This window comes from Blennius ocellaris (genome assembly GCF_963422515.1).
Source record: "Blennius ocellaris genome assembly, chromosome: 17".
NCBI lineage: Eukaryota > Metazoa > Chordata > Actinopteri > Blenniiformes > Blenniidae > Blennius > Blennius ocellaris.
In genome coordinates this window covers 23,662,651-23,733,982 of record NC_137666.1, presented here as the reverse complement: position 1 = coordinate 23,733,982, position 71,332 = coordinate 23,662,651, and the positions used below count along the sequence as shown (strand labels likewise).

The window sequence follows — 71,332 nt, the reverse complement described above, 5'->3', positions numbered from 1 at the left end:
CAGGGGAGAAAAATACATTTTGTAAATGCAGGAAAGATGGTTAATAGAAATGTCTGAGATGTGAAAACTTGACTGAGTTGAGTGTGAGTTGAGGAATGAGATCTCCTGTGTTGGGACTTATAATTGTTTGGTGTCACCAATATGAACAATTAATTTACAGAAGGTTGCGTTGTATCGTGGTAACCTTTATCTAGTCTGTATCTAGTTTTGGTTAAGTTTAAAGAAGGCAGCGCTTTTTAGCTGCACGCATCGCTTTACTCATGTTTATTAAAGCCACGTTGACTCAGTTTAACTACAGAGCTTGGAAACATTCAGAGCCACGTGCGAGAATCGAACAGACGTGCTATGTTGCGCTAGCAATGGAAGGTTTCATCAAAAACCTGACTTCTTCTGGACTAGTTTGAGTAAAAATTGGGTTTTACACCTTCGTCATTACACAAGAACGTGGTACGAAAGCAGATTAAAGTGTTAAAAAAAGAACTGAATTTCTCTATTGGGGGCAAAAAACTGTGCGACCCATCCGGGGATTCGAACCTGCAAGCTTGGCCTTATTAGCACCACGCTCTAACCAACTGAGCTAACCGGCCATTTTTCATGTGTGGAATAAATTGGTGGCATTGGCATTGGTGGGTTGTTTATATTACAAGTTGTAGTTAATTATTTCATCTAGTTTGGTTTGTTGGACGTTAGTGTGCAACCAGGAGTGAGAAATGTGTTGTGTGGAGTCTCATCCTGTTATGAAGTTCCGGTTGCGTGTGTTCATGTCACAATAAAAGCCTCTGGTGTTCAGCTGGCAGAATAGAATTTCGACTCAGAGTAATTCTTCCGCGGTGCTCAACACAGTATTTATGCATGATTACTCTGCACACTGCTCTGACAGCGGCTGTGAGAGTAAATGTTTTTCTAGAAAAAAATGTGAAATTGGATCATTTCCCACGGCTCACCTGACTAGACCTCGTGGCACAGTGGTCGAAAAACAGTGCTGTATCGTCTGTTCTTCAGTAAAACAGGAAACAATCAGCGTATCATGATATAAAACACAAACTTTGACATGCAGCAGATAAAACAGCCTCCTGCTCTCCGGCTGAAGCGTCTCTGACGTATTTATTCTGTCTTTCCTGCACTGCAACATTTCTGGACTGAGGTCTTCAAGTCCCTCTCAAATCTGTCCCCCGGAACATTTTACACAATCGACTGCTCAACAGGAAGTGTTGATTCATTCCAACGGGCCGACAAGCTGAAACGCCCTGATTTAACCTGAGACTGTGGATGAAGGACTGGAGGACAAAGCCATTCTAAGAATTGGGGGACATGTTCTGTCTCGGTGTATTAGTACTTCACTCCACACACAGTCTGTGAAAAGTCGTCGTTTGGCTTTGCTTTGCTTGTGGGACGTCGTTCTGACGTCTGAAGCACGACGAAAAAGTATTATATACATGTTTAAATATTATATCTAAAAAAAGGAAACAGCTGAACAACAGGTACTTCCCTGAAGCTGTGATATTTAAAAAAGGAAGCTCTTTGCTTTGTTTGATGTGAAAATGCATTAAACAGGTGACAGGAAGTTGTTGTAAGAAGAAACTGTGGTGTGGGAGGACGTTAGTGTGAGAGGAAGTTAGTGTGAGCCCTCGTCCTCGGATCGTCCTCATTTGTTCTCAGCAAACACACTTCACTCCGTTTTCACCGCAGCGAGACCTGGAGACCTGGAGACCTTGAGACCTTGAGACCTTGAGACCTGGAGACTTGGAGACCTGGAGACCTGGAGACCTGGAGACCAGGAGCTGGAAAACTAAACTCCAAGGTGAGTCTTTTATCGTTTAACGACGCAGTAATTCTGACATCAGAACCACTGTGTTCCAGTAGGTGTGTTAATGGCAGGGTGTCTTCCTCCTCTAATCCAGATTATAGAGCATATTCCTCCTCTAATCCATATTATAGAGCATCTCCCTCCTCTAACAATCAGATTATAGAGCATCTTCCCCCTCTAATCCAGATTATAGAGCATCTTCCTCCTCAAACACAAGATTATAGAGAATCTTCCTCCTCTAATCCAGATTATAGAGTATCTTCCTCCTCTAACATCAGATTATAGAGCATCTCCCTCCTCTAATCCAGATTATAGAGCATCTTCCTCCTCTAATCCAGATTGTAGAGCATTTTCCTCCTCTAATCCAGATTATAGAGCATCTTCCTCCTCTAACATCAGATCATAGAGCATCTCCCTCCTCTAATCCAGATTATAGAGCATCTTCCTCCTCTAATCCAGATTGTAGAGCATTTTCCTCCTCTAATCCAGATTATAGAGCATCTTCCTCCTCTAACATCAGATTATAGAGCATCTCCCTCCTCTAATCCAGATTATAGAGCATCTTCCTCCTCTAGTCCAGATTGTAGAGCATTTTCCTCCTCTAATCCAGATTATAGAGCATCTTCCTCCTCAGGTTCATGACAGTGACTAATGACTGGTTTTAAATGTGACAGTGAGGGAAGCAGCTCAGAAGGTCGGAGGAACATCTCAACATGGCTTCTTCTTCTACGTCCACCAACGTGGGAAACATGGTGGTGGTCACCCATCTGCTCCCGGCGGCGGCCACCGGGGGGCAGCAGCCGTCGTGGGAAAGAGGCGGCAGGTTCAGGAGGGGACAGCCCAAGGCGCTGGGGGTGAGATTCTCATAACAGACACTGTCTCCTGGAGGGAACCAAGGTTTGGCCTCCCTTCCTTCCTTCCTTCCTTCCTTCCTTCCTTCCTTCCTTCCTTCCTTCCTTCCTTCCTTCCTTCCTTCCTTTGTCAGAATCCAAAACAACATAAAGTCCAGTGAAATAAGAGTTTCTCTCTCGTTCTGTCCATCATCAGTCGTGTTTCTTGTGTTCGTCTCTTCAGACGGTTCAGATCATGATCGGAGTGATGGTCCTGGCGTTCACCATCACGATGGGCGTCGTCCAACCTTCTCTGGGATTCTTTAGCGGGATTTTTGTTTGGGGAGCTGCGATCGTAAGTCAGGATTTTAAGTTCCTCTGTCTTCAAGTCGTCTCGTCCGTCTTCATCTACATTTACTGTTGCAGTACATCGCCTCTGGATCGGTGACGGTGGCTGCCGGCAAGCACTTCAGCCGTTGTCTGGTGAGTGAAACACATTCTTGGATTTGAGGAAAAATCATTGAACTTTTGTCATCATTTCAATTTTGAAGGAAAAAAATCTGACATTTTAAACATTTCTTCCATTTTTTTCCATCTAATTGCTCCCGTCCCTCCAGATCAACGCCTCTCTGGTGATGAACATCATCGCGGCGGTTGTTGCTGTAACTGGAATCATAATCTACTCACTGGATAGCGTCCTCTGGAACTACCACCACTTTGCCGTAAGAACTCTAATGGTTGTTTCCATGGTAACCACAGCTTTAGCAGGAGTTGCCTTGGTGGGATATCAGAATCAGAAGCTTTATTGTCATTGCACAGGTACAGGTACAACGAAATTGCATGGAAAGTTTTGGGGAAAGAAGGACACATGAGGTGAGGAGAGGAGGGGGGAAAAGGCAGATTAACGTCTATGCTCTAAGGAGATAGTCTGTAATTGGGAAAAAAAACCCACCTCAGGCACATTTAGCATCAACACAGACAGGTTACAACATATTTCTCAAGACAGGACTTGGGATTTGTGAAGGGTAGTTTTCCTGCCCCCCTCGGGCGCGCAGCCGCCCTCTTCCAGCAGCCTCTGCTGGGGATCTGGGTGAGGTGCACAGCGAATACGGTGAAAGGTGCTGGTAAAATTCCAGTGGGCAAAAATGTCTGGGGAGGGAGGGTGGGAGGAGGGGAGGAAGGCCGGGGGGGGGGGGGCAGAGCCTTCATTCCACACTCACATCCAGGAGAGTTGAAGACAAAACACAGCCTTGGCGACTGGGTGTCTGGGAGTCCAATTGTAGATTAGGATTGTTTTCGTTCAGGCGCTTCAGCTTTATCCGTCAACCTTCAGTGTCTCTGGTCTCCAATGCTGCTCCAATTGTGGCAAGATTTTAGCTTCCCAACCGAGTTCGAATATCCTCCAAGATCGATCCAATTTCGCGTAAACGTTCAAGAGTCATGACCTGCATGCTCTTGAGTTCGTTTATTGATAGATAGATAGATAGATAGATAGATAGATAGATAGATAGATAGATAGATAGATAGATAGATAGATAGATAGATAGATAGATAGATAGATAGATAGATAGATAGATAGATAGATAGATAGATAGATAGATAGATAGATAGATAGATAGATAGATAGATAGATAGATAGATAGAGAGATAGATAGATAGAGAGATAGATACTTTAATGATCTCCAAGAGAAATTCACAATTATCACCTGAGTCTGAGCATTCAGAGCTCGGCTCAGTCCCTCAGTGACGATAGGCACCCTTCCCAATGCAGCTGCTAGCGTCTTCTCAACTTTGCGATAGATCAGAAAGCCTCCAGCCCCAATCAGCAGCATACCTGCTATCATGAATCCCAACATGTAGAAGTCCTCCACCTCCTCCATGGAAACAATGGACAAACACAGGGACCTCCAGGAACCCCAGGAACCCAGCATGTCTTCGGCTGCAAATGTCCCATCAGGACATGCAGGCTCTCCTTTGCCCGATCTTCATGTCGTAAAAATTTGGTCGATCGCATTGAGAGACCAGCTGATCAATTCCATGGTTCCGTTTAAATTCGGATGAGGGTCTGAAGAGAGTCTCTTGATAGATCAGACACAGGACAGTACAGGACGGGAGCAGCAAGCGGGGAGGGCAAGAGGGAGAGGAGAGAAGAGAAAAGCGTCCGCCTTCGCTGAGAGCCGTAAGAAGACATTTCGTCCCTCCGTTGGGTTCGGTTCTCCGTTCAGAGTTGACTTGTGTTCCTGCTGCCACCGTCCCACCGTGAGCAGATTCTAACTTCGTCTCTCTCCAGTATCGTTATTATGAAGGTTATTCCATCGTGTTGGTCGTGTTCCAGCTCCTGCAGCTCATCGTTTCAATCACGGTGGCGGGATACACCTGCAGTGAAACCTGCGACTGCTGCAGGGAGGTGAGGAGCTCCGGCCGTAGCATCTAGTCGTTGTGCACATGTGCAGTCTTTTATTTTGACAGTCACCGTCATAACAATCCAGCTTGGTTGGTCTGTCCACGAGAACGTCGAGGTCCCAGTGTTTAGAGCTCGTGGTTCTCTGCTTCCTGTGTGTGTGGTTCTAGTACTAAAGCAACCAACAGCACCCTCTGGTGTCCGTAGCGAGAAACTACATCGCTTTAAGCATTTCCACTGTTTCAGTGTAAACGGACAGTTTTCAAATCGTGTGTACGTGGACATTTTCAAAAGTGAAAGCGCAAAAAGCGACGTGATTTCACTCGAATCGTTGTCATGGAAACAGGGCCCCGGTGACATTTTGTGTCTCTCGTCTTCTAGCAGCCACGAGTCGTCGTTCAGACTGTCGACACTCGCGGCTGCGTTCGCTGCTGAGGCTCCGCCCCCTTTCCAGCCAGCGGCTGTGGCCCCCGCTCAGCCACACCCACAGGTAAATATAACATCGTCTATTAGCAACGTGGTTATTTTGATTAAAACCCTGATGGTGTCCTGTTACGTCGTCTTGTCATGTTGTCCCGTGTCGGGTTGTCTTGTGTCATGTGTTGTCTTGTGTCATGTGTTGTCTCGTGTCGTGTTGTCTTGTGTCATGTGTTGTCTTGTGTCATGTGTTATCTTATGTCGTGCTGTCTTGTCCCATGTTGTGTTGTCTCGTGTCGTGTTGTCTTGTCTCGTGTCGTGTTGTCTCGTGTCGTGTTGTCTTGTCTCGTGTCATGTTGTCTTGTCTCGTGTCGTCTGGTCTCGTGTCATGTTGTGCTGTCTCCTGTTGTGTTGTCTTGTGTCGTGTTGTGTCATGCGTTGTCTTGTGTCGTGTCGTGTTGTGTTGTCTCGTGTTGTGTTGTCTCGTGTCGTGTTGTCTTGTCTCGTGTCATGTTGCCTTGTCTTGTCTCGTGTTGTCTTGTCTCGTGTCGTGTTGTCTCGTGTCATGTTGTCTTGTCTCGTGTCGTGTCGTGTTGTCTCGTGTCGTGTTGTCTTGTCTCGTGTTGTCTCATGTCGTGTTGTCTTGTCTCGTGTGTTGTCTTGTGTCATTTGTTGTCTTGTGTCGTGTCGTGTTGTCTTGTTTCATGTTGTGTTGTCTTGTGTCGTGTCGTGTTGTCTTGTCTCATGTTGTGTTGTCTTGTCTCGTGTCGTGTTGTCTTGTCTTGTGTCGTGTTGTCTTTTGTCGTGTTGTCTCGTGTCCTGTTGTCTTGTCTTGTGTCGTGTTGTCTTGTGTCGTGTTGTCTCGTGTCGTGTTGTCTTGTCTCGTGTTGTGGTGTCATGTGTTGTCTTGTGTCATGTTGTCTCGTGTCATGTGTTGTCTCGTGTTGTGTTGTGTTGCCTCGTGTCGTGTTGTCTTATGTTGTCTTGTCTTGTCTCATCTCGTCTCGTCTCATCTTGTCTTGTCTTGTCTTGTCTTGTAGGCGGTGCCCGAGTACAAAAACCCTGACCTGGGTTCCACTGAGCCTCCAGCTTATCAATTTGCTCCCTGACCGACCGTCCGACTCCAAATGTGCTGCTTTAGCTTGACATTCTTTTTATATAATCCTCAATATCTGTCAACAAGAGACGTGGAAGAGATGAAGTGTAAACAAGCGAAGAGAGAGAAGAAGAGAGAAGAAGAGAGAAGAAGAGAGAAGGAAGACAGGGTGTGGAGATCAGGAGATGCTGTGTGACTTCAAGCTGCAAAGTGAAATATCATGGCTGGAATATTGTGTGTTAGATTAAGCAAAATAAATAATGTGCTCGGTGGATATGTTTTGATCATAGTCTACATTAAAATGCAGTGTGTGAAGAAGTGGGCATTCATTCATTCATTCGTTCATTCATTCATTCATTCATTCATTCATTCATTCAGGTGTTGTTAGTGCTGATGCTAAGCTAGCATCCACTGGCAGTTAAACAGTGAATGATGAAGTTCTGCTGTGTGTGTGTGTGTGTGTGTGTGTGTGTGTGTGTGTGTGTGTGTGTGTGTGTGTGTGTGTGTGTGTGTGTGTGTGTGTGAGACGCTGCCTCCTGTGTGTGTGTGTGTGTGTGTGTGTGTGTGTGTGTGTGTGTGTGTGTGTGTGTGTGGCAGAGCGTGGCCTCAGTGTACACGGGCCTCATGCAGGGCGTCGGCACAGCAGAGAAGATGTTTGAGTACCTGGACAGGAAGCCTCAGCACCCGGCCGACGGCGCCGGCCTGGTGGAGTTCAGGGACGTGACGTTCGCCTACCCGACGCGTCCCGACACCGACGTTCTCAAGGTGGGTCTCCACCCTGACACCGACGTTCTCAAGGTGGGTCTCCACCCTGACACCGACGACGTTCTCAAGGTGGGTCTCCACCCTGACACCGACGTTCTCAAGGTGGGTCTCCACCCTGACACCGACGTTCTCAAGGTGGGTCTCCACCCTGACACCGACGTTCTCAAGGTGGGTCTCCACCCCCAGTCCTGCAGCGCCAGACCAAGACCTCGCGCCCTGCGGGACTCTGGCTCGTTGGGCTGGGTCCAATCCTGGCCTCTGGTCCAATCCTGCCCCCTGGTCCAATCCTGTACTCTGGTCCAATCCTGGTCCAATCCTGTACTCTGGTCCAATCCTGGTCCAATCCTGCCCCCTGGTCCAATCCTGTACTCTGGTCCAATCCTGGTCCAATCCTGCCCCCTGGACCAATCCTGTCGTCTGGTCCAATCCTGGCCTCTGGTCCAATCCGGGCCTCTGGTCCAATCCTGCCCCCTGGTCCAATCCTGTACTCTGGTCCAATCCTGGTCCAATCCTGGCCTCTGGTCCAATCCTGGTCCAATCCTGCCCCCTGGTCCAATCCTGTACTCTGGTCCAATCCTGGTCCAATCCTGCCCCCTAGTCCAATCCTGTCCTCTGGTCCAATCCTGGCCTCTGGTCCAATCCTGGCCTCTGGTCCAATCCTGCCCTCTGGTCCAATCCTGACCTCTGATCAAATCATTACAAAGATATATCGGAACAAACCATATTTTGTTTGCATGGTAAATGTTTTCTATATTCTCTATAGTTGAGGTGCTTTGCGGCTCCAGACAAGTTGAATTCGGTGAAGAAGTGGTGACGGTTCTCTGGTGGTCATGAAGGTTGCAAACGGCGACTCTCGTCCATCCTGACGCTTTTCTGTCCTTTGCTTCCAGGGCGTGTCCTTCACACTGCGGCCCGGCCGGGTCACCGCCCTGGTGGGGCCTTCAGGCAGCGGCAAGAGCTCCTGCGTCAGTCTGCTGGAAAACTTCTACCTGCCTCAGCAAGGACAAGTGCTGCTGGACGGGAAACCCATCAACACGTACCAGCACCAGTACCTGCACTCCAAGGTCAGTCCAAGGTCAACACGTACCAGCACCAGTACCTGCACTCCAAGGTCAGTCCAAGGTCAACACGTACCTGCACTCCAAGGTCAGTCCAAGATCAACACGTACCAGTACCTGTACTCCAAGGTCAGTCCAAGGTCAATACATACCAATACCAGTATCTGCACTCCAAGGTCAGTCCAAGGTCAACACGTACCTGCACTCCAAGGTCAGTCCAAGGTCAACACGTACCAGTAGCAGTACCTGCACTCCAAGGTCAGTCCAAGGTCAACACATACCAGCAGCAGTACCTGCACTCCAAGGTCAGTCCAAGGTCAACACGTACCAGTACCTGCACTCCATGGTCAGTCCAAGGTCAACACGTACCAGCACCTGCACTCCAAGGTCAGTCCAAGGTCAACACGTACCAGTACCAGTACCTGCACTCCAAGGTCAGTCCAAGGTCAACACATACCAGCACCAGTACCTGCACTCCAAGGTCAACACATATCAGCAGCAGTACCTGCACGTCAAGGTCAGTCCAAGGTCAGCACATACCAGCAGCAGTACCTGCACTCCAAGGTCAGTCCAAGGTCAACACGTACCAGCACCAATACCGTCACTCCAAGGTCAGTCCAAGGTCAACACATACCAGCACCAGTACCTGCACTCCAAGGTCAGTCCAACGTCAACACGTACTAGTACCTGCACTCCAAGGTCAACACGTACCAGTACCTGCACTCCAAGGTCAGTCCAAGGTCAACACGTACCACACCTGCACTTCAAGGTCAGTCCAAGGTCAACACGTACCAGCACCTGCACTTCAAGGTCAGTCCAAGGTCAACACGTGCCAGTACCTGCACTCCAAGGTCAGTCCAAGGTCAACACGTACCAGCACCAGTACCTGCACTCCAAGGTCAGTCCAAGGTCAACACGTACCAGTACCTGCACTCCAAGGTCAGTCCAAGGTCAACACGTACCAGTACCTGCACTCCAAGGTCAGTCCAAGGTCAACACGTACCAGTACCTGCACTCCAAGGTCAGTCCAAGGTTAACATGTACCAGCACCAGTACCTGCAGACCAGGAGTCACTTTGCTTTAAATCCTCACAATAACACACAAACCTGCATTTCCACACTGATTGTCCAAAACCTTCTTGGTCTCCAGCCTGAAAACAAACTGCTAAAACAGTCAAAGTGGCTGGAAGTGAAACCAGTCAGTCTAAACTCCTGAAAGCTGCTTCTTCCATTTCTTTTCAGAAAAAGAAAAGCAAACACGCTTCTTCTATCAAATCATTCTCATCAAATTTGTGCATCAGAGTTGTGCAACTTTAAGATTCCAGTTTTTACAGATGTCTTGATTCACCGTGGAGCTGAAGATGAATGTTACCATGGAAATTACACTTACTATTAATAGTTACTTTAAAACTTTTTATTTGGGCGCTGTTGAGCGAGCAATGGAGTAGGTTGTATTTTGTTGAACGGAGCGGAGCAATATTTTAAAAAGTGTATTATAGGGCACAGTTTCACTAACAAAGTTCCAGTCCGGGCTTGTTTGAGGTTGCTAACAAGATATTAAAAGCAGAAATGGCCAGAAAAACATCCAGAGGCAAGCAAACAACTCTTTTGCAAACGAGGCCTACTACTCCGAGTCAGCCTGCGGCCCCTACTGGCAAAGATTGCCCAGGTGAGGCGGACTCGGCAGCGGCCGCTTCCTTGATCGACACGGAGGCCATCAAACGCGAGCTTCTGTCCTCCCTGCGGAAGGACTTGATAGACACTCTTAAAAAAGAGGTCCGGAGTGTTTTGGAAAGCGAGAGGGCAATTGTGAGGGCTGACATTAATGCGGCCAGGACCGAGCTGCGGGAATACAAGGAGGCCATTACATCGGAGCTGTCGTCGCTGAGCGTTACGGTGAAAGGAGTGGAGGAAAGCCTGTCTACGTGCACGGATGATGTTACGCAGCTGCAGCGGGAGGTGCACCGCATCACCGCAGTGGCTGACAGCTTGGAAAGTAAATGTGAGGATTTGGAGGCGAGGTCGCGTAGAAATAACATCAGACTGGTGGGGGTTTCTTTTTTTTTTTTTTTTTTTTGGCTCATTAAAGTTGTTTATTTCATTTCGATGCATTGTTTTTTTTTTGTTGTTTTTTATTATTATTTTTAAATACTTTACAGTCATTCCAATTTGCTGTTATAGAGAAAATAGAAAAGCCCAACATCCACATGAGCAAGCAGGTGTGTTTGCGACTGTGGAAAGGAAAAACTCCCTCAACAAGGAGAAACCTTTGCAGAAACCAGACTCAGAGGTGGAGGAATTCTGCGGACCGGTTGGGGTGAGAGGATAGAGGAGAGGAGAGGAGAGGAGAGGAGAGGAGAGGAGAGGAGAGGAGAGGAGAGGAGAGGAGAGACAGAGAAAGGCTTGGTGAAACAAAATAAATACAAAAAATACAAAATACAAAATACATACCCTAATAACCCTTGTTAGTGCTACATACAATTGTTTTTTTTTTTTTTTTTTTTTGATAATACATTAACCACAGTGATCTAAATATTTTCCAACTGCCATGAGATTAAACCAGCCTGAGCAACAACAGAGCAAAACACCTAAATAATGACAACAATTATAACAAAAGCAAAAAGCAAAAGGACATAGAACAAAAATAAATAAATAAATAAATAAAACAAACAAACAAACACAACAACAACAAAAGCAAACAACAACTTGGTTTTGATAATTAACAGAACAATCTCGTCAATGAGGAGTGGGAGTGTGTGTGTGTGTGTGTGTGTGTGTGTGTGTGTGTGTGTGTGTGTGTGTGTGTGTGTGTGTGTGTGTGTGTGTGTGTGTGTGTGGTTTGTCCTCTGGATGTGAATGAAACTGTTGTGGGGGGGCCGCAGCACCACCCCGGAGCCCAAGGCCACCAGGGCCGGACGCCGCCACTCCGGCACCCAGCGACCCACCGGATCCAGGGAGGCCCCGACAACCCCCCCCGGAGAGCCACGCCCCGACAAACCCCCCCGGAGAGCCACGCCCCGACAAACCCCCCCGGAGAGCCACGCCCCGACAAACCCCCCCGGAGAGCCACGCCCCGACAACCCCCCCCGGAGAGCCACGCCCCGACAAACCCCCCCGGAGAGCCACGCCCCAACCCGGAAGGCACCAGACGGAGCGCGGAGAGAGGACCCCCCCCAGGCCAGAGGGGCCCACAGGAGAAGGATAAAGGGCGCAGAGCCCCGGGCCCCGACCGAGCCGCCAAGCCGGGACCGGCCAGCGCAGCGCCCCCAGGCCACGCGGGCAGGGAGCCCCCCCGGCCTGGTGGGGGTTTCTGAAGACCAGGTGTGTTCTACATCGTCAATTTCTGCATTGCTCAAACAAGCGTTTGACTTGGAGGAGGCGCCCCTGCTGGACGGGGCGCACCGCTCACTCCCAGTGCCTGGACGGGGGAGCCCTCCGCGCGTCATCGTGGCCCGCTTCCACTATTTCCAAGAGTGTGCAAACATCCTTCGCCTTGCACGGGAAAAACAACGGATCAAGATGAACGGGATGACGGTTTCAGTGTTTCCGGACTACACCGCCAAAACAGCCAAAGCCCGTGCAGCATTCAATGACGTCAGACGGCAGCTCCGTGGGATTGAGGGAGTGCGCTTCGGCATCCTCTATCCAGCCCGGCTCAGGATTACCCATAACAACGAGGAGAAAACGTTCTCCACCCCAGATGAGGCCCAGAGATATATAACTCAGAACATTAAAGGACCCTGAGCAGGTGACAAATGACTGAATGATGATGAATAACAAACGGAAAGACTTAGGGTTCTTAGATATAACATCACAGCTTTCAACATATTCTGAGTTTATTTAAATCTTAAACAATAATAATACTTAAAAAAAAAAAAAAAAAAAGATGCGTTGCTCTTACAACTAAAGATTTTTTTTTCTTATCTTATAAATGTTATTTTATATTACTTAATATATTTTTTACAAAGTTTTATTCTGCAGTATTTGACTCATCCTATTTTACGTTGTTGTTTCAAATCAGTATTGCTCATTCTGGCTTTCAGAATCACTTAATAAGTGCCTTTGTTTTCTGAAAATTACTGTTCCGTTTTGTTGGCTAAGTATTGTGTGTTCGTTCACCCTGTGCACATTAGTGCAGTTTTTTGCTTATGGTAGGAGTGTGGGTGTGATCTCCATTGGTTTTTGGAAGATCAGCACATTTGGGGACTTATGTTACTGCGTGTGTTTTGATTGCTTTTTTATATTGTTAGCGTTTTCTTTTGTGTTGATGTTTTTGGTTTTTTGCTCCTTTTTAGTTTTAAAGACTCAGGTTTTGCCTGGTTTACATGAGTAGGTCAAATTCAGGCTCTTCAGGCTCCACTCGTTTTATCAGTTGGAATGTGAAAGGATTACACCATCCTATAAAACGTAGCAGAGTTTTTGCACACCTGAAAAGTTTGGGGCCTGATATAATGTTTTTGCAGGAGACCCATCTCCATTCCAATGAACATTTAAAATTGAAACGAGGCTGGATTGACCAAATTTATCACTCCAACTTTGGCAATAGATCCAGAGGTGCGGCCATTTTAATCAGAAAGGGCGTCCCGTTTGTACCAACTAAAACAATAGCTGATACTAAAGGTAGATATGTTATGGTTGTGGGAAAGTTGTTTGGCATTACGGTAATCTTAGTCAATATCTACGGCCCAAATTGGGATGATCCACAGTTCTTCTCCAACTTTTTTACAAACATTCCTGATCCTGCCACTCATCGTTTAAGCTTTGGAGGCGACTTTAACTTGGTTTTGGAGCCGAACTTGGACAGATCGAACCCCAAGTTTCCTATCACATTATCCAAATCGGCAGGCGTAGTTCTATCATTTATGGACTCTTATAAATTATTAGACCCATGGAGACGTGTTAACAACACAACTAAGCAATACTCTTTTTTTTCACCCGTCCATCGGTCATACTCAAGAATTGATTTTTTTCTAATTGATGATAGCATCTTCTCCTCAGTAACTAAATGCCAGTACCATAGTATAGTTATCTCCGACCATTCCCCTGTCCAATTAGACTTGACTTTCCCAGATAATATTGCAACCCAACAGGCATGGCATTTGGATCCATTGTTATTATCCCGTAAACCTTTTCAAAAATATATTTCAGATCAAATAGTTATTTATTGAAATTAATAGCACACCTGGCATGTCATACACTACTATCTGGGAAGCGCTTAAAGCCTACCTTAGGGGACAAATAATTTCCTTTGCAGCTCATGAGAAAAAAGAACGCGACCTGCGCCTTGCAGATTTGTCTCAACAGATAAAATTGATTGATAATAAATATGCTATATCTCCCACCCCTGCTCTGTATAAAAAACGACTACTGCTCCACTCTGAATTCAACAACATTTCCATTAAAAAAACAGAAAGGCTATTACTTAAAACAAAGCAGACCTACTATGAACATAGTGATAAAGTTGGCCGATTGCTATCTCATCAAATTAGACAGTCCTCTTCTAAGCGTACTATAATAGAGATCCACACTGAACAAGGAGCGGTTTCCAATCACCCCACAACTATAAATGACCAATTTAGAAAATTTTATTCAAACCTTTATACATCTCAGGTTTCGGCTGGCCCATCTGAGTTCCAGGCATTTTTTGATCCTCTTACAATTCCAAAAATAAGTACAGAAGATCGGTCTGAGATCGACTCTAAAATATCAAGTGAAGAAATTATCCAAGCCATAAATTCCATGCAAAATGGTAAGACTCCTGGGCCAGATGGGCTGCCGGTAGAATTTTACAAGACCTTTTCTGCTAAATTGTCCCCTCTTCTATGTAAACTATTTGAAGAAATATTCAACAGTAAAAAATGACCATACACCATGACCCATCACAGTTTTGCCCAAAAAAGGAAGAGATCCTTCTGAGTGTGGCTCTTACCGGCCAATCAGCCTACTTTGCTGTGATTATAAAATTCTTACTAAAGTATTGGCTCACCGCTTTGAAACAGTGATCCCTAAAATAATTAATCCAGACCAGTCAGGTTTTATACCAGGAAGACAATCGTTCTATAACATGCGCCGTCTGTTTAATGTACTGTACTCCTCCCACTCCACTCAACACCCCGAGGTTGTAATCTCTCTAGATGCCGAAAAAGCATTTGATCGGGTGGAGTGGGAATACTTATTTAATACTCTTGACAAGTTTGGATTCGGCCCCAATGTAATTTCTTGGATAAAAACTATATACTCTTCACCATTGGCCTCGGTACGCACTAATTATGTTACTTCTGACTATTTTAGGTTGCACCGGGGCACTAGACAGGGTTGTTGTCTGTCGCCATTCCTTTTTGATTTGGCCATTGAGCCTTTAGCTATTGCCTTAAGAACGGAGGATGGGCTTAGTGGAGTGTCAAGACAAAATGCAATACATAAGGTGTCTCTCTATGCAGATGACCTTTTAATATATTTATCAAACCCTATTCAGTCGCTTCCAATACTCATTAATATACTAGAATCATACGGCAAAATATCAGGATACAAAATAAATTTTTCTAAAAGCACCCTTTTCCCTATTAATTGTTTGGCAGTGGCAATGGATTTCACCCCTTTTCCTTTCAAACGAGCTGAAAAATTTACTTATTTGGGAGTCGAAATTTCACGTACATATAAAGATCTTTATCAATGCAACTTTAAGACCTTATTAGAACGCACAAAACAAGATCTGATACGATGGTCAACACTGCCCATTTCGCTAGCTGGGAGAGTGAACACAGTAAAGATGACGGTCCTTCCCCGTTTTTTGTATGTTTTTCAAATGATTCCCTTTTTTTTGCCCAAGTCTGTATTTAGTGAGATTGATAGCCTGATCTCTTCATATGTGTGGGGCAAAACAGTTCCCAGAATGAGAAGAAGGTTTCTGGAGGTACCAAAACCAGCAGGGGGTCTGGGCTTGCCCAGTTTCATTCACTATTACTGGGCTGCAAACATAAGCAAGATACCATTTTGGATTTCCACATGGCGTGATAGCCAGGGTCCTGTCTGGGCCAAGATGGAATTGAACGGTGTCTCAACAATTTCTCCCATTTCGTTATTAAGCTCTTCAATTCCTGTGAGTTCACATCCTCGGATCCTTAACCCTGTGCTAAAACATTCCCTTAAAATTTGGTTTCAATTTAGGAAACATTTTCACATTACTTATCTCATTCTCTCCTTTATCAAATAATCACCTCTTTTTACCATCCCAAATTGACTCTGCATTTCAAACTTGGCATAAATCTGGTCTGGTTTTTTTAAGAGACCTTTTCTTCAAAGGGAATTTAATGTCATTCGAAACGCTACAGAGGAAATATAATATTCCTAAATCAAATTTTTTCAGATATCTCCAAGTCAGAAGTTTCATTAACAAACACCTTAAACGCCCACAATCATTTAATGAAAGTGTAATGGAGGAAATACTAGCACTACATCCTTACACAAAAGGCAATATTTCAAAAATTTACATCAAAATTCAGAATATTAACCCACCATCTTGGGCCAAAACTAAACTATCCTGGGAACGGGACCTAGGTACTGAAATCACAGAGAAGTCTTGGCAACTTAGCTTAGAACGGATTCACAGCTCTTCTATTTGTATTAGACACAGCCTAATTCAATTTAAAGTGTTGCACCGCCTACATTACTCAAATGAAAAACTTTCCAAGTTCTACCCTAATGTTAGCCCTGCATGTTTAAGATGTAAACTAGGTCTGGCTACTTTGGGACATATGTTCTGGAATTGTGAATCTTTAAAAAGTTTCTGGTCAAGAATTTTTGAGGTCATTTCTCAGTTGTGCAGGAAAAAAATTCCACCTTCCCCATTTGTGTCAATTTTTGGGATTCTTCCCCCTGGAATCACTGTTTCTAAATTACAAGGGAAAGCACTTGCTTTTGCAACCTTAATAGCGAGAAGAACCATTCTTCTTCAGTGGAAATCTGACAAACCTCCATCATTTAACAACTGGATAAAGGAAATGCTCTCTGTGCTGCAGCTGGAGAAGCTGAGATATAGCAGAGAAAACTGTCCGGAAAAATTCTGGGTGATCTGGTCTCCTTTTTTTGACTACGTTAAAAATCTGAGTCTAAACTGAAGCTAATGTTCTTGTCTAAATGATTAAAGGAGTTACATTTATTTTTATTTAACTTTTTGTCCTTTTGTTTTGCTTTTTTTTCAAGATTGTTTGTATTAGCATTTTACTTTTCTTTTGTCTGTGCTGTTGTGTATTTGTGACATGGGAGGGAGGGTGGGTGAGGGGGAATGATGATGTGTGTGTTCGTACTTGTAAAATGAGAAATCTATAAATAAAGTTTAGAAAAAAAAAAAAAAACTTTTTATTTATCTGGTGATTTGATTCATTCGTTTCAAGCATAACGTAGCACTAGCATAGCACTAGCACTAAATAGAATCATCTGTGTAGGTCTTTAAATGTTTATTATTATTCTGATTAATAATAATTGTAAATATTTTGGTGAAGAAATGTTGAATAGCTAATATTACTTATAATACCAGATATTAATACTTGTTTTTGGTTTTCCTCTCCTCCATCTTCTCCTCCTCCTCCTGCTCTGCTCGGTCCAGAAACCTCGTATTCAAAGTTTCCAGCTCCTCCTTGATTTTCCTCCATTAGAATATCAGATCATAGGAGCTGCATTCAGAATCTGCTGTGTCTGTGTGAGCTGGACTGGCTCCGCCCACACATGCCCATCTTGGGAAGTGCCTGGTTGTGGGAGGAGTCAAAGGGGAGGAGCCTCCCTTGAGCCGAAATCTCTAAATCTTAGGATCGTGGCCCGATTGTCACGTAACAAGCAACATTCTTTGCTTATTTGTCAACGTGTGAAACAAGACAGTCAAAAGCAGCCAAACGACACATTATGGCTGAACTTAACTAGCAGCTCAGCGAAGGTCTGGTGAACGCCACGGAGGACTTGATGGCTAGATCCTTTTGGGAGGCCGACGAAAAAGGCCGAAGCTCGCGTAAATTGGCTGGACAAGCGGATTGCTAGCCTACATTCAACTTTAACAAAACACACGGAGAAAAACAAAACGATTTGAGCAGATACTGCCAAGCTAAAGGAGCGTGTAACGACTCGGATCCACGTGTGTGGAAATAACAAGAACAACTCACCGACATGGAAGATCGTATGCGCAGAGACAACTTACTCATATTCAACTTAAAGTCCCAGTGAAATGAAAGTTCGACCTCCAAAACATTCTGGTGTCGCTTCTAGAGACATTTTTCCTGCTAACTGGCTGAAGGTAAAATGTTAAAACACGGCAATCTGCGAGAAAATAGCCGATAAACAGCGCTATTTCCTCTGCTGGGCGGAGCTTCTGACAATAACAGAGTGACATCACGAGTTGTGCACACGCCCAAGTTGTGTTTACATTATGGAGGATCAGAGTTTTGACCACGAAGAGGCTGAATTGAACCATATTTCATCATCATGGTCATTTCAAACCCAGTGATTGATAAAGAAGACACAGAAGGTGGTTCTGCCATCGGTGACCCCGTCTGGAACATGTTTGAGGAAGCAGAAGACGCTTCGTCCTCCATTCGTCCTCGTCTCCTCGCCTCAGCAGCCGCCACTTTTCACCTTTGAGGCTTTGAGTCCTGACTTTTGGCAGAACGACCGGCTTCCTGGGTGAAGAACTTTTATGACTGCGCAGAATCACTGAAGATGAGTCCAGGTGTTACTTAATCGTCTACTAGCCGTCCGAGCTAGCGGCTAGCCGCCCGAGCTAGCGGCTCTCGCCGCCCGTGCTCATTTTCTCCTCTCTGGTCTCTTCCAGGCTCAATCTTTCATCAAGGCTCATAAAACGCCGACTATAACTTCAAAACACTGTAAAAACGTTGATATTTAAGAGGAAACAAGCCGATATAAACACAACAGATGGAGATCTGCACAACTCTTGACGTCACGCCCACGAAGAAGAAGGATTCCCCCGACTTCCTCGGCTGGAGATTCAAACTTCAAATAACTTGGTTATGCGACAACAGTGGTGGGGCAGAGTCGGAGGAACCTTACAAGTAGAACCCCAACTATCGTTTTTTACAAAGTAGTGTTTTACATTTCACTGGAACTTTAAGATTGACCTCAGCAGTGTTTGTCTTGTTTGCGTCTGTCCTCCGTCCCACAAGGAGACGTCTGAGCTCTGTGATTGGTCCCCAGGTCCAGCAGGCTCTGGACAGCGTCCTGCAGGAGCACACGGTGCTGGTGGTGGCCCACCGCCTCAGCACGGTGGAGAAGGCCCACCACATCGTGGTACTGGACGGCGGCCGCGTGGTGGAGCAGGGGAGCCACGGCCAGCTGATGGCCGCCGCCGGCCTCTACTGCAAACTGGTGCAGAGGCAGGTCCTGGGAGTGGAGACGGACGTCCACGTCCCCAACGAGTCCCACGACCCGGAGTGGGACAGGCGGCGGAGGAGACGGAGGAGGAGGAGGAGCAGCAGCACCGGCGAGCCCGAGGGCGTCGCCCGGTACTGAGGACGGGGGACGCTGGGCTCTCCGGCCGCCGTCCCGCTGCAGCGTCTCCTTGGAGACGGGATCGGTGGTCCTGGAGGTTTGGGCTCTGCAGCCACCGAACACGTCTCTTCAACGTCTTCCACACAAGGACGTTCGTCTGGAGACACAAAGTTCTTCAATATTCAGATTCAGATTCAGATTCAGATTCAGAAAACTTTATTGGTCCCAAAGGGCAATTCATTTGTAGCCAATCATAAAACAGAACATTGCACAAACACATCACAAACACTCACTGTGTGTCACTTCCAACAGAACGGACAATAATTGAGTTTAAGAGGACCCGTTACAATACGGTCTATGTTAATTAAACACACTCCCTTCAGAATTTAACAGTGCAGTGACAGAGGGGACAAAAGAGTTGGAAAAACGATTTGTTTTCCGAAAGGGTACATAAAAACGGCGTCCAGAAGGCATGAGTGAAAACTCTGAGGACAGAGGATGGAGGGGCTGACCCAAGATACATTTAGCCTTCTTGAGAGCCCTCTCCTTCCATAGGGACTCTAGGTCTTTTTGTTTAACGCCAATGATCTTAGAGCAGATTTTGACGATGTTTTGCAGTCTATTTTTATCTTTCATAGACAAACATTTGAACCAGCAAACAAGTGAAAAAGTTAAGAGACTCTCTATGAAACAGCAGTAAAAGTTGCAGAGAATGCTTTCATTTAGATTAAAAGAGTTCAGTTTCCTTAAAAGATAGATTCTCTGCTGACCACGTTTAAAAATAGAGTCTGTGTTTGCTTCGAACCGCAACTTGTTGTCAATCCAAGAACCAAGGTATTTGTACTTTTCCACCACTTCAACCACTTCCCCATGAATGTCACTGCTACCACAAGGGGGCGCTGTGCTGCGTCTAAAGTCAATGACCATGTCCTTGGTTTTGGAGACGTTTAGATCCAAGTAGTTGCTGTCACACCATTGGACAAACTCGGTCAACGCAGGACCGTGGTTCTTTTCGGTTCCCGAAAGTAAGGACACCAAGACTGTATCGTCTGAAAACTTGACCAGGAACCGGTTTTCCTGAGTGACCCGACAACTGTCCGTATACAGGATGAACAAGAGGGGGGACAGGACACACCCCTGAGGAGATCCGGTGTTTGAGCTTGACGCTGGGGACATCTGACCATTCACGAGCACTCGCTGGGTCCTGTCCGTGAGGAAATTTAAAATCAATAAAAGATGCTGGTCGGGCAAATTAAAAACAGTGGCCAGTCTTTCAATCAGGATGTGGGGCTGCATCTTATTGAAGGCAGAAGAAAAATCCGCAAATAAAAGTCTTACATGAGCCCCGGTTTTGTCCAGGTGCTTATACACAGTGTTCAGTATGAAAAGTGTTGCGTCCTCCACCCCTTTGTTTTGCTGGTACGCAAATTGAAGTGGGTCAAGTTTCCCCTCAGTTAAAAATAGAATCTCAGACTTTAAAATTTTCTCAAAAGTTTTCATCACAAGCGATGTGAGTGCGACCGGTCTAAAATCACACAAGTCCTTTGAGCTACTTGTTTTTGGAATATCTGAAGACGAAGAGAGAAGAACGTCTCAAACAACACTTTTGTTTCATCATCATTTTGATTTTACTACAACTTTGTTTCACACTTTTTCTTCACGGTTTTTTGTTTTCTTTTTTCCATTTTTGATCCTTTGTGTTCCCCCCCCCCCCCCCCCATGAAATTTGTATTAGTCTTTTTAATCATTTGTTTGTTCAATTCTTGCAGTATAATTCTTTGTGAGGAGTTTTACCCGATGTTTCCCTATTGTCATCTGTTCTGGCTCTTTTATTTTATTTATGTATTTATTTTCTAACTTGTTATTGTTGTTAACAATTCAGAGGTGTTGTTCACAATTCACCGCAGCGTGGAGAGAAGGACCGCAGGTCCAGTGCAACCACAAATGTGAATTAAGATATTCACGCAGCAGGCAAAATTTACTTTGCAGCACATATAAGATGACCTCATTACAAAGAAAACAATAAGGAAGAGAAAGAAAAGAAAAAAATCACAAAATAAATAGAGATCAAATAAGAAGCAGGGGGTTGGAGGGGGGGGGGGGAGCTTCATCACGGGGCTCCATCTTTTATTAGAGAAGTGTTTTTGGAGCCTCAGAGTCGCTCCTCTGCTCCAGTGTCAATATTCCACGTTGTTTGGATCCACAGGTGACGGGCCGGTGGCTCCGCCTCCATCAGGTGACGGGCCGGTGGCTCCGCCTCCACCAGGTAACAGTTCCCGCTGGTTTACAGTCCGAGTCACAACATCAAACATCATTCTGGCTCTTCTAAAATGATGTTTTGGATTGAAATCACAGAGTTGATTTCTTCAATAGTGAATTTAATAATCACACAAACAAGAGACTACAAAATTCAATACGTCAGAGATTACATGACTCGAGCTCGGAGCGTTCTTCCTTGCAGACCCAAGAGTGCAGGCCAGGTTTACAATGAAGAAGCTGTAACGCCTGGTTCATGTTTATACCTTTACACCAGTGTTTTTCAAACTCTGCTCCGCGGCACACTGGTGTTTCCTCCAGATCTCGTCAGGTGAGTCGTGGGAAATTATCACATTTCACAGTTTTTTCTAAAAAAAAAAAACATTTGCTCTCACAGCCCCTTGTGTTGCAGAGTAATGATGTATAAATACTCTTCACCACTAGAGGGCAGCACAGAACTTTGCAGGTGAAATGTAAAGTGACAGACGTCAGTGTGGTTCATCTCCACCTCCTGCTACCATCTTGTATCAAAGTACTGTGTCAGTGACAGTGATGGAGAAGTTTTAGAAAACCAGGATCTCAGCTCTTCATCCATCAGGTCCAGGTTTCACACTGACGGAGTCACTATTAAAAAAAGTCCTTGCTTTCTGGATTTACTGGATTCCTGTTGATAAAACTTTGATGAGAAAGACTTTATATTGTTAATAGAGGCGACAGAGTTTAACATTTTAACATTTTCAGGTGGAGGTGTGACTCCAGAGTTTTACAAAGAAAAAAGTGTGTCTCGGCTCAGAAAGGTTGAAAAACACTTCTCTAGGGGGCGCTACACTGGTGGTGCCGGGTTCCCCCCTGGTGGTACCGTCCTCTGGGTTTCCCCGCCCGGGCACCTGGCTGGTCCCCAAGTATGTGGTTGGATTGGCTGGTCTGCCCGGCTGGGGGGGGGGGGGGGGGGGGGGGGGGGGGATCTGTGGGGCGGCGCCCCCTGTGGTTAAAAGTTGCGCCACCCCCAGTGTGGAAGGTCCAAAATGTGTCTCTTTCCTCACCTTAGTCCTCGGTGTCCTCCATGTCTCCATATCACCTTAGTCCTCGGTGTCCTCCATGTCTCCATATCACCTTAGTCCTCGGTGTCCTCCATGTCTCCATATCACCTTAGTCCTCAGTGTCCTCCATGTCTTCATATCACCTTAGTCCTCGGTGTCCTCCATGTCTTCATATCACCTTAGTCCTCGGTGTCCTCCATGTCTCCATATCACCTTAGTCCTCGGTGTCCTCCATGTCTCCATATCACCTTAGTCCTCGGTGTCCTCCATGTCTTCAGCAAAGTTCTGTGCTGCCCTCTAGTGGTGAAGAGTATTGTAGCGATCAGGGAGTTGGTCGCTGCAGTGCATGATGGGAGTTCAGGTTATGTGTTGCCGGAGGTTATTGAGGGTTATTGTTGGGCTTGTTGTGTGTGTTGGTTTGTGCTTGTGTTGTGTTTTTGTTCCTCGGTTCAGATAGTTGATGAACGTGAAAACTCGTGAGTCACCGTTCAGTAAAGTGACTCGCGGGTTTTGAACGATTCGTTCAAATTCAATCATCACTAATGTGAATTTGACAGGGGAGAAAAATACATTTTGTAAATGCAGGAAAGATGGTTAATAGAAATGTCTGAGATGTGAAAACTTGACTGAGTTGAGTGGGTTGAGGAATGAGATCTCCTGTGTTGGGACTTATAATTGTTTGGTGTCACCAATATGAAAAATTAATTTACAGAAGGTTGCGTTGTATCGTGGTAACCTTTATCTAGTCTGTATCTAGTTTTGGTTAAGTTTAAAGAAGGCAGCGCTTTTTAGCTGCACGCATCGCTTAACTCATGTTTATTAAAGCCACGTTGACTCAGTTTAACTACAGAGCTTGGAAACATTCAGAGCCACGTGCAAGAATCGAACAGACGTGCTATGTTGCGCTAGCAATGGAAGGTTTCATCAAAAACCTGACTTCTTCTGGACTAGTTTGAGTAAAAACTGGGTTTTACACCTTCGTTATTACACAAGAACGTGGTACGAAAGCCGATTAAAGTGTTAAAAAAAGAACTGAATTCCTCTATTGGGGGCAAAAAACTGTGCGACCCATCCGGGGATTCGAACCTGCAAGCTTGGCCTTATTAGCACCACGCTCTAACCAACTGAGCTAACCGGCCATTTTTCATGTGTGGAATAAATTGGTGGCATTGGCATTGGTGGGTTGTTTATATTACAAGTTGGAGTTAATTATTTCATCTAGTTTGGTTTGTTGGACGTTAGTGTGCAACCAGGAGTGAGAAATGTGTTGTGTGGAGTCTCATCCTGTTATGAAGTTCCGGTTGCGTGTGTTCATGTCGCAATAAAAGCCTCTGGTGTTCAGCTGGCAGAATAGAATTTCGACTCAGAGTAATTCTTCCGCGGTGCTCAACACAGTATTTATACATGATTACTCTGCACACTGCTCTGACAGCGGCTGTGAGAGTAAATGTTTTTTTAGAAAAAATGTGAAATTGGATCATTTCCCACGGCTCACCTGACTAGACCTCGTGGCACAGTGGTCGAAAAACAGTGCTGTATCGTCTGTTCTTCAGTAAAACAGGAAACAATCAGCGTATCATGATATAAAACACAAACTTTGACATGCAGCAGATAAAACAGCCTCCTGCTCTCCGGCTGAAGCGTCTCTGACGTATTTATTCTGTCTTTCCTGCACTGCAACATTTCTGGACTGAGGTCTTCAAGTCCCTCTCAAATCTGTCCCCCGGAACATTTTACACAATCGACTGCTCAACAGGAAGTGTTGATTCATTCCAACGGGCCGACAAGCTGAAACGCCCTGATTTAACCTGAGACTGTGGATGAAGGACTGGAGGACAAAGCCATTCTAAGAATTGGGGGACATGTTCTGTCTCGGTGTATTAATACTTCACTCCACACACAGTCTGTGAAAAGTCGTCGTTTGGCTTTGCTTTGCTTGTGGGACGTCGTTCTGACGTCTGAAGCACGACGAAAAAGTATTATATACATGTTTAAATATTATATCTAAAAAAAGGAAACAGCTGAACAACAGGTACTTCCCTGAAGCTGTGATATTTAAAAAAGGAAGCTCTTTGCTTTGTTTGATGTGAAAATGCATTAAACAGGTGACAGGAAGTTGTTGTAAGAAGAAACTGTGGTGTGAGAGGAAGTTAGTGTGAGCCCTCGTCCTCGGATCGTCCTCATTTGTTCTCAGCAACCACACTTCACTCCGTTTTCACCGCAGCGAGACCTGGAGACCTGGAGACCTTGAGACCTTGAGACCTTGAGACCTGGAGACTTGGAGACCTGGAGACCTGGAGACCTGGAGACCAGGAGCTGGAAAACTAAACTCCAAGGTGAGTCTTTTATCGTTTGACGACGCAGTAATTCTGACATCAGAACCACTGTGTTCCAGTAGGTGTGTTAATGGCAGGGTGTCTTCGTCCTCTAATCCAGATTATAGAGCATATTCCTCCTCTAATCCATATTATAGAGCATCTCCCTCCTCTAACAATCAGATTATAGAGCATCTTCCCCCTCTAATCCAGATTATAGAGCATCTTCCTCCTCAAACACAAGATTATAGAGAATCTTCCTCCTCTAATCCAGATTATAGAGTATCTTCCTCCTCTAACATCAGATTATAGAGCATCTCCCTCCTCTAATCCAGATTATAGAGCATCTTCCTCCTCTAATCCAGATTGTAGAGCATTTTCCTCCTCTAATCCAGATTATAGAGCATCTTCCTCCTCTAACATCAGATTATAGAGCATCTCCCTCCTCTAATCCAGATTATAGAGCATCTTCCTCCTCTAATCCAGATTGTAGAGCATTTTCCTCCTCTAATCCAGATTATAGAGCATCTTCCTCCTCAGGTTCATGACAGTGACTAATGACTGGTTTGAAATGTGACAGTGAGGGAAGCAGCTCAGAAGGTCGGAGGAACATCTCAACATGGCTTCTTCTTCTACGTCCACCAACGTGGGAAACATGGTGGTGGTCACCCATCTGCTCCCGGCGGCGGCCACCGGGGGGCAGCAGCCGTCGTGGGAAAGAGGCGGCAGGTTCAGGAGGGGACAGCCCAAGGCGCTGGGGGTGAGATTCTCATAACAGACACTGTCTCCTGGAGGGAACCAAGGTTTGGCCTCCCTTTCTTCCTTCCTTCCTTCCTTCCTTCCTTCCTTCCTTCCTTCCTTTGTCAGAATCCAAAACAACATAAAGTCCAGTGAAATAAGAGTTTCTCTCTCGTTCTGTCCATCATCAGTCATGTTTCTTGTGTTCGTCTCTTCAGACGGTTCAGATCATGATCGGAGTGATGGTCCTGGCGTTCACCATCACGATGGGCGTCGTCCAACCTACTCTGGGATTCTTTAGCGGGATTTTTTTTTGGGGAGCTGCGATCGTAAGTGAGGATTTTAAGTTCCTCTGTCTTCAAGTCGTCTCGTCCGTCTTCATCTACATTTACTGTTGCAGTACATCGCCTCTGGATCGGTGACGGTGGCTGCCGGCAAGCACTTCAGCCGTTGTCTGGTGAGTGAAACACATTCTTGGATTTGAGGAAAAATCATTGAACTCTTGTCATCATTTCAATTTTGAAGGAAAAAAATCTGACATTTTAAACATTTCTTCCATTGTTTTCCATCTAATTTCTCCCGTCCCTCCAGATCAACGCCTCTCTGGTGATGAACATCATCGCGGCGGTTGTTGCTGTAACTGGAATCATAATCTACTCACTGGATAGCGTCCTCTGGAACTACCACTACTCTGCCGTAAGAACTCTAATGGTTGTTTCCATGGTAACCACAGCTTAGCTATAGCAGGAGTCGCCTTGGTGGGATATCGTCTCTCCGTTGGGTTCGGTTCTCCGTTCAGAGTTGACTTGTGTTCCTGCTGCCACCGTCCCACCGTGAGCAGATTCTAACTTCGTCTCTCTCCAGTATCGTTATTATGAAGGTTATTCCATCGTGTTGGTCGTGTTCCAGCTCCTGCAGCTCATCGTTTCAATCACGGTGGCGGGATACACCTGCAGTGAAACCTGCGACTGCTGCAGGGAGGTGAGGAGCTCCGGCCGTAGCATCTAGTCGTTGTGCACATGTGCAGTCTTTTATTTTGACAGTCACCGTCATAACAATCCAGCTTGGTCGGTCTGTCCACGAGAACGTCGATGTCCCAGTGTTTAGAGCTTGTGGTTCTCTGCTTCCTGTGTGTGTGGTTCTAGTACTAAAGCAACCAACAGCACCCTCTGGTGTCCGTAACGAGAAACTACATCGCTTTAAGCATTTCCACTGTTTCAGTGTAAACGGACAGTTTTCAAATCGTGTGTACGTGGACATTTTCAAAAGTTGAAAGCGCAAAAAGCGACGTGATTTCACTCGAATCGTTGTCATGGAAACGGGGCCCCGGTCACATTTTGTGTCTCTCGTCTTCTAGCAGCCACGAGTCGTCGTTCAGACTGTCGACGGTGCGTTCGCCGCTCAGGCTCCGCCCCCTTTCCAGCCAGCGGCTGTGGCCCCCGCTCAGCCACACCCACAGGTAAATATAACATCGTCTATTAGCAACGTGGTTGTTTTGATTAAAACCCTGACGGTGTCCTGTTATGTCGTCTTGTCGTGTTGTCCCGTGTTGTGTTGTCTCGTGTCGTGTTGTCTTGTGTCATGTGTTGTCTTGTGTCATGTGTTGTCTTGTGTTGTGTTGTGTTGTCTTGTCTCGTGTCGTGTTGTCTTGTCTCGTATCGTGTTGTCTTGTCTCGTATCGTGTTGTCTTGTGTCGTGTTGTCTTGTCTCGTGTCGTGTTGTCTTGTCTCGTTTCGTGTTGGCTTGTCTCGTCTTGTCTCGTGTCGTGTTGTCTCGTGTCGTGTTGTCTTGTCTCGTATCGTGTTGTCTCGTGTCGTGTTGTCTTGTCTCGTATCGTGTTGTCTCGTGTCGTGTTGTCTTGTCTCGTGTCGTGTTGTCTTGTCTCGTGTCGTGTTGTCTTGTCTCGTGTTGTCTTGTCTCGTATCATGTTGTCTTGTGTTGTGTTGTCTTGTCTCGTGTCGTGTTGTCTTGTCTCGTGTCGTGTTGGCTTGTCTCGTCTTGTCTCGTGTCGTGTTGTCTCGTGTCGTGTTGTCTTGTCTCGTGTCGTGTTGTCTTGTCTCGTATCGTGTTGTCTCGTGTCGTGTTGTCTTGTCTCGTGTCGTGTTGTCTTGTCTCGTATCGTGTTGTCTTGTGTCGTGTTGTCTTGTCTCGTGTCGTGTTGTCTTGTCTCGTGTCGTGTTGTCTTGTCTCGTATCGTGTTGTCTTGTGTCGTGTTGTCTTGTCTCGTGTCATGTTGTCTTGTCTCGTTTCGTGTTGGCTTGTCTCGTCTTGTCTCGTGTCGTGTTGTCTCGTGTCGTGTTGTCTTGTCTCGTATCGTGTTGTCTCGTGTCGTGTTGTCTTGTCTCGTATCATGTTGTCTCGTGTCGTGTTGTCTTGTCTCGTGTCGTGTTGTCTTGTCTCGTATCGTGTTGTCTTGTGTCGTGTTGTCCTGTCTCGTGTCGTGTTGTCTTGTCTCGTGTCGTGTTGTCTTGTCTCGTATCGTGTTGTCTTGTGTCGTGTTGTCTTGTCTCGTGTCGTGTTGTCTTGTCTCGTGTCATGTTGGCTTGTCTCGTCTTGTCTCGTGTCGTGTTGTCTCGTGTCGTGTTGTCTTGTCTCGTGTCGTGTTGTCTTATCTCGTATCGTGTTGTCTCGTGTCGTGTTGTCTTGTCTCATGTCGTGTTGTCTTGTCTCGTGTTGTCTTGTCTCGTGTCGTGTTGTCTTGTGTCGTGTTGTCTTGTCTCGTGTCGTGTTGTCTTGTCTCGTGTCGTGTTGGCTTGTCTCGTGTCTTGTTGTCTTGTCTCGTGTCGTGTTGTCTTGTCTCGTGTCATGTTGTCTTGTCTCGTGTCATGTTGTCTTGTCTCGTGTTGTGTTGTCTTGTCTCGTGTCGTGTTGTCTTGTCTCGTGTCATGTTGTCTTGTCTCGTGTCATGTTGTCTTGTCTCGTGTTGTGTTGTCTTGTCTCGTGTCGTGTTGTCTTGTCTCGTGTCATGTTGTCTTGTCTCGTGTCATGTGTTGCCTCGTGTCGTGTCGTCTTGTCTCGTGTTGTGTTGTCTTGTGTCATGTGTTGTCTCGTGTCATGTTGTGTTGTCTTGTGTTGTGTTGTGTCATGTTGTCTTGTGTCATGTGTTGTCTTATGTTGTTTTGTCTTGTCTCATCTTGTCTCGTCTCATCTTGTCTTGTCTTGTCTTGTCTTGTAGGCGGTGCCCGAGTACAAAAACCCTGACCTGGGTTCCACTGAGCCTCCAGCTTATCAATTTGCTCCCTGACCGACCGTCCGACTCCAAATGTGCTGCTTTAGCTTGACTTTCTTTTTATATAATCCTCAATATCTGTCAACAAGAGACGTGGAAGAGATGAAGTGTAAACAAGCGAAGAGAGAGAAGAAGAGAGAAGAAGAAAGAAGAAGAGAGAAGGTAGACGAGGTGTGGAGATCAGGAGATGCTGTGTGACTTCAAGCTGCAAAGTGAAATATCATGGCTGGAATATTGTGTGTTAGATGAAGCAAAATAAATAAATAATGTGCTCAGTGAATATGTTTTGATCATATTCTACATTAAAATGCAGTGTGTGAAGAAGTGGGCATTCATTCATTCATTCATTCATCCATTCATTCATTCATTCGTTCATTCATTCATCCATTCATTCATTCATTCAGCTGTTGTTAGCGCTGACACTAATTGCTAGCATCCACTGGCAGTTAAACAGTGAATGATGAAGTTCTGCTGTGTGTGTGTGTGTGTGTGTGTGTGTGTGTGTGTGTGTGTGTGTGTGTGTGTGTGTGTGTGTGTGTGTGTGCGTGTGTGCGTGCGTGCGTGCGTGTGTGCGTGCGTGCGTGCGTGCGTGTGTGCGTGCGTGCGTGCGTGTGTGCGTGTGTGCATGTGTGTGTGTGTGTAGACTAAAAAAACCTTCTGGTCCACTAAAATAAAGTGTCTAAACTAAGTCTTTCTGTCAGGAGTTTTTTATTGACGTAAACATGTCGTGACAGATGAGTCAGCCTGAGTTTGTCCTGTGCAGAGTTTGGTCTGAGCCCCCCTCTTTATATGCCTCAGTGCCCTTGAGCAAGACATTTTAACACAAACGTCTCCAGACAGTTGGACTGAGTGTCCACGTTGACCAGAGCATGAAACCAAAGCCATGTCCTCTGTCTTTGTCCAACATGGAGCCGGTGGACCTGGATGATGTAGAAGAAAAGGTTGTGATGAAAATAAGACGAGCAAAGGCTCGACCAGAGCCTCCACTGAACCTTTGGACCCCAAAATGAAAAGCAACACACAACAACACAACTGGAGTTTGACATTCCAGGAACTCTACAGTTTGAACTGATTGAAAATTGTGATTAGATACAAATAAGACGTGTTCATAATTATTTAAAAATAAAAGTGTAACTGCACATCAATTCTAACAAATGTTTAGCTAAAATTCAATTCAAGCAAAAAATCCAAAGTTTACGACTCTGTGCTTTTACTTTGCTGTTTTAATGACGAAAGCACCAGAAAGCCACTGCGATGGAAATAAAGCTGCAGCGTCAAACATCAACTAGAAGTAAACTGCAGGAGTTCTGCTTGGCTGTGGAGAAAAGTGTTCCTCTGGTGCTCTTCAGTTCAGGATCCCTGGAGAACCACTGTCGGCTTCTAAACAGAAACATATACTCAATTCTCTTCCAATATACTTTGTGACATGATATAGTAATCAAGCTAATAAAGTGAAACAAAAGAAATGTGGATCTATTGAAAAGTGACAGTTCTCACAGAGAAGCTCTCCCAGACCATCGGCTTCAGTGTGAATAAGAACATCATTTTTGAATAAAAGATATAAGTAGAATAAAAGACAATTGCTGAGGAAAAGTAAAATACCATCCACACAGAGAATGACACTAATAAGGCATATGGTGAGTTTGTGCAAGTATTCCAAAAAGTATATGATAAAAATTGTCCAATGACAAAATACTGTATAAACAGAAAGTGTAAATAAAACCCATGGACGTCTAAAGGATTGTTGAATGCATCCAAGAAAAAAACCTCACTTTACAAAATATTTATAAATAATAGATTAAAAGAAGCGGAGAACAAATATAAGAAATATAAAAATGAATTGATGGGTATAATTAGAAAATGTAAACAGGATTATTATCATAGGTTGTTAGAAAACAATAAGAATAATATTAAAGGCTTTTGGAATATCTTAAACAGTATAATTAGAAATTAACGAGAACGATCAATTATCCACAATATTTCAAAGATGACGACAAAGCTCTAAATAATATGAATGAAGTAGTTGATACATTTAATAAATTCTTTGTAAATGTTGGACTGAACCTGGCTGCAAAAACAGCAAATGATGAGAATTATAATTGTGAGCTCAAAGACACAAATCCTCTGTCCTGTTCCTCAATCCTGTGGAGGAAAAGGAGATACTGGACATTGTTAGAGGGTGTAAAAATAAAACCTCCACAGATTACTATGATATGGATATGAAGACCTTACAAAGTGTTATTGAAAGTATCTCTGAGACGTTAACATACATCAGTAACTTCTGTTACAAACTGGACAATTTCCTGATAGTATGAAAGTTAAAAGTGATTCCTCTGTTCAAGGCAGGAGAGAAACATTAAACATCTCTTCACAAACTACAGGCCTGTCTCCCTCTTACCACAATTCTCTACAATCTGAGAAAAGGTTTTCAATTCCAGACTTGACAGCTTTATTGAACGGTTTAATTTACTCTGATAATCAGTTTGGCTTTAGGAACAATCACTCAACTTCACACTCTTCGATATAACTGAATAAATTACTTATGCTGTTGACAACAAGAAATATGCATTAGGGTTATTCATTAACCTGAGTAAAGCGTTTGACACAATAAACTATGACATATTAATTAATAAGCTAGAACATTATGGGATCAGGGTGGAGCTCTACAGTGGGTTACCAGTTATTTACAGTAAAAAATGGAAAACAACGTGTGAAAATCGGTGATTATCAGTCAAGTTGTCTACAAACTGTGTGTGGAGTACCTCAAGGTTCCATTCTGGGCCCCAAATTGTTTAACATGTACCGTATTTTCCGCCCTATAAGGCGCACCTAAATACCTAAAATTTTCTCAAAAGCTGCCAGTGCGCCTTATACACCGGTGTGCCTTATATATGGAAGAATTGCGCTACTCGAGACTGCTATTTGACAGGTGAACAACCAGAAGCTTTTATTTTGACACCTCTAACTTCGCAACCGGATCTTCAGAGCGGACGACACTCCACACAACACCTTCATCACTCATGGTTGCACACCAACATTCTAACAAACCAAAATAAACTAGATGAAATAATTACTCCCTAAACTGGGGAACAAAAACACATAAACACAATCAACACAACACCAAGCCCAACAACAACCCACAATAACCTCCAACAACACAAAACATGAATTCCCATCATGCCTTGCAGCGACCACCACTGGACGGTAAGCAGCCGCCGACTTCATTTTCCCCGTAGAAGAAGAAGCGCGTGGTGCATGCTGTGATATATGACTGCGCATGTACAGACCCCAAAATGGCCCCGACGAAGAGACACGCGTACAATGCCGAGTTTAAACTCAAGGCGATCAGTCATGCAGTCGAACATGGTAATAGAGCAGCAGCGAGGGAATTCCACATCAACGAGTCAATGGTGCGGAAGTGGAGGAAACAAGAAGATGACCTGCACCAGGTAAAGAAGACAAAAAAGAGTTTCCGAGGGAGCAAAGCCAGATGGCCACAGTTGGAGGACAGACTCGAACAGTGGATTGTTGAACAGAGAGCAGCAAGTCGGAGTGTCAGTACAGTCACTGTTCGAATGAAGGCAACCGAGCTAGCAAGCGAACTTGACATTAATGACTTTAAAGGCGGTCCTTCTTGGTGCTTTAGGTTTATGAAAAGACGTAATCTCTCCATCCGCACACGAACTACTGTTTCACAGCAACTGCCAACAGACTACCGCGAAAAGCTGGCCTCTTTCCGCGAATATTGCAAAAACAAGGTTAATGAAAAAAAGATCCGGCCAGAGCACATCATCAACATGGACGAGGTTCCACTCACCTTTGATATTCCTGTGAACCGCACTGTGGATAAAACGGGAGCACGCACGGTAAATATTCGCACCACAGGGAACGAGAAGTCGTCCTTCACTGTCGTTCTCGCTTGCCAGGCTGATGGCGAGAAACTTCCACCCATGGTTATTTTCAAGAGGAAGACCTTGCCAAAAGAAAACTTTCCAGCCGGCGTCGTCATCAAAGCGAACTCGAAGGGATGGATGGATGAAGAAAAGATGAGCGAGTGGTTGAGAGAAATTTACGTGAAGAGACCAGGTGGCTTTTTTCACACAGATCCATCCCTGTTGATCTACGACTCCATGCGCGCCCATATCACAGATGGTGTCAAAAAACAAGTGAAGCGCACTAATTCAACACTCGCCGTCATTCCGGGCGGATTGACAAAAGAACTCCAGCCGCTCGATATTGGTGTCAACAGGGCATTCAAAGCTCGACTGCGAACTGCGTGGGAACAGTGGATGACAGAAGGCGAACACACGTTCACCAAGACGGGGAGACAGCGCCGGACGACATACGCCACTATCTGCCAGTGGATCGTAAATGCTTGGGCTGATATATCAGTCTCAACTGTGGTCCGAGCTTTCAAGAAGGCAGGAATTGTCACTGAACTGCCAGACAGCAGCAGCGACACTGACTCGATTACTGACGACTTTGACGAGACGGAGCCGGCGTGTTGGATGCCGTATTCGCCCAACTGTTTAATTCGGACACAGAAGGAGAAGAATTCGAGGGATTCGTGGAGGAGGAATAACTTTATAAAGTGAGCTTTACCGGTACATGTTTATTTTGTGTGTTGTGTTGTGTGACGTTCACGCTTGAGCAACGTTGAGTTATTGAAAAATTGTTATTGCTTTGCACTATTTCGAGTGTTACGGTACTATATTGTTATTGCACTAATGTTTGATTTACCGTAACACTATCAGACTGTTTTTTTCGTGTTGGGCGTGAACGGAGTTGTCCGAACGCTGGTTTGTACCGGGTAATAAAGTTTGACTGACCCATCGGACTGTTTTGTTGACATTCCCTTTAGCGCAGCTCCATCTAATGGATGCATAACGTACCAGGTAACCCCAGCCTCTACTGCAGCGTCTATTCCAGGGGTCGGCAACCCGCGGCTCTTTGGTTCCTCCACTGCGGCTCCTTGAGCCTCTGTCCCACTGCAGTTCATCCCGGAGGGACGTAAGGAGGCAAGGCCAGCCAGAGAGGGACGTAAGGAGGCAAAGCCACGCAGAGAGGGACGTAAGGAGGCAAAGCCACGCAGAGAGGGACGTAAGGAGGCAAAACCACCCAGAGCGCAGTCCCGCTACAAAGAGTGGGATGAAATGTAGGCGGGTTGTGAACAACGCAGCGATATAACGTCATTACACAACAATAATGGCATGAAGATCGTAGAGTCGCGGCTGCAGGTCATGACAGCCGGAGCCGCAGCTCCACGGCTCAACTGGTATCTGAAGCTGGGAGCTTCCTGTACCTTTCAGAGTAAAAGCGCTGCGCTGCGCTGTGGAGCGCCGACAATTCCGGGAGGATCATTGCGGACTTGTTGAGTGTGACGGCAAATTCTAATGAATTACACAACAACTACAGGACATTAAAGACACACCACTCACACTCATGGTTCTAACAATCCCAGATTTCCCACAGATATCTTCCATTTTAATAATGTGTAGCAATTGACTCTTATTCCAGAAGTTTACGTGCGCATAGTCACACTTCCGGTTTAGCCCCGCTACTTGAATTGCGATACGAGTCTGTTTAATTGTTTCCAATTTAAAGCACAGTCACAAGTCAGCAAGATTACATTGCTGTGGTAAGACATCATGGAGGAGAAGTAGGCAGTGTAGGCTTTGTTTATTTGTTTATTTGTACATTAAAATTCATCCTGAGCTCCTCAGTGCAGCCGATTGAAACTCCCATAATTCATTGCAGCTGTTTGTGGTGTTTTAAATGCAATTATTGGGGGTTCTATTTGGTTTGTGGTGTCGGTAATAATTGTGTTGTGTTGTGTTTTTGTTGCTTAGTTCATGTACCGGTAGTTTAGTTTATTACCGGTAGTTGTAAGTTGTCAACCAGCAGTGAAGTAGGTTTTGTGTGTAGTGTCCTCCTGGCATAGGCTGCAGGTAGGACTATCAAAATAAGGTGCATGCACCTCTCTGGGTGTTAGAATCAGTGGGAAATGCAACCTAATAGCTTTGAACTGTAAAGGTTGCTGACCACTGGTCTACTCCATGCGCCTTATACGGCGGTGCGCCTTATATATGAATGAAGTTATGAATTATGGCAATTGATGCAGGTGCGCCTTATACACCGGTGCGCCTTATAGGGCGGAAAATACGGTACATAAACCACATCTGTAAAACATCTCAAATTCTTAGATTCAGCTTGTTTGCAGACGATACAAATGTTTTTGCTTCAGGAGACGATTTAAAACAACTGTGTCTAATTGTTTACTTGGAACTCAAGAGTGTCAACAAACGGTTCAAACAAAACTAATGATCTCTAAATGTGAGTAAAAGCAAAATGATGATATTCGGCAACTGTAATTCCAATTCGTAGGAAGCGATTCAGATAGAGGGTGTTGTTATAGAGCGTTGTTATAGAGCGTTGTTATAGAGCGTTGTTATAGAGCGTTGTTATAGAGTGTTGTTATAGAGCGGGTGCATGGAATCACATTCCTTGGAGTTTTTATTGATGATAGAATTCCTTGGAAATCTCACATCAAATATATATCTACGGAAATCTCAAGAAACATTGCAATAATAGCAAAAGCAAAGCACATTATAAATATCAAAGTTTTACACACCGTATACTGTTCTCTGATTTTGCCCTATTTATATTATTGTACTGTGGTTTGGGGTAGTACTTATAAAAACACAGTAAAACCAATAGTAGTGTTACAAAAAAGAGCTATTGGATTAATTCATAAAGGTTTCTGGACCACACTAACTCATTATTTTTATAATCAAACATCATGAAGTTTAGTGACATTGTTGAGTTCCAAGCAGTACAGATGTTCTATAAAGTACAGATGTTGTATAAAGCAGGTTACAGATTGTTACCAAGACAAATACAAAGAAGGTTCCAGATCGTACTGGTCGTCATGAATCACGTGAGGAATTAAAGTTTAGGACTCAGAAACACAGTAGAACCCTCAAAAATGTTATCCCGACAGTTCATGGTGAACAACTGTGGAACAAATTGGAGACGAAGTTGAAACGACGTCCAAACATCAACCTGAGGTCCGTTTCACGAAGCAGGTTTAAGGATTACCCCAGGTTAATTAACACCGAGTTGAGGGAAATGCGGGATTTTCCGTTTCACAAAGGGAGGTAACTCAAACCGGAGGAAGCGGGGTAACTCAAGCCTGTTTCATGAAGCGGTGTAACGTCAACTCCCGGTCAGTTACCGGGGCAACAGACGCTCTAGAACTAACCTGGTCGGGAGCAGGTTTTTGTCAGTGAACACGGAGTTTTGCTCTGGCTCCGCCCCCTTTCAGACGGGCACGGGACTTCATTTCCACATTCAGCGGGGGAGTTTTGGTGAAACAGTTCTGCAGTGCCTTATTCCAGAGGCAAATTAGACGTCAACTTTATTCCCTCAATATGGAATGTGCTTTTGATAATGATCCGATTGATGAAGGCGCAGCATTACTTCGCCCAGAATTTAATATTCGCATCATCAGACATAGATGTACTGGCATTTGCAGACACCTTCCTTTTTGAGCGGTACGTTTTACTGCCGAGACCATTATGTACATCCACAGTTTAATCGCTCTGTACATTAGCAACATCACCAGCTGAGCCTTGCCCTGACGTCATAGCAGATATTGTGTGTTGTGCTGCGTTTCCTCGTAAATGGCAGAGCTGTCAGAGACACCATATGCCATCATTACTTCGGGGTCTGACCACCAGCACCACCATCACCACCACCACCACCAAATAAAGACATGATGCACAATTAATTTGGTCTTTTTTATTTCCTACAAATACAAGCGCTAGTTTAGTTAATGTAGTTAGTAGTTAGCATAATTCACCTGGGACTGTACACCCACCCTTAACTTGTGCTCCAGTTTTTTCCATCTTCTGGAGCAGGTGGAGTCTATAGATCTGTTTTACAGATAACTGGGAGGACATAAGGAGGACATTCAATTATTACAGTTGGACATGAATTCCCCAGAATGAACCTCTGGTGTTTACTGAACATCTGTCTCACTGTCAGTCCTTGCAGTGGATGTTGAGGGACCCTCCTGCTGCTGCCCAGCCATGCCCTGTTAAAAATAATGTGTCAATACTTCAGTGTAGACAAAATATCACTCTTTATTCCTCCACAATGTTTCAGAAATGTAAAGAGGATGAGAACTATCATACCTCTATAGGCCTTTGTGGATCCTCCTCTGTAAAGGCAGCAGACAGGGTTTCCTCGTACTCTTCATCCTAGATTAATATGTTTCAGTATATTTAAACTACCATTTTGCAAGATCTTTGGAGTGTTGCCTACTTACAAGGTCTGTTGTGGCATGAGGGGGTCCAGCAGGCAGAGAGCACCATCACAATCTGTTGGGTGACAAAACAAAGACATGATGGGGAAACAAAGATGAACAAAAATAGGCTTAAAGAGATATATAGGCCTCGGCATATGATATATTATGAAGGAAGTGGTATGTTGAGGGGTGAGGTCTGAAGAGGAGCTCCTCCAGGGATTCCCTCAGCCACTGGCCTCCCAACATTCTGGCTTAGGGCTCCTCTGCCTCTGTTAAAGGTGGAGGTGCTGGGCCACCACCCATTTTACATCTGCCTTCTTTCTGTTGGCTGAGTAAAGTCTGCGTTAGTTTAGCCTTAATTATTTGACAGCACATGATATGGGTGAGAAGACATTTATGTGTTTGAAAACAGCATTATGTTGGAATAAAACACCTCACAGTCAAATGGCCACTTGATATTTACTGTACAATGTCACACATGATGGAAATTACGTTAAGAAATGTATTGATTAACAATTAAATTGGCAGCGGTCTTACCCGATTGGACAATGTTTTTATATTTCACTTTCAGCTGCTGCCAAGAGGCTTCTCCCCCGCGGAGTTGCACCCAAAAGAAATAAATTAATAAGCTACCATCAAGCAGTATTCCCTTGCAATAATATTGTGATGACAAAGACGTTTGAACTTACGCATTCATTTGAGCAGCAATCTTCTTCCACGCCGCCTCCCTCTCTTTAGCAGCCGCTGCGCTGTTGCATTTTTTTTTTTTTTTTTAATATGTTCATATTCGCCATATGATGGGATCAATACTTCCTGCTCCACTGGCGTCAAAAACTCCGCCCTCCGCGTCTCAGTTGTCATGGTGACTGGTTGAATCGGGGCTCCATTGATGTGGTCTTTTTAGAGTCGTGGTGCACGCGCTTGACTCCAGGTGAAACTACTCTGAGTTCATCAAACTGATCAAAATCCGGCATCGTGAAACCGAAAACTCCGCGTTTTCTGTCTCAGTGTAACTCAACTCAGAGCTCGGTGTTAAGCTCATGGCTTCTTAAACCTGCTTCGTGAAACGGACCCCTGGTCAAATATAAATACAAACAAAAGACTTTTGAAACATAGAGAGAAGAAGAAATGCATTGAAGAAGTAGGATCAACGCATATGTGTGTGTGTGTGTGTGTGTGTGTGTGTGTGTGTGTGTGTGTGTGTGTGTGTGTGTGTGTGTTGTTAGTTTGGTCCATGTTGATAAAGTTGTGTGAAATGTAACAAGTTCTCTTTTGTTGATGTTTTGTTGATGTTTTGTTCTTTCTATACCAGTAAAATGTCAAATGAGTTTTCATTGCACTGAGTTTGGGGGAGGCGCTCAGAAGCTTCTTGCTTCAGCCAAACTGCTTTTGGGCAGAATGTGTACTGCTAAAATAAACAAATAAACAAACAAATAAATAAATGAATTAGATAATGTGGTTATGATATAAGTTTACAAATCTTGTAGTTAACAGTTCTATGGTAACAGAAAACATCTCATACAGTGAATATGGAGAAAATCAAATATTTCTAAAATCAACATTTTCATGGCTAAGAAAACAACAACAACAACAACAACAACAACAACAACAATAAAGTGTTCTGTGCCTGAGAAAGAGACACTTCCTGCACAGGGCTTCAGGGTTGAATGGAGTGTTTGTCTCCCTCTAGTGTCAAAGTCTGCACCCTACAGCTATGAGCAAATGTTTTGAGATAAAATGACAAAAGTGATTTAAAAGACAAAGAAATCCCCCTCCATTGCTGAAAATGTGGTTGAAGTGACAAAACAGCAACGATGCTGAACTATTGAGTGAAACTAAAGCAGATTTATTACTAAAGATTTAAGAAAAACTAAAAAGAACAAAATTCATTCCTTTCATTTCATCAATGCAACACAAGCCACCGTTTTGGTAAATTTAGAAAAAAACTCTAATACAGGTTGTCTTGACTTTGCATTTTGTTGGAGGTTTTATTTGGTATAAAGTGTGAAAAGCATGTTTTTGGGCTGCGAGGTGTCGACCTCAGTTCTGCCGCTGATCGCTGGTGTTTGTGAGGACGTCTGTAAAACAGCACCAGGCTCCTGGTGGAGATGACGCTCAGGCCAGATGTTCCCAACATCAGGACATAGAGAGGCAATGTTGACTCTGACGAGTCGGCCAGCAAAGTGCCAACGATGAACACCGCAAGCCTGAAACAGGAAGTGGAAAACCAAGAGACACCGGACATGAAGATGATGATAGAAAACACTGACAGGATTAAAATATTCTTGTGTGGCTGAATCGTAGTTCTGTGAACGTGTGAATTAAAAGACAATAAAAGAAACAAGGCAACCTTAACATTGTGAGATGGAGTGCATACGACCCCGACTTTAAGCCCAATCAAATAGATCATGGTTTCCGTAGGTGGATATCACAGGGTCTAAACACGTACTACTCATTAACAGCTAGGGGAATAATGAAAGACTTTCAAACCCTCGAGGAAAATCACAAGCTGAAAAAACAAGATTTCTTTACATATTTACAGTTGCGTAACTATATGAATCAGGAAATTCTCCATAGGTTTGATATACAGGAGCCCGTGCTTAATGAAATATTAACATCATACAAAGCAAAATCTAAAAAAGGAATAATTTCTGGACTTTACAAAGGTTTTATGAGCAAAAAAAGTTTTGAACGTCGACGATCTGTGACTGAGACTGTTGATCATGGTGTTTTTATTTTAATTGTATCATTTCCCATCACAACTATACTCTGTTCCCTGCTATAAAAAATACTGAGACTGGAAAACTCTGTGATCGCAGACTGCTGATATTGTGACTAAGAGAATGACGTTGTAACAACTGTGTTTTTCTCAACATTTGAAAATAAAGTTTAAAAAAAAAAAGAAACAAGGTCTTTTTGATGCTCTTCCAGCAGATCGCTGACTGAACAGGTGCTTCTGTTTGTGTAAATTAATCAATAATTGGTTGACACATATATATATATATATATATTTATTCATCAATATATTACGTCTAGTCGGTGCAGTGTCTCCCAGTGTGCCCGTTGTTCTGCAGACATCTCTCAGAGCACACATGGAATACCCGGATGTGTCCTGGCTCCGCCCACTTTATCCAGGAAACTTCGACACCTGTGCAGTGCTTCAAAATGTCACGAGTCAGACAGATATACTCACAATCTTTCATCTTCTTTGTTGTTTTTGAAAGAGCAGCAGTATGGAAGTAAAACTGTGCCATCAGAGTCTGAATTCGAATTTCTAACTCTGAATTTTTTTATCATCGAAATCAGACTTTGAATTTGAAAAGTTGTCTAAAACATCTAAAAATATTCAGTGTGTAAAAATTCAATGTGTCTAAAAATTCAACTGCAAAAAAAATTCAGCCGCAAAAAAAAATTCGGCTGCAAAACATCCAGAATCTCTGCGCCATCAGGACGATGCAATGATACCTGTCTCATTCACCCAACATCCAATCAAGGGAAGCTTTGTTGGTCACGTGACCAGAGCAACACTGGGCAGGAGCGCCAAGGGTTTTGTCTAAGTCCGTTTCCTTCGAATCCGCACAGACAGGGAGTGACAATCTTTCTCCCCGAGAAGAGAGAATAGATACACAGTGAGTTATAAACCTACAAACTTTGAGAATGGATTAACACAGGAGTTTATTACATAAGACAGAAAAAGTACCGGCCTTTACAAGAATATTCCTGGGCTTTGAAGCATTTCACCCCGAAAGGATTCTGCTCAAAGCCTGTTGTGCAGAGAGAGTGCAGAGTCAGAAGGAGAGAGAGTGAATGAGAGAAAATGCTGCGTGTTTCATAGCCCTCCGACCAAGCCGCCTCCCAGTAGGTTCAACTCAGAAACTCAGAAGGGGGGTTGTTTTTTCTTCTGTTGTTCTCCCACTGGTTGAGCTTCACTCAAACAAATGGACCCAACCCCCGCTCATGTAAGTGGCCTTCTTAAGGTATTTATGACGTGCTTGCCAGCCCAGACTGGCTCTGGCCACTTTTAACAGTTTTCAATCAGCCATGGAGGCCAGCGGTAGTACTTGCCATTTATGTCTGTAAATCACACATTGCAAATCACCAGGAGTTATGAAACAACATATGTGGCGAACTTTTAATGATGTGTGAAAATGTTTTCAAAGAAATTACATTTACTGTATGTAATGTTTTACATGCAGAAAATAGTTCCATTGTCTCCTGTTTGATTTTTTTTTTTTATGTCCATTGAATACTCTAATCTGCACAGTGCTTGTTATGGCAAAAACAATTTTTAACAAACATAACCAGGTGATTGACGGTGGCGCTAGAAACACTATTGCAGGGGGAGGGAACCCGCGCTCCGGAGGCATGTGGCTCTGACGTGAGCTGTAGGACACTTACCTCTCGGAAATAAATACTCATTCATGATGTAAAGCCAGTAATCAATATTAAAATCACTGAAAACGCTCATCCCGAGTTATAAATGAAGAGATGGGAAACATTAAAGAACAGACTACGCCCAGAGAACGATGTCCTGTGATCAGGAGGTGAGCCAGTAAGAGCTGAATGGTGATAGCAGCAGGGTTTGTCTTTTCTTTCACGCCGTGGTAGAACAAGAGTTCATCATTTATGGCCGGCATCACAATTTGAATTGTTACTTAATCGACAAATTAAGTGACAAATAGTAATTGTAATAGTAATAGTAATGTGAACTGTAATTGTTTTTACTTAATATGGCTGACCATGAAGTTTGATTGATGTTTCTGTGGTTCCAACTTGTGAGGAATAGATGAGTCAGTATTAATATTGTGTTTGTTGACTTCTTGTTGTTTCTTCAGATCAGCATTCACAGCATTTGGTTGATCAGTTGCAGAGGTTCTGGAGCCAGATGTGTAGCAGCTTCGCCTTTCAGCCAGTTGTGGCTGCACAGAGTCCAGCTCCAGCTCCAGCTCCAGCTCCACCCCCACCCCCACCTTCCACCCCCACCCCCACCTCCACCTCCACCTCCACCTCCTCCCCCACCTCCACCCCCACCCCCACCCCCACCTCCAGCTCCAGCTCTTTTTTCCAGATGTTGATCCTTTGGCTGCCTACACCGCGGCAGGAAAACGTCTTGAAGCACCACATTTGTTTCCCTTTTTAGTATTCTGGGCATTACCAAAGGCAAATGCAGGTATTATATCATGTAAAACATGGCAATGCACATGTTTAAAAAATGATTACAATATTTGGCAAATGTATTACATGAGAATGGTTATTTAATTATATGTGTGTGTTTCTGATGCTGCCTCCTCTGCCACGATGGATGGGCCTGCAAAGCTCTGCATCATTTCTGAAGAGAGTGAAATACGCAAACTCATTCTGCCCTCAGGCAAACCAAGCAGCCTCGAAGAGCTTCTTTGTGTTATCAAAAATACTTTTGATATCCCTGTGGATTTTTCTTTTCTTTATCAGGATGTGGATTTTGATGGTCAGTTTTTCACTCTCAGCAGCATTGATGAGGTGGAAAACAAGGCAACCTTAAAAGTTGTGCAAACACAACCAATTGTTCTATCTGTAAGTTCTGTGGAAGGATCAGAGGTCGACTCCCCTCTACCAGAAGATTCCACTAGCAATGTCTCTGTTCACTCATCAGGATCTCAAGACACAATACTTCTCTCCTCCTCTGATGAAAGTGGGGTGTCTCGCCGCTCTCAATCATGGCCATCCAAATTTGAAATACCAACTTTTCCCTATAATGTAGAACTTACGTTGGAGGCTGCAAACCAAGCATTCCTGAAGGATGGTACCCTGCTGTACAATCTGAAATTGACAAGCAGCATCCTTGAAAAGCTGGCAGAGGTGATCTTTAGCTATACAGCATACCCCACAGGAATCCAAATTCTGACCGTCGTCTAAGCTTTAATGGAGAAGTTCCCATTCCTCAGGGAACCAGGGTCTTTTAATGGCCTTTATGGATGGCAGCAGAGAACCAAATACAAAATGGGGAATTACCGGGCCAAATTAAGATGTCGTCAAATCGCCTGTCCAGAGCTGGAGGTGAACTCCATGAAAAAGCAGAGCTTAAATGAAAAACGTTCAAGCAAAGGCATCAGAAAGCCTAAGAAAGCAGAAGTAAACTATCTGCCATTCAGAGACACAAAAGCCACTTTAGAGAAGGAGAGATTAGACATCCTCCAAGAAAGTGAATCAAGTGTTTGTGTACTAATGTACATATAGGATTATATTCTAATAAGCATATATTTAATATTCACTTTTATAATGAAGTCTTGACACCCACCACCATTTCAGTTGTTCAAGAAATTATGATAAATTGAAATATAAATACATGAATAATAAACACACAACAAATATTTATTGCATTTATAAAAACATCCAGAAATTGTTTGTTAGAATGACACAATATATAGAGCATATTCCTCCTCTAATCCAGATTATAGTGCATCTTCCTCCTCTAACACCAGAATATAGAGCATCTTCCTCCTCTAACACCAGATTATAGAGCATCTTCCTCCTCTAACACCAGATTATAGAGCATCGTCCTCCCAAACACCAGAATATAGAGCATCTTCCTCCTCTAATATAGAGCATCTTCCTCCTCTAACACCAGAATATAGAGCACCTTCCTCCTCTAATATAGAGCATCTCCATCATCTAACGCCACAATGTAGAGCATCTTCCTCCTCTAACACCAGAATATAGAGCATCTTCCTCTATAGAGGAAGATGATCTATATTAGAGGAGGAAGATGCTCTATATTAGAGAAGGAAGATGCTCTATATTCTGGTGTTACAGGAGGAAGATGCTCTATATTAGAGGAGGAAGTTGCTCTATATTAGAGGAGGAAGATACTCTATATTCTGGTGTTACAGGAGGAAGATGCTCTATATTCTGGTATTCAGCTTCCTCCTCTAACACCAGCATATAGAGCATCTTCTCCTCTAATACCACAATATAGAGCATCTTCCTCCTCTAACACCACAATATAGAGTCAGGAATCGTACAACAGCCTTAAAGAGACATACTTGCTCAAAGGACTTCTAATATATTCACTGAGCAGTGCATCTATTTGAAAGTATACTGTTAGCTGCCATTGATGTTTGTTCTGTAGTATTCATAGTTGTCATTTTCAGAATCAGATTTATTTGTCATTGTACAGGTACAAGTACAGGTACAACGAAATTGCAGAGAAAGTTTTGGGGAAAGAAGGACAACATGAGGTGAGGAGAGGAGGGAAAAAGGCAGATTACAGACTGTGCTCTAAGGAGACAGTCTGTAATTGGGAAAAAAAACCCCACCTCAGGCACATTTAGCATCAACACAGATAGGTTACAACATATTTCTCCAGACAGCACTTGGGATATGTGAAGGGTAGTTTTGCAGCCCGCCGCTAGGAGAAGGTGTTTCGTGCGCAGCCGCCCTCTTCCAGCGGCCTCTGCTGGTGGTTGGGGTAGGGTAGGATTCTGATTCAAAGATCCAAATATTTACCTGTCGACTCCAACGCAATCATCAGATGGACACGGGTTACCTGAAAGGGAAAAACAAACATATGGCATCAAGACACACATCAGAACGGCGCAAAAAATAAGAGACTGGGGACTATCTGTGATGGAAAAAATGGCTCTTCTTGGGAGACGCAAATCTGGCGAGATTTCCTCCACACACATTACCTGACCTACAGGTGGACAGTTACCCAGGAGCAATATTCCGCCGTGCGGAATCAGTCATTTCAAAAGCACTGATTCACGCAGAGGTCGTGAAGCAAGTCGTACTCTCTTTCGGCATAACAGCAGAAGGCAAAAGGCCAGGGAAGCGGCCATCAAACAAATGTGTGCTGCTGTGAGAACTACAAAAAGACGGTTCCCCAATGCCGAGGTTTGGGTCCCTCTCATCAACCACAATTTCGACCTACCTGAACAGGGGCTGGAAACATTAGCTATTATAAATCAGTACATTTTCAGGAACACAAAATCCATCCTGTGGTTGGAACACACAGAGTTCGACACAGAGGAGGACCTGATTCACTGGACACCGGAAACGGCGGCTCAGATGTTCCAGCATTGGGTTCATCATTTAAACTTAAATGCCCCTTAAGCCCGGATGAGGTAGGGGGTCAGAGAGCTGCCCATCAAAATACATCAAGAAATGTTATGATCCTGACAAAGAATTTCATTCCTTCACCAGAACAATTACAGCTATTGGAAAAAGGATTGACATTTATACCGACCTTTGACCTGGGGAAGGATCAAAAAATACAATTACAATTGGACATTCAAAATTATCATAGAAAAATGAAGTTAGCAACCTTTTTCAAGGAAAAGAACCACAAACCACCACCATTTACCCCGGCATCTTTTTGGACTCCACCGGATGATAAAATCCCAGAAGAGGTTCAGCTTTTAATAGAAAAGGACGATAAAGATTTCAAAAAAACACTTTCAATTTCATCAGGAAAAATCAAACATAACTCATGATCAAATAATTGAACTCAAACAATTAATTAGAAACAAACACATTGTAATAAAACCAGCAGACAAGGGAAGTGTAGTGGTGATCATGGGACGAGCTCAATACCTAAAGGAAGCATACAGACAATTAAATAATATAACTTATGATAAAAAATTAGACAAGCCAATATATTTGGATACGATACCAATGATACAACAAATTATAAACTCAATACATTTACAAAAATTCATAAACAAAAAACAGGCAAAATATTTAATGAGGGACATGCAGCCGAGGGAAAGACGATTCTACATTTTTCCAAAAATACATAAAAAGCCAGAACAATGGACCATACCACATGAAATTCCCCCAGGTAGACCAATCGCATCGGACTGCAATAATGAAACGTATTGCACTACAGAATTTATTAACTATTTTATAAACCCCTTATCAATAAAACACCCATCATATATCAAAGATACGTATCACTTTATTGAGTGTATAAAAACGATTAGAATTCCTCCAAATGCTTTATTTTTTACAATAGATATAGATAGTTTATATACGAACATTGATACCAAATCAGGACTGAGGGCAGTTGCAAATATTTTTTTAAAGTATCCGAATCAAAGAAGGCCAGATAAGGAACTACTACAATTATTATAAATTAACCTAGTTAGAAACGATTTTGAATTCAATTCAGAAACATATCTAGCAAGTAAAAGGTACAGCAATGGGAAAGAGATTCACCCCGGCATATGCCAATATTTTCATGGCCAATTGGGAGAAAGAAGCTCTGGACAAATGCCCAATAAAGCCATTACATTACTTAAGATATCTTGATGATGTATTTGGGATTGTTAGAATTATGATGTTTACATGATCTCCGAAATGTGACGTTTGCTGCATTGACTTACTTAAACTGTCAAAATGGCTGCAGCCTGCCTGTTTTTGAACTGCAGGCTGTGGAAAAATACTGAATGGCATTATGGGAAGTGTAGTGTTTTCAGAGTGTGTGAAGGCCTGCCAATAGGAGATTACGTTACTTACGCCTCTTTCTAGCAGTGGCCAATGGGAAGAGGGGATTTAGCGGAGCGCGGGTTTTAACTAGCGGGACCTCCCAGAGGCTCGCTCTCACTCTCGTTTCTCCCTGCATGCTAGTTGGATGTGCCATTCTCAGCCGCGTTGGACGACTTTAGAATTGCACAATTCTCTGGAAGGCCAGTATTTCTGTCTTTTATAATAAACTCCTGTGTTAATCCAATCTCAAGGTTTGTAGAATTATGACTCACTGTTCACCTCTCTTTTCTTCCCGGGAGATCTGTCCGCTCCCTCCTGTGCTCGGGGGATACAGAGACACTTTCCATTTCATTTTATTGAGAGCCCCATTAGCTTCTGACTTATTGCAGGAGCTATTCTGCCTGGGGTCTCCTTCAATTTCATTACAAATTAATACATAAAAAGCAACATAAACACACATACACACACACACACACACACACACAACAAACCAAAATGTGAAACAAAAAACATATCACATAATGATAGCAACATTATCATTTTGCTATCACCTACTGACAAGTTTAAATTAACAATCAGAATTCATTATTGTGTAAACAGAAACACTTTCAACTTCTTTTGAAAACATATTTTGTTGTTCTCTGACAACAAAAATCCAGGTAAAGCATTCCAGGCAACCATGGCTCTGTAACAAACAGCTCGCTGCATTCGGTTAGTTTTACAACCGGGTAAAGCACACCTTGTGTCAATGGCCTGACGTGTTTCATAATTATGGTTATCTGAGAAAAATGACAATTTATTATATATGATTTGGGGTGTTTTTGTAACAATTACATTCCTCGTAAATGTTGTTAGGAAGTACTTTAATCTACATTTAACTGTTAACCACGCCAAACTTTCATGCATTGTCCTCACATTAGTTCTATATGGACAACCTAAAATAATTCTTGCCGCTTTATTTTGAGCTATTTGCAACTTCTGTAGGTTCTTTTCATTTGTGTTTGACCAAACAACTGATGCATAGTCTAAGTACGAAAGTACAAGTGATTGAACTATTCGCTTGGTCAACCACTTGGGAATACATTTTCTAGAATATTTAATCATGCCCATACTCCTCCCCATTTTCTTCAATACATTATTAATTTGACTGGTCCACGACAGTTTAGAATCCACTATTACTCCCAACAATTTTGCATGATCTACTTGTTCAATTGTCATATTTCCTGAGGTCAGATGTAACATCGGTGTTGTTTTTAATAGGTGGTTTGAGCCAACTACCATGCATTTAGTTTTTTCAACATTAATTACTAATTTGTTTGCTCTAATCCAGTGGATTACTAAGGCTAGTTCCTCATTTAGAATATTATTAAGTTGGATATCTGTTTGTGCAGATACAAACATGGTAGTGTCATCTGCATATGTAGCCATGGTTGCTTTTTCCAATACCAGGGGAAAATCATTAGTAAAAATTGAAAACAAAAGGGGTCGCAAACAACTTCCCTGAGGCACTCCACAATCCATCTTCACAACATCAGAATCATTTCCATTAAAATAAACTTTAGACTCCCGATTACTAAGATAACTTTCTAACCACTTTAAGGCAGGCAATTGAAATCCATAACATTTTAAATTATTTAATAAAATTGTATGATCCAAAAGATCAAAAGCTGCACTTAAATCCAAAAATATTGTACCAATAATTTTTTTATTATCAATTTCCTCTAACCAATGATCAGTAATCTGAGTAAGTGCAGTAGTTGTGGAGTGACCCGTTTTATATGCATGCTGATAAATTGTGTTTAATCCATGAGCTGCAAAATATTTCTGTATTTGGTCACATGCTACTTTTTCCATAATTTTGCTTAGTGCAGGTAACAAACTTATTGGTCTACTATTTTGACCCGGCAGTGGTTCTTTATTGTTTTTAATTAAAGGGATGATTTTAGCCATCTTCCATAGAGATGGAAATATGTTTTCTCTTAAACTTAAATTAATTATATAAGAAACAGGAAATGCAATGAAATCTACCACCATCTTTAATAGTCTGATCTCAATATTGTCAGTACCAGAGGGTTTGTCTTTACTCTCTTTCAACAACTTTTTTACGTCATCCTCTGTCACTTCAACAAATTTGAAAGCACAATTTTTGGTCTGCATTATGTGTCTACGTATCAGTTGATATGTTATATTTTCTTCTTGTCTCACCTCCATGGAATTTCTCAATTTTTTGATTTTGTTGGTGAAAAAGTGGCTCAGGTAATTGGCAATTTCCCTTGGTTTAGTGAGATATACTCCATCCCCCTCCAAAAAAGTAAGAGCGACCCTTGTTTTCTTTCCCATAAGTTCATTTAATGTACTCCATACTTTTGCACTATCCAATTTAGCCTCATTAATCTTTTTTTGATAGTACAGGCGTTTTTTGTTTTTGTTTAATGTAGTTACAAAATTTCGCAATTTACGGTATTCATTCCATTTTGCCAAATGATTTGTTTTTATTGCCTCTGTCTTGACTTTATCCCTTTGCTTCATGTATTGTTTCAGATCTTTGTCCAGCCATGGAGCAGAGACATTTCTCACTGCTTGTTTCCTCATTGGAGCATGTTTATCAATCACCTTTGTTATCAAACTATTAAAAACGTCCACAGCTTTATTTGGATCTTTTTGTATTACCTCTGACCAATCTATATTCCTTATTTCTGCTACAAAATCGCTCTCTTTGAATTTTTTGAAAGTCCTTTTACAAATAAATGTTTGTCCTCGTTTGGGTACCTTTGTTTTCCTCACAACTGCAATTAAATTGTGGTCAGTACAGCCAACTGGGATAGATACTGCCTGAGAGCATAACTCTGCCACATTGGTAAAAATTAAATCAATAATAGTCGCAGAACATGTACCATTAGTTTTTAAATGTACTCTTGTGAACTCTTTTACAAGTTGTTTCAAATTACAAGTATTAGTACAAGAAATTAATTTGCTCCTTAATGCACAACTTTCCGATTTCCAATCTATATTTAAATCTCCTAAAAAATACATCTCGTTTCCTGTGTCACATACATTGTCCAACATTTCACATATTTGCTCAAGGTACATAATAGCTGCATTTGGTGGTCTGTAACAACATCCAATGAGAACAGGCCTCAGATGTGGTAGCTGTAGCTGTAACCAGAGTACTTCGACTCCTGTGGTGGTTAGATCTGGTCTTACTTTGACTGGGATGTGATTTTGGACATAACAAGCTACACCTCCACCATATTGATTTCTGTCTAGCCTATAAATATTATACCCATCTATATGTAATACAGGGCTGTTTATTGTTGCATTGAGATGTGTTTCTGATATTGCCAATACCTGTAAATTATAGTTTTGTAAAATATCCTGAATATCATTTATTTTATTCCTTAAGCTACGCACATTCAAATGAGCTATTTTAAACCCCCCTTTTTTCAACAAAATATTGTCTTTAATCATCTGATATTTTTCTAAATGTATTCCTTTATTTCATAACATAATGGTTTGAATCCAACAATAGACACGTTGGACAGGATTTGGACAGGATTTGGCTGGACTCAGAAGAAGCGTTTGGGGAATTTATCTCTATACTAAATAATCCTGACCCATCTATAAAAGTAAAATATATATTAAATAATAAATCTATAGATTTTTTGGATACTACAATATTTAAAGGAGCAAAGTTTCCGGCAGATCAGAAATTGTATATAAAAGTATTTTTTAAAGAAACAGATACTCATGTGCTCTTATTCAAAACTAGTTTCCATCCAAAACACACATTCAAAGGATTAATAAAATCACAGTTATGAAGATTTAAGAGAAACTGCACTCAAGAAGAGGACTTCAAGGAAGCGGTTGAGATTCTGTATAAATATCTACGGAAGAGGGGATATGGTAGAACGTTTCTTAGAAAATGTTTAAAAACATTTAAAGAACAAAAAGAGGAAAACCAGTCAGAAATGATCCCATTTATAACCCAGTTCTCGACAACTAGTGGGGTCATTAATAACAAAATAAAAACAAATTACAGAACAATAATTGGAAGTTTGGATTCTGTCGTGGTCTTTTGTCGAAATGCTGTCTTGGGCCAGGTGCGACGTCGGAAGACTCCACACGCATATATTATCTCTATTCCTAACTATACTGGAACACAGCTAGTCCTCTGATGCAAACCTAGCCTGGGAGACGGAATCAGGATGCAAAGCAGAGTTTTATTGCTAAACCCAGAGCCCCGATCGATCAGTGGACACAAAAAAACCCCTATGTTTCAATCCTAATCCCAACCTCTTGACCTTAGGCCTAATTCAAATACAGACCTAAACCTAAGGACTCTAAAAATATACTTAACCCTAAAGACTATAAAAATATAAAAATACATGACCTAAACGTAATATTAAAAATACATACCTAAAACCTAAGGACTCAAAAACCATGCCTACAACCTGAGGAGTCTAAAAAAATAAATGACAAGGGATAAAAAAACAACAACAACATATAATTGGAGTAATTGAATAAGGAAATGCACTAAAAAACGAGGGATACATTTTTATTGGCAACTACAGGGTTAAAAAGGGCCCCTCCTTTACACACTGGCTCTCTGGAGCAGCCCCGCCCCGCCCCACCCCCCTCCCCCCTGCACTCAGCCTTATAAATACCAGCTGCTCACTGCAGCTCGCCCACGAGGAGAGAAGAACACCACAGACAAATCACAGACACCATTTTCTACAGTTTTTACATGCTCTGTGCCTGAAGAAGACTAATTCAGGTCGAAACGTTGCATGAAGGCACGTTGAATTTTTATAGTAACCCAAGTTGGGCTTACTATTTTTTCTTTTTTTCTGTTCTGTTTTGATTTGATTTTACTTTTAAAACCTAATAAGTGTGTTTTGGGGAAACAAATGAGAGATAAACCGATAGCGGTAATTTATTTTATAAACTAAAACAGAAAAAACCCTAACCCACACACAAGCACACTGACACAGACACACACAACACAAGCACACTGACACACTAACAGACAGTTTCTACTCCACAGGTAAAGTTTGGCTTCTATTTGGAGAAATCCATTTCAAATCACTTCCAGTAAAAGTTATCTACGTCTATATTGTAACTTTCCAGGTGCAAATCAAGTGCAAATCTTCTTGTAAAGTGAGCTTGTGTGAGCGATGCCGACTTGTGACTTGTAAACAGAGCGTGCACGAGGAGAACTGGGCTCGTGCACGTCTCTTGCACATGTTTTTTTTTTTTTTTTCACAAATGTTTATAGAAATGTTTCAGTTTAAGGACAAAACATATGAAACGCACACACACAAATACAACAAAATTAAATAAAATCCCTCCCCCCACCCTAAAACCCACCCTTCAATATCCTATGGAGCAAAGTGCAAGATGTTATTACATTAATACACTTACCTTTACTTAACATATTCAGCATCACAAATAAAGGACATGTCAGTTTCACTGTTGGCACAGTGCCATATCTGTATTGATGGCATGATATGGAAAGTTGCTACTTCTGTGCTGGTATTGATTCAATGAACACAAACACGTATGGAAACTCAAACTTGTATTAACACAACACAAAAAACAATAACTATTTACACTAAACTATTTACATTATGTACACCCGGCTTCATTTAGGGGACTTGCCGGACTGGCTTCGCTGTGGCCTGAGGGCCTGGACCAGCATTGCGATGCCTTCGATGAACCGGTCCCCTAAATTGGCCCTCTGGTCCACCAGGTAGTCCCGCATGGCACTGGACTCCTGCTCCATCACCTGCAGCGCCCGGCCCTGCATCTCCAGAGCCCTCTCCGCCAGAGAGCTCTCTGTGGCATGCATGTCCTGCAGGCATGCAACCAGGGGACTGTCAGATGCATCTCTCCTTCTCCGGGCTAAACAGGAAGCAGACAGGAGCTGTTAAACAACAGAGCACTTGCACCATATGATGCATCTCATCCAAAACATATGCCGACACAACGTCTGACATGAAAACACCGCATAGCTGCATTCACAGCAGCAGTTCAGGGTTATTAGTTAATATTCTATTCCACATGTTTTGGTTTTGCCTATATTTATTGCCTTCCACGGGGTTGCCAATAAATATGCCAATGCTAATAACAGGAACGTTTTTACTTAACTATCGAATGACAATAAAATTGGATTCATTTCCACGCTTATTTCTTACCTGATCCTGGACGCTGCAGTGTGGATGGCCCAGCCTGTGTTGGTGGCGGTGGTGGTGGTGATGGAGCTGACGGGGAGGGGGATGGAACGGACGGCGTCGGGGACAGAGTGAACTGTGGCGCGGCTCGGACGTCACTGGTGCAGGAGGAGGTGGAAGCTGCCTCTCTCACCCCATTTCCTGAAATGTAGCATAGCCCACATGCTAAATACACCACAGGCTAGCGTTAAGACCGCGCTAGCGGCTGAAGCTAACCAAAACAAACAGCATTTGGCATTGTTTTCAATGCAATTGTTAACAGTAAGGCTCTGAGGAAAGCCGCGGATGAATGCATAGTCACACGGGTTTATTAACTACAATGTGCAGAGGTTGTCAGCACATTTTGGCGCATTTAACTCACCACTCTCCTCCATCAACGACTCCAGCAGCGCCGTTGCCGTGTCCACGCCGCCGCCACGTCCCTGGCTCGCCGGCCGGTGGCCATAAATGGCGTCCATGGCCTCATACCACCGCCAGTGCTTCCGCTGGGATCCGGACCTCGCGTTGTGGTCCTTCACCCGGCGGTAGTCGCTGCGCAGCTTCTTTAATTTGCAGCGACATTGCGCTGGCGTGCGGACAAACCCATGTGCCGCCAGCCGTTCCACCACCACTCGGTACACCTTCTCGTTGCGGACCGCCCCATCAAGCTCCTGCTGGACCCCCTCCTCTCCTATTATGGAGAGGAAGAGCTGGACCTCGGCACCAGTCCAAGTATTTTCCTTCGCCATTTTGCAAGGGACCCCGTGTGTTGCAGTGTGTTGCCGTATGGCGGGACTTCCGAGAATGACGTAAATCACTGACCAATCAGCAGACAGCAGCTCAAGCTCAGACCCGTTCAATGGTCCCCGGCACCCCAACGGATGGGTACCGAAAAAGCGGTCGCCTTTGGAGCGGTCTAGAGCGGTTTAGACTGCATTACGTGTCGTGAGACGCGAGCCGGAGCGGTTTAAACCCGTCTAGGCCGGTACTTTTTGTGCGGTGGAGACGGGGCTTTTGTGTCTCTTGGTCGACCGGGGGGCTCCGAGTTTTAGAAATAAAACTCTTTTTGCATCCAGATCTCGTCTCCCAGCCTGTTTTCTTTGTTTGTAGACTAGCTGAGTACCAGTATAGTTAGAGAATTATTAATTTGTGTTCATGGAAGATTTCTGACATCGCAGTACTTGGCCCTGGACAGCACTCCATCAAAAAATCCACAACACCATCTAAGGTCATTTTACATTCAATTAAATCAGAAATGAGTGCACAGATTTGCTTCCAAAAGATTTGTAGTTCCTCACACCGCCACATACAATGATAAAGTTTCCCCTTTTCTTTACCACATTTGACACAATCATCAGGTATATTAGGGTTGAAATGATGTGATGTAGGTTCTAAACAACCACTTGTACTGCACTCATCGGAATCTTGTGTTGATAGTTTGTTTTTGTGTGAGTAGACAAGAGTTATTCCATTCCTCAACTGAAATGTCTGTTTCCATATCGGATCTCCAGGCTTGTAAATATGAAAGACTACTTTCTTTTGAGGCTGTACTTAAAATATTATAAAATTTGGAAAGTAAGCCCCGACTGTGATGATGGTAAACAGCCATATTCTCTCTAGTGGACAGTGGGGGCTGCACAGTCGACTTCAATAAATTAGTAACAAAACTTCTGACCTGAAGATACTTAAAAAAATGTTTCTTAGGCAAGTCATATTTGTTTGTCAACTGTTCAAAAGACATTAAAACTCCTTCATTGTACAAATCCACTATTATACACACACCTTTATTCATCCACATAAAGCCCATATCCACACGTGCAGGTTTAAATGCAACGTTGCCCCAAATGGGTGACAGTTGAAAGCCTAGACTCGTCCTTCAAAGCAACATGTGCCTGGTGTCATCTCCAAACAGTGTTTCTGACAATTGGGTTTTTTGTATTTTTCAGCAGTGTCCTTTATGTCTCTGTATCCCAACGCACACGGAGGAGAGGACAGATCTCCCGGGAAGAAAGGAGAGGTGAACAGTGAGTCATAATTCTACAAACCTTGAGAATGGATTAACACAGGAGTTTATTATAAAAGACAGAAATACTGGCCTTACAAAGATTTGCCTTATACTTAGCCGTTTAGCGTGGAGAAAAACAGCTGAGGATAAACGCGTCCGATCAGTACAAGAGAGAAAAACAGAGAGAGTCTGCGGCAGCAGGCAGGAGTTCAAAACAGCGCTTCGCTCAATCCCCTCTTTCCATTGGCCACCGCTAGAAGGGGCGTCAGCAACGTAATCTCCTATTGGCGGGCCTTCACACAGACTGAACAAACTACACTACCCATAATGCCACTCAGTATTTTTCCACAATCTACAGCTCAATAACAAGCAAGCTGCAGCCATTTTGACAGTTTCAGTAAGTCTATGCAGGAAACGTCACAGTTCGGAGGTCATGTAAACATCATAATTCTAACAGCAGTTTAGTTTCAGCTGAGTAAATATAGGATTTTAATGGCAATTCTATTGTGTTGTTTTCAATTTGTATCCAAGAAGGAATATCCTCATGCGAAAAATACAAAGTAGCGGCACATAATTGAGCTGCCCAGTAGTACAGCTTCATGTTGGGCACTCCCCCCCTCTGTCGAAACGTAAATGCAGAAGAGAAAGGCGTAACCTGGGCCGTTAATTATTCCCTATGAATTTGGTAAAGTTTTTATTTAATGATGAAAACAAAGAGGCGGGAACATGTAGGGGAATAGATTGAAAAAGATATAGAAACTTTGGAAGAATCGACATTTTTAGAATATTAATGCGACCTATCATGGAGATTGGCATCGTGTCCCATCTTTCTAATGATTCTAAAACCTTTTGGACAAGAGGGTCATAATTGATAGAAACTATTTTCTTTATGTCCGGGTTAACCTTCCCTACACGTTTTAGTCGGCGTTCCGTCTCGGGAGCAGGTACAGCGTTGCCCATGTGCATTTTTTCAAAAGGTGGAGAGGGCGGGTCTTTCCTAAAATTCGGGAAAATCCTCCTGTACACCTTTAACGGACACAAGCACACTAACAGTCATGCATGGATACACACACTGCGCACCAACACACTCCACACAACACAAGCACACTAACAGACACACACTGTGCTAATGTACTCCATCAGTTGTTTCATGTGTATTTCACTCACTGCACACTTCTGTCTTGTCTGTGTGCTGTTTTATTTTGTAGATTCATGCCGTCTCTGGTTTCAGGCTCCTTCACTTCCCCTCCTCATGTGTGATGCTGCTTCCTGCCCTGATGTGTTTCACCTGTGGCTGATTAGTGATTGTTTCACCAGGTGACTGCTCTTTCAGTTGGCCTTCTGTTCTGTCTTCTTGCTACTTCCTCTGTGTTGTTCCACCAGTCCTTCCAGCCTGTCACTCACTTTCTTGTCTCAAGGGTTTGGTCTTTTTTCTGTCCCTCCAACATTCCTGTCCAGCCTCCCCTGACCTTCAGGATGTGAGCCTGGCCTCCTCTGACCTTCAGGATGTGAGCCTGGCCTCCTCTGACCTTCAGGATGTGAGCCTGGCCTGCACCACTATGGATTAGCTCCAGATTATTTTATTAGACAAGATGGGAACAAGGCAGGTGAAAAATACAATATCTCAACCAGCTGTGTCCAGCATTTTAGTCCACTATTCACCATGACAGTTGTCCTCCTTACACTGTAAGGCACATGTCTGTTTCTTCACTATAAACTTCTTCTCTGGAATGATTTGGTACCTACTGTGTTCTTTGTTGGTGTGTAATGTTACATCCAATCACAGGGATGCATTTCACTGTCCAAACATACATTTGTTTCAACTACAGTAACTATTCTTATTACAAAATACACACTAATCATCAAAACACAGATTTAAAAAGAGAGAAGGGGGGAGGGAAGAACTGGGATGGAACACAACAGTGTGATGGCTGCATCTGTACATGAAAATACTTTAACTAAATCAATCCATACAAATATACACACTGCACACCAACCATCAGATAAAGAACAAAGTGCCTCATCGTTCTCTCTCCCAAAGCTTTAGTGTGAAATCCAAATCCAGACTCCACCTACTGGATGTGGTATTTCACACTCAGGGCGATCTCTTTTAAAAACATGTCATTGCCCAAGTGGGTCAAATGAAGTCCATCACGTAAGACATGGTGAGGATCTCTGAACCTGGTCTGACGGTGAGGCACCATGACTCCATCAATAGAGGACATGAATGAAGTCCATCACACTGTTGACAAATCTCCGGGCTTTGTCCATCTTCTGGGGGTGAGCATGCCTCCACTGGCAGCGCTGGCTGATGGAGGACAAGATGATCTTCATCCCAGGAAACTGCCAGTGGAGGTGCAGCAAGTCCTCCTTCATCTTCTTGATGAGCCGGACTCCCTTGGTGGAGCCCAGGTGGTTTCCTCCACAGTGGACCACCAGGACGTCCTCCCAGGCACTGGTACAAGAAGGGCAGCAGGTTGCTCCAGACCAGTGGACCTGGGCGTCCAGACCCAGGTTGGTCCCCACCGTCCCCCTCCCCCGCTCTGCTCCACGCCGGATGTAGCTGTCTCCAATGATGAAGACCTGAGCTCCTGTTGAATGTGAAATACATTAACATCACCTTTACCTCAACCCTTGTGCTGCTGTGGTGTCCAACCTGGTTGAGCCCCCTGCCCTCCCTCCTTTCCCTCCTCAGCCCCCTCCTTCCCCTCCTCATCCCCCTCCTTTCCCTCCTCATCCCCCTCCTTTCCCTCCTCATCCCCCTCCTTTCCCTCCTCATCCCCCTCCTTCCCCTCCTCAGCCCCCTCCTTCTCCTCCTCATCCCCCTCCTTTCCCTCCTCATCCTAATCCTCCTCATCCTCCTCGAGGCTGCACAGACACGCTGCTGCCTTTCTTGGTGTGACATTAAGGCGCTGACACACGAGCAGTGCATTGTGGGATTTGTAGTCGTGGAGCCTGATATTGGTGAGGCCCACCTCCAATTGTTAATAAATATAATCATGCAGGTCAAACTTAATTCATTCATGGGCAGAATGCAGCCTCTGACAGTCAGTTTCATATGTGTGCTTTTTAATGTCATGTGTGCAGCTGGAATCCCTAAAGACAAGCCTTTATTTCCTCACTGCATGAACCGAAGAACATGTCCACTTACTTGTGACTCCCAGTGGACGCAGCTGCTCTCCTGTCCTCACAGACATTTCTTCTTTCTGAGGACAAACGTCACACAGTCACAAACATTCTTCATTTAGATCACATGTGGACCAGAAGGAACTTCAAGTCCATCACTACATTATTTCTTCAGCTCCTCTTTATCTGCCTGCTCAGCGACATATCAACTATATTAATATATTAAATCTTACCTCTTCGCCGGCTCAGCGGGACAAAATGGATCCTGTCAAACTGTCAAACTCCTCCAAGTGTCCGCTGGGCTCTTCACAAGTTGTCCAGATGCACTCAAAAAAATAACTCATTGGATTAACGCAATTAAATTGTGGGCAGAATTTCCATCCAAAATATATATGTAGCCCCAACTCAAAACAAGTGCATCGATGTAATATAATGTATTTGAGTTAATGTAACTTGTTTTTTTTACATTTGGTCCAACTCAAATTAAACACTTCAATGTAGTGTAATTAAATTGAGTTACCTCAACTCATTTATGTCAAGGAGAGCTAAAGTAAAGTAAATATACTAAAGTAATGAAAATTATTTGTGTTTGTTCAACCTAAAAAGATTTAATTAATTAAATGAAATGAAATTGAATTAACCAACCCACCGCACCCCCACCCACCCACCCAAATAGGACACACGTGAGAGCATACCTGGTTGAGGTGCTTTTATTTAAAACCAGTTGAAACTCAGATCAACAATGCAGTGTATAGATTTTTTACAAACCATAAAATGCATTCTGTAAGGTCAGATGGCTGAAAAAAGCAGAAACACACAACAATCATTTAACATAAAAGATACACTATTTGCACAGATCATAAACATAACCCTCCCACAAACATTGAAATATTGATGAATACAGTGAATATTGTTTTTGAATACAACAACAAAAAGATTAGTCTATACCGCACATTTCAAGAACTTTGAGGTGTGTCGCTGTTGCCACGTCATTTTACCAGGGGTTCAGCCTGGAATGTTTTGAAGTTCCAGATATATTTTATATATAATTTCCACAGTGGACACGTTCCCCTCACTTTAAAATGAGTTTAATTATATTTTTTAACTGCAGGTGTCATCATCACGGAAGAGTACAGTGTGCATTTTCTTTGTATTTATATATACAGAGAAGTATTTTATGTGTCATTACATCTCAAAATACACATGGAACAAATAGCTTGTGTAAATAAAAATACATTTTACTTCATTAGCTTCCATGTCATGTGACCTAGTGTCAAATTATTCCAGAAAATAGTGGATACAGCTCTTTAAATTGGATTTTAGTGCATATTGTATTTTATAATAATATTTTTTAAGGAAAATACATGTGTTATTCTTCAATAGCTTCCAGTTTGTGTGTTTTAGCTTATTAATTTCTCAAAAGCACCACATTGATGCATTTAACGTTAAGGAGTCAACATTTTCTTCCAGAGGGGCATGACCCCGAACCCTCCTAGAAGGTCCGCTGTCTACCCCCAGTCTCTCAAGATCCTGTGGGAAACACTGCAATACGTGGGGAGTTAACTTGAAAAACACTGCCCTGTACAACATGGGAAACACTGAAACTTACCAGGTATTCCTTGAAGAGAGAGTCTGGATCCTCGTTGAGGTATATGATCAGGCTTTTGAGGACACACTCCCTCCTGATGTTGATGTTGTCAAACTAAAACACAGGCCATAAAACAGGAGAACATTCAGCCAAATGTGGGTGCAATGGTGGAACTGCAAGTAGAGCAGACGTACCACTATGAAGGACACCAACACCCTAAAAAATGCCCCCAACACACAACTCTTTTACAAGGTGGTTGGCTGTTCATGTGGTAAGATTTATAACTATGCACATCGATCACAATTTTGTTGTATGCTTGTTCATATTAGGGCATTTAAGTACTATCTTAATATTTCTCAAATTGTTTAAATGAGCAACTATGTTGATAGAACCATAAAAATAACTTCCCTATAACAAAATGGTGTTCTTTGCATTTTCACTAACCTCATTTTTGATTGCCAGGATCCTTTTTATCTTCTGTCCCTTTACTCCTCCTTTGCTCTCAAAAATGTGGAAGAGTTTCTCTGAGAAGTGGTCCAGCTGGGCCAGGAACTTTGCTTGCAGAGGCTTCGTGGTGATCCGCAGGAACTCTTCATTCACCTCGAAAATATTTCGAGAAAAGAGCCATTTATTGATTGATTGTTATAATTACTCTCAAATAGGGTTGTTGAACTGACTGATCTAACCGAGTCCTTGTATTCAGTACATTAGCTTTAAAGTCTTTTCGTGAATGTTGGTTGTGTTTCCTGTTTTTGTGTGTGTTGAATGTACTATAAATGTTTGTTTGAAATGTGCATTCTTGAAACACACATGGAACCGTTTCAAAATGCCTGAGATGCCCGTTTATGTGTTGGAACACATCTCTCTCTGTTGAGAGTCCTCTACATGAGCACACGTGACATCTGAATGAGCATCCTTCTCCTGCCTTTGAAGGTTGCCGATTAGCATGAGTTTTATAAGTGTGATTTATTAGTTTATTCCAAGTATTAAATGTACATGGGCAATCTGTGTATGGACATGGATATCTATAATTACCCCGAAGATGCCCATGTGCCTGCCTAAAATGCTGCAACAATAAGTACCTGGTAGATAGCTCCAAAGTGCACTCCTTACACGTCCACATACATAAACCTGTAAAGACCATTAGCCATGTCACATTGAACAAATGACAATAATAAAAATACGGTGTTCTCATCAGTGACCAAGTAGCTTAATGCTTACTATCACTAAGAGGTTGCCAAAAGTAGCTTGGTAACACAGCAAAAGTTGCAAAACATGAGATAACTGCAAAAGATCAGATAAACATATTGGAGGTATGACAACATTTGTAAATACTTGAAAATTTAAAAGTAAAATGTAGTTATATAACACAATTAATACATAGACAATTCAAAGTGCTTTTTTTCAAAGGGTACAGCAGCCACTCTTCTTAATGTCACAGCCCAATTTTAAATCTGAAAATCATGAGGCCCAACCCAAACTTTTAACCACAAGTCTGTTCAACACAAGAGCCCAATCATCGATATAAAGATACACGACAAGTGTTGCAGTGTCACATTTCACCAAATATGGTGTAACACCTGTTAATCTAGGTCAGACAAATGAAGTATTGCTCGCGATTTCAATACCACAGCTGTATTATTCAGTGTCATAGCTTTTAAAAAACAAATTGTAATTTTTAATGGTAATTTCAAACTTATATCACTTTACAATAAGTGTTTAATTTATATATTTAACATGACCTCTCTTCAGGGCTTCACCCTAATAATCACTGCCCCAAATGTTTATTTTACACAAAAACAATAACATTATGAAGAACTATATTTTTCACGGAAACAATTAAGTAACATATACTTGATCAGATCATGAAAGCATGTCAAACTAATCTTATTTTGGGCTTTTTAAGTAAATCATAGCCTTAATAATCTGCATTAGGAGTTTAATGAACAACAATCAGCTTAGTTTGATATTTGTGTTTGAAAAAAAACTACAATGACAATATCATGAAAGTGGCTTATACTTTAGATTAAATATATTTTTTTATTTAAATTACAATTACATAAAAAACATAATTTGAGTGTATCAACAATAAACAGTACAGTGAATATTTATGTAATATTTTCAGTGTATTCATGTGGAAAATCACTTCTTGAGATACATTAATGAAGCCGACTCTGCCATCATTGAGACCGACCTAACGTCATATCCTGAACAGTCAACAAAGCGATTCTGTTCCCTGTGATAACGCGTGCATCACTGCTTTACTCCGCACATACATTTGCAGTTTACACGCGTGTTTGTGTCGTTATCTCTCATAAGTTTATTAATGCTTGTCCAACAAAGTGTATTTTTGCTTCCTGTGTGTGTCTGCATCACCGTGATCAGCGGCGGACTGTTTACTTGCGCTGAATTGCAACAGAATGCTAACTGCTGGCCTGGCACGCGTTTTACAGTCTATGGTATTACAGCGACTGAGGTCCGTTTAGCCAGCAGGTCCGTGTGCATGAGGCCAGGAAGCCTATCACCGCATGATACACATTTAAGTGCAATAAGTTATCAGCAAAGGAGTAACGTTAGCCCAGCAATACACGGAGGTAAACGGTAAGACAATAAACTTGCTGGACAGTGAAGAAACATCTAGATTCTCACCTGCATGCACAAGTAACGGAAAGGAAACGTTAGAACGTGCTAATCCTGCAGACTTACTCTTCTGAACCACTTGCGGGCACTGTGCATGTCCATGGCCGTGCCCTCCGCCGCGTTCATGCCCGGGAACGAGCAAATTGGCTTAAGTCAATAAGAGACCCTTAAAAACTAGCTAAATCTAGTAAAAAAGTAAACCGTGAACTACTGTGTACTTATGTCAATACTTATGTCAATGACTTATGCGCCTGAGTGAGCATTTAGTATATGCCGATTAGTAGCCTAGCTAAAATCTGAAATGAGGCCTCATGCAGCCAATGTCCGTCACTCCGAGTGAAATTCACCTATATTCTTTACATTATAACGACAACTGCACATATGGTAAATGGTCTAGATTTATATAGCGCCTTCTAACCACACTGAGTGCAGTCCCAAAGCGCTTTACATATCAGCTCACTCACCCATTCACGCTCACATTCACACACCAATGGGACAGAGCTGCCATGCAAGGCGCTAGTTGACCACTGGGAGCAATTTAGGGTTCAGTGTCTTGCCCAAGGACACTTCGACACATAGACCGGTGTAGACTGGGATCGAACCTCCGACCTCTCACTCCGAAAGACGACCACTCTACCACCTGAGCCACGGTCGCCCATATGTCAATTTATAATACATTACGACATACACATTATCTCACAGTAAAGTAGGCTACTACTGAAAAAAAACCGAAAACTTACCCAAAATTGGATTAACAGTCCAGAAGGCTCAGGAGGTTCAAAATGGTGCGCGCCGGTTTGCATGGAACGTTAGGCTGAGAGGGTGTGGTCACGGTGGTCACCTGTGCATGCTCCCCAAATTACACTCATTCTTTTTGGGTTGAAGAGTAGGACAGGGGAGTCAATGAATACATTTTAGGTTACACTTCTTAAATTACTTTTGATTTGATTTTAATTGATATATTTTCATTAGACAAACAAAACATTAATGTGTCACATCTAAGAAGGGCTTGAATAATTTTTTTGAGTGTGGACGGTTGGATGCTGAATGGACAGTGACGCGACCAATTACAGGCGTTGCTATGGTTTCTGCTCTGGACACGGGAAGTAACGGACCTCCGTCCACTTGTTCCTGCTGCTAGCTGCTACGTCACCTTGTTAGTCTGTTAATTGTTGTTTTGCTACTCTTAATTCTTGGTTAATAAGCTGCCTTCATGCTGCTGTGTCTCTCTGCTGAGTGAAGCTGCTCGTTTTCAGGACAGAGGATTTATTCCTGCAGTTTTGTGTGACGCGAACATGATGCTAATTGCTAAGCTCACGCTGGACACTTCTTCATATTATTATCTCTTTAACTTGTTTAATTGGAGTCGTTTGCTGCTTTCTAGCACTATATTGAGGTGTACCTGTTCATTTTCCCCACGGTCAACCGCGCACACTTCTCATTTAATATTCAGAGTTTTCCACGTCAACCTCAAGCAAACATGTTGCTGGTTAATTCAAACTAAACTTACTGGGTGGAAAGATTTCATGTGAATTCTTGGACTTTTTTACATTAACGGGAGAAGCTTTCAAAAATATTTTTGTCCCGCGTGGCTGAGAGTTTGGCTCTGTTCTGACTGTGTGACGGCTTCATGTTTAATATTCATATAATTCATTGTTCAGGGTGAAATCACTATCGTGTGTGATTTTCTTCATTGAACGGTGAACACTTCAGATTGAACAAATTGAGTATTATTATTGTGTGACTGCTCCACTGTGTGATTGATTGACTGTCCAGCCCCCAGTCTCTTTAGCGGTGCGCATATACACTATGCATTACCGTAACAGCAAGCTCAAACCGATTTCAAAATAAAAGTGACATTTCAATGAATGAGATATCGCCTTCATTCAGATAGTTAATGAAACACAAATTACCGTATTTTCCGCACTGTAAGGCGCACCTAAAAACCTCAAATTTTTCAAAAGCTGACAGTGCGCCTTATAATCCGGTGCGCTTTATATATGCACCAATATTGAGCCACAACAGGTTTCGCTACTGCGGTAAGCAGCCGCCGACTTCATTTTCCCCCATAGAAGAAGAAGCGCGCGGTGCATGCTGGGATATATGACTGCGCGAGGCGTGCCTTTCATTTCCATTTGTGTGTTTATGTAAAGACCCCAAAATGGCTCCTATTAAGAGACACGCTTACGACGCAGTTTAAACTCAAGGCGATCAGTCACGCAGTAGAACACGGGAATAGAGCAACAGCGAGAGAATTGAACATTAACGAATCAATGGTGAGGAAGTGGAGGAAGCAACAAGATGACCTGCGCCAAACAAAGAAGACTAAACAGAGTTTCCGAGGGAACAAAGCGAGATGCTACAGTTGGAGGACAAACTCCAACAGTGGGTTGTTGAACAGAGAGCAGCAAGTAGAAGTGTCAGTGCAATCACTATTCGAATGAAGGCAACAGCCAAGCGCTAGCAAGCGCTAGCAGGCTGTTGGCTGCTTGGCTTGGCAAGCGCAAGCAGGCGCTTGGCTGTCTCGTAGCCTTGCTAGCACTAGCTTGCTAGCGCTTGGCTGTTGCCTTCATTCGAATAATTCCCTCTACAAGCGTCCTCGGCATGAAAAGTCTCCGTTCCCTCGTCTCCCAGGTCTTGGTTCTTAATCAAATCACTGCCAATTGCACCTGCTCTGCCTCCTGGTCTGCTTCTGGGTTTCAGGACTCCACACACCGGCTCTCAGCCGGAACAATCTGGGCTCCAATGTCTGCTTTCAGACTGATTTTAAATGGAATTTCCCTGTTATCATTGAACCATTCCAAGTCAGACTGATGTTAGGCCACGCCAGGGTGTCACTCACCAAGTGTCAGCCCATTGTGATGTGGCATTTCAAAATAAGAGCCTTTTGAAATTGCTCAGCCAAGCACCTATCACTCTAACTTTGAACTGATATTAAAGGTATAGTAGAGGATTTTCTTCTTCCGGGTGGATCATCAAAATAACTGGTCCTCCCAATTGTCAATCATTCTGGTGATATATGACGTAAGGCCGTCGTACGTGCTCGTCCCTGCGTGCAGCTCACTCCACACGGTTCTCATCAAGCCGGTGGCCGACCCCACGCATTATTCTCGGACATTTTTACACAGTTTCACCCCCTCTGGTGCAAATCTTCTTGTAAAGTGAGCTTATGTGAGCGATGCCGACTTATGACTTGTAAACAGAGCGTGCACGAGGAGAACTGGGCTCGTGCACGTCTCTCGCACGCGTTTTAGTAGGCGTTCCGTCTCGGGAGCAGGTACAGCGTTGCGCATGCGCATTTTTTTCAAAAGGTGGAGAGGGCGGTTCTTTCCTAAAATTCCTGAAAATCCTCCTGTATACCTTTAAATGGAAATCATTTTTTACAAACACTTTTCACTTAAGACTAATGTCATGTCAAATATAAAGCCACATGAATGACCCGTTGTGTAAATTCCATGTAACTTCAGTTTTCATAATTTTGCTCATACAATAAACAAAACGGGCTTCAAAATATTAATCTATAATCATTAAGCTAACTTCTAAATCTAACTAAGAAAAATAATTTACACGTAGAAATGCTATCTACATCTCAACATGTCAAATAAATAAAATAATGCCTGTGTAAAAAAGTGATCAACAAAAATCCAGGTAAATAAGGTTATAAATGTCATTGCAAGTGCAACAGGAGTGATCTTTGACCTTGACACATGCTTTCACTGATGAGCGAGACCAATCACAACAACACTTGGCATGGAGCAGGACTCCTGGAGCACATACTGTACGATGTATGTGTTTCATTCTCCAGTCATGTGAAACAAGTGAGCCGGTCTCGGGCTGGCGAACTCTGCAAAGTCCTATATTACAATCAGTCAGAGACACAAGAGAAAGACCTCAGAGTAGGACTCTTCTCTTGAGCACCCCTGCAAGCACACACGCATGCTCAGTAGGCAAAGTTGGCGTCACACACACACACACACACTCTCAAGTCTTGTCGTTCGAGGGCACAATGAACAATTCCATCGTTGTGCCCTGGCTCTTTGCAGCTCTTTTTGTTTCATGCATTGTTGGTGGAACCATCTTTCACAGTTGTCGCATTGGATCTGAAAATGACAAGATAATAAAGTGAATATCAAAAGTTTAAATGTTTTGTTTATTTAATATCCTGATGTAGCTGTCAGTACACCAGAAGAAACTACAGGCTTCATCCCATTAAGATACAAGGATTCTCTCTGTGTAGCCTCTTTGCCTCACTCAAAAGACATACATGCAAGGCCTGTCCCTTCACAAAGTGCAGCTCCACCCACACTGACAACACAGACGCAAACCTTTTGTTGGCACAGTGGAAAAGAACGAGGCAGATCATAACTCTGCGGAACAATGACTCTGGCGTGGCGGGTGTCACGAGGAGTCAATACAGTGCAAATGAGGTGTTTTAAAAGGAGTCCTGCGATTTGCTCTATTATTTCTGCATGAAGGTTTTCAATTTAGTTTGATCTGCATTTTCTTGGTCAAAAGCAGAGTCAAATCCGTCCTGCTAATCTCTTCAATCATCTCAAGCCAAGTGTTCTGAGAAGGGTCCCTCTGGTCAGCAATGGGTGAAGTGGAGAATTATGGGGAGGTGTTTGTATTTGGGTGAGCTTCCTGAGAGGATTCTAGGAAATGACAATGATGGATACAGTCCCTGAGGATCTTTTGTACAATTTTCTGCTTTTCGAGAATACTTGTATGTTTCAACGGCTCCCAAAATGTGATGATGTCTGAGAGGGAGAGCCCAATACATTATGACAAAACGAATAAAAAAGAAATACTCTTTGGTATCTGGCCTACATAATTTGCTTCCTTTGCAATTCGTGTTATGAAAGTTTAGAATATTCTTCATAGTTTTTATGACTTGCTCAATGCTGCATGACCCATTAGGGCAGGGCCTGTGTGAGAATGGTTTATATTTCTAATGTGTCTTCAATACACTTATCCAACAATAATTCTTGCAAAGAAAGAAGCATGTTTTAGCAAAATATTAATCATTTAATTGTTTGTTATGATTTGTTATCGGGCAACAAAACGATTCAATCCTGCAAGGAAAAGGAAAACCCTCTGATGCACAATCATGCACAACAACTAGTGTTCTACTGCTGTATATTTCAAAAAAATTGTGTATTTCCATCAAAAGCTAGGGTGACATCAGCAAAATTTTGTATTTTAAAGTTTCAGAAATTAAAATAAACTTATGTTTGATACCTGTGGATATGTCTGGTCTTCATTGTTAAAATAAATATAATTTGAGAGGAAAAACCGATCATTTAGTGCTGTCAATGGATTAATAAAATAACAACTTAATCGTGCAATTTCCTGTAATTGATTGCATTTTTTTCCTACTTAAGACTGAAGCTTGTAACCTACATTTATTCAGTAAATACCATGGAATTAATGTAGACTCAACACACACAAACTATGTAAATTCAAAGATGATTTTGGTCACTTTGTTTTAGCTTTGAGTAGATGCTGTTTCTCTCTTAAGAAACAAACAAACAAACAAACAAACAAACAGGGCACGCACTTACGCTGTTGTTACTTCAGATGTAACGTAACATAACCGTTAATGTTCTTTTGATAATTGAAGTGACTTTGGTAAAACGTTGCATAAGTCTGATCTTATTTATCGTGATTAAAATAGTTTTTGTTCACTACCTTGCTCCACTTTCGTTCTTTACTGACGCCTCCTTCGCTGCTCTGGAGTTGCCAATTCTTCATAAAGACCAAAACGAGTGTTTTAAGCTAGAAATACAGTCTTTGCATGTGCTTCCGTGTGTTGCAGGGGAACTCAAACGTGTATTTCTGATCAAACTTATCAGAAAAGCAGAATTCTTCAAATTTTTTTAGAACTTTACTGAAGTGTGACTTCACTCTCAAAACCATGCAGAGTTGATGAAGTGTAAACTCACCCTGTTCTCCCCTCTAGTGATAAAATCTAGATGGTCACTTTACGTACAAGGAGATTTTGTTTTGAATTTCTTTAATTACATTTCTTTTATTTTATACAAACAAGAACACATTGTTTAGCTTAGTGCCCCATTGGAAGGAAAGGGATTTATTATAATGCCACATATTTCTGCAAATGTGTAGAATCTCCTCAGGAAGAGACGGGTAGTTTATACGTTTATGTCAAGTTGTCCTTTTATCAAATGTTTACACACTTGCTGCCATAAAGAATCAAACATAACAATGAACCAATAGATCTAAAGCCTTGACTGTCACGGCGGGGCGCCGGCGTGTGGAGTGTCCTGAACCCAAAAGCAGACCTCCAGCAGAAAATTGTTTGCAAACGTCAATGTTTTATTGAGGAAACAGGGAAAGATGAGCTGGAACGGTGACGGGACCCGGGGGGAACTTCTTGGAACCGGGACGGGACCCGGACGGGGACTTCTTGGAACCGGGACGGAACCCGGACGGGACTTCTTGGAACCCTGGCGTCGGAACAGGAACGGGAACCGCCCCGGGGAGGACAACACCGACTCACCTGCGGCAGCAGCCAACAGGGGACTGTCCACACGGACTGAGGAAGAGACAATCCTCTGGCCCCGGACCCTCCTCCCTGCAGGGCTTAAGACTGCTTGACAATCAATCAGCTGATTGCCTGCAGGAGTGCCAGAGAGGATCCGGTGCTAGAGCGAGGTCTGTGACTCCTGACATTGACAACATTTAAGAATAAACAGACTTTTATTCGAGGCCTATATTCACTCAGTGTCAGTGTGATGCTGCTGGGCGTCTTTCCTCCTGCTCCGCTGGGTTCAACATCTCCTCCAGGAGTTGTCTGGAGGCTCTCTCAGAGGGCCGGACTGGCTCTGGGGCCTGCAGAGTACCGGGCTGGACCTGGGAAGGCTGTGCGGTCTGCTGGATGATGCTGCGAGTTGCCTGCAAGTGGAGGCGCTGCTTCTGGTGCACTGGAGAAGAAGTGGAAGGGGGAGGGGGTCAGACCAGAGAGGGAAACACCACCTTCATGTGTCACGGTTCCTAGTAGCTACTGGTAAGAATTGTGTGTGTGTGTGTTTTGATGAAAGTGATAAATATTGCTTTATAAAAAAAATTTTTTTATCCCACCTCTTTTCTTGACATTTATCTTCCCCAACTCAGGGATGAGGAAGCTGTACATCAACTCGGACACGATCTCCTCCGACTGAAGATCACTGCGGCTGACGACACACAGAAAACAGTTTCAAGATCCCGAGGTTTGAATTCCTCAAATGTGACGCATCATCAGACGTTGTGTTACCTCTCCTCCATGGCATAAGCAATGTCATTGACTTCTCTCATCTTCTTGTGGATCTCCTCTCTGGCCTGCAGGCCAGCTTCTTCGTCGATGGTCGCTAGGATGACGTCCTCCAAATACGAGTCCACAGTCTGCTGGTGTACCTGCACCACCTTTGTTGGGACGTTACACACAAGAAAACTAACTGCCCGCCCATATCGCGATACACCTCAATTCATCATCTTATTGGCCCACTCAGAACAGAAAAAAGTCACACATGGACGTACTTGTCTGAAGACCTCGTCTTCCTCCCTGCGTCTGCACTCCTCCACCTGTCTTCTTCCACTTTCCTCGGCCTCGCGGAGGCGGCGGTCTCTCTCAGCCAGCAGCACGATGGCGTGAATCCTTCGCTCCTCCTGGAGACGGGTCAGTTCCTTGGACATGGTGTCGAACAGCTGCTCGAGCTCTGTGCCCACAACTCCAGCTTGAGACGCATGCACTTGAGCGATCTGAAGGACAGAGAGAACAAGGGGGGAGGGATCGTTTGAAATATGTACTAAAAAAAAAAAAAAAAAAAAAAAAAAAAGAAGCCGGTGTTTCACCTTGAGACTTTGCTCGTCTCTCTGTCTTTTCAGTGTCAGCACAAGCTCTTTTTCAGCCTCCAGAAGCTTCTGCTCATCGGCCTGCAGGCCGTGGACGGTCCTCTGCTCCTTGATGAGGTCCATGTGGTTTTCTTTGCCTTTGAACATCTACACAACGATAAACAAACAGAGAGACGGACAAGTGTGAAGAGAGCAGTCTTGACGGTAACATGACATTAATGCAGGTGAGCAGAGACGTACACACCTCATACTGGGTACTTCTTCCTCGAAATAACTTCTGCAAGTGAGTGACGGCAAGCTCTGTCTCCTCGTACCCCTGCAGAGGACAGTTATTAATGACTACGCCTTCAATACGGTATATATGTGATTAGAAGTGAGAGCGATGAGCCAACCTCGGGCGGCTGCTCCACACTGGGAGTGGCAGGACGGGGAACTGGCTTTTTCTTTTTGACCAGACGCTTCAACTGTCTCTCTGGTTGTTTCTTGTTCGGCTCCTCGATCCAGTCCTGTTGGAGGCACGTCGATCAGAAAGCTTCATGCAAAACATGGATTATATGTTCATCGTTCCCGTTTTACCTGGTATTTCCTCATGCAGTCCAGGGAGCTGGACACGGGAGGCTGGCTGACTTTGGGTTGAGGCTTTTTCAGCGTTTCTTTGTGGGCCGAGGCCTTTAGTCCTGCTTCCACCTCTCGCAGCCCTGTCGTTCACATCGAGCTTAAAATTAACTGACCGGTGAAGTGACGCTGTTTGCGTGCGTCAGAAAGAAAAGAAATCTCGATACTGACCTTCATAGGTGTCTAAGAGGCTTTCAAACTTTTTGGTTTTTTGGTTGTTGAGTACATCCCCGCGGATATTAGGGACAAAGGCCGGACAGTCTCTGACAAGTCCATGTGGTGCAAACTTCCTGTCCACGTTCTTCCTCTTGGCCTCCAGCTTTCTCACTGCTTTAGGGAAGAAAAAAAATAAATCTCGAGATTAACTCAAATCTCGAACTGCACATGTATGATCCAAATATTCTGCCAGGAGATGATTTGTCTTACAACTCATGTAGTCATTGTGGGCTTTCTGTTGCCTCGCCTCCTTTTCCTTTTGGAGCTTCAAAAACATCTGCGTCACTCTGGACCCGGAGAAGCCGCTTTGAGCCTCAGGCCTCTCTCTCAGCAGATCCTTCAGCACAGCGAGACGAGCATCTTGCAACCTGCCAGGCAAATAGGCACAAAACCCCCAAAAATTCACATGCTGCACAAACCTTGGTGTGTTCATCATAACACATACGTTGTACCCTAATAGCCTTGGTTTAACTAGAAGTTCAGTTTTAGGATTTAGGACAGGACTCTTTGCAAAGTTTAAAAAACAGTGGATCATTTCCTTTTCATCCAGTATTCCTGCTCGGTGGAAGAATTCTTTGGGTTGATAGTCTGTGAACAGTAGTTCACAGACTAAAGAGTTTCACCTCAAATCCCTTTATTCACACATGAAACTCTAACATATTCACCACTCATTTCACTTTTGGTAGGTTCAATGTATCCTTGTATGTGCCTGTAAGCAACCTGAAGCACTGCATCATTGCCAGGCAGCTCTACTTTGGTAGATGATCCGTCAAGTGCAGGAAAGTGCAAAGTGTGTTTCCACTCACTTCTGGATTTCGTCATTTCTGTAAGTCCACATCTTGGCCTCCATCTCCTCTATCATTCGCCATC

General features: G+C 43.3%; 3 protein-coding genes across 3 annotated transcripts in view; 2 read left to right on the top strand and 1 right to left on the bottom strand.

Moving 5' to 3' along the window:
• Positions 1 to 1,675: 1,675 nt before the first annotated feature.
• Positions 1,676 to 6,722, top strand: LOC308142036 (membrane-spanning 4-domains subfamily A member 15-like). Its single transcript, XM_080512325.1, has 8 exons — positions 1,676 to 1,801; positions 2,482 to 2,661; positions 2,882 to 2,992; positions 3,064 to 3,120; positions 3,255 to 3,359; positions 4,928 to 5,044; positions 5,420 to 5,528; positions 6,496 to 6,722. The coding sequence occupies exons 2-7, from the start codon at positions 2,521 to 2,523 to the stop codon at positions 5,471 to 5,473; spliced, it is 585 nt and encodes a 194-aa protein (XP_080368451.1). The 5' UTR covers positions 1,676 to 1,801; positions 2,482 to 2,520; the 3' UTR covers positions 5,474 to 5,528; positions 6,496 to 6,722.
• A 17,657-nt stretch (positions 6,723 to 24,379) lies between these two features.
• LOC308142546 (membrane-spanning 4-domains subfamily A member 15-like) lies at positions 24,380 to 28,570 on the top strand. Its single transcript, XM_080513020.1, has 8 exons — positions 24,380 to 24,496; positions 25,056 to 25,235; positions 25,432 to 25,542; positions 25,614 to 25,670; positions 25,805 to 25,909; positions 26,078 to 26,194; positions 26,571 to 26,672; positions 28,389 to 28,570. Exons 2-8 carry the CDS (start codon positions 25,095 to 25,097, stop codon positions 28,455 to 28,457), a joined length of 702 nt encoding a protein of 233 aa, XP_080369146.1. The 5' UTR covers positions 24,380 to 24,496; positions 25,056 to 25,094; the 3' UTR covers positions 28,458 to 28,570.
• A 39,957-nt stretch (positions 28,571 to 68,527) lies between these two features.
• LOC308142600 (cilia- and flagella-associated protein 91-like) overlaps positions 68,528 to 71,332 on the bottom strand; it is a gene marked incomplete at both ends in the record, with an annotated part of 4,366 nt that continues 1,561 nt past the window's right edge. The window contains 11 exons of the mRNA XM_080513100.1: positions 68,528 to 68,724; positions 68,882 to 68,973; positions 69,054 to 69,202; positions 69,317 to 69,538; positions 69,632 to 69,778; positions 69,876 to 69,947; positions 70,024 to 70,137; positions 70,208 to 70,329; positions 70,418 to 70,576; positions 70,673 to 70,830; positions 71,269 to 71,332. The exon at positions 71,269 to 71,332 is cut by the window's right edge and continues 114 nt beyond it. Coding sequence (XP_080369226.1) covers positions 68,528 to 68,724; positions 68,882 to 68,973; positions 69,054 to 69,202; positions 69,317 to 69,538; positions 69,632 to 69,778; positions 69,876 to 69,947; positions 70,024 to 70,137; positions 70,208 to 70,329; positions 70,418 to 70,576; positions 70,673 to 70,830; positions 71,269 to 71,332 — 1,496 coding nt within the window. The remainder of the gene's footprint in view (positions 68,725 to 68,881; positions 68,974 to 69,053; positions 69,203 to 69,316; positions 69,539 to 69,631; positions 69,779 to 69,875; positions 69,948 to 70,023; positions 70,138 to 70,207; positions 70,330 to 70,417; positions 70,577 to 70,672; positions 70,831 to 71,268) is intronic.

Excerpts from the sequence above, each read along its gene's own strand:
- LOC308142036 (XM_080512325.1), top strand. The coding sequence starts at position 2,521 with ATGGCTTCTTCTTCTACGTCCACCAACGTGGGAAACATGGTGGTGGTC. Across the intron at positions 2,662-2,881 it reads GACAGCCCAAGGCGCTGGGG|ACGGTTCAGATCATGATCGG; the intron begins GTGAGATTCTCA and ends TCGTCTCTTCAG. Across the intron at positions 3,360-4,927 it reads GGAACTACCACCACTTTGCC|TATCGTTATTATGAAGGTTA; the intron begins GTAAGAACTCTA and ends GTCTCTCTCCAG.
- LOC308142546 (XM_080513020.1), top strand. The coding sequence starts at position 25,095 with ATGGCTTCTTCTTCTACGTCCACCAACGTGGGAAACATGGTGGTGGTC. Across the intron at positions 25,236-25,431 it reads GACAGCCCAAGGCGCTGGGG|ACGGTTCAGATCATGATCGG; the intron begins GTGAGATTCTCA and ends TCGTCTCTTCAG. Across the intron at positions 25,910-26,077 it reads GGAACTACCACTACTCTGCC|TATCGTTATTATGAAGGTTA; the intron begins GTAAGAACTCTA and ends GTCTCTCTCCAG.